This window comes from Triturus cristatus, chromosome 2_1, assembly GCF_964204655.1.
Source record: "Triturus cristatus chromosome 2_1, aTriCri1.1, whole genome shotgun sequence".
Classification (NCBI taxonomy): domain Eukaryota; kingdom Metazoa; phylum Chordata; class Amphibia; order Caudata; family Salamandridae; genus Triturus; species Triturus cristatus.
In genome coordinates this window covers 838,880,137-838,952,225 of record NC_140581.1, presented here as the reverse complement: position 1 = coordinate 838,952,225, position 72,089 = coordinate 838,880,137, and the positions used below count along the sequence as shown (strand labels likewise).

General features: G+C 45.6%; 1 long non-coding RNA gene across 1 annotated transcript; it reads right to left on the bottom strand.

The window, feature by feature from the left end:
- Window positions 1-36,128: 36,128 nt before the first annotated feature.
- LOC146865952 (uncharacterized) lies at window positions 36,129-37,151 on the bottom strand. Its single transcript, XR_014976735.1, has 3 exons — window positions 37,088-37,151; window positions 36,794-36,986; window positions 36,129-36,193 (listed from the first exon to the last, which is right to left on the bottom strand). It is a non-coding gene; the product is annotated as an uncharacterized LOC146865952 (long non-coding RNA).
- Between the last annotated feature and the right edge of the window lie 34,938 nt (window positions 37,152-72,089).

Genomic DNA, 72,089 nt, shown 5'->3' with positions numbered 1-72,089 from the left:
AAACCTGAACATGAAAAATAGGGAAATTATTAAATCAGAATGGACAAGTGGAGAAACTATTTGATGTATGTAGAAAAGAGGAATTGATAAAATCAGTGATTATCCATTGCTCAATGGGGCTTGAGTGATTTGAGTGACTTCAAAAATATAAATGTATTGTGGTAATTCCAGTCCCCTTGATGTAATGTGCACATGTACCTCTAAACTAGCTCCATGGTTTGAGTGGCTGTTGCAGAGACCTATGCATTTGAAATCAGAGACTTCATAAGCAGCATCCCTGAGCCTAGCAGGCTAGCTCAGGGGGTGCTGCACCTGCTCCATACATCGGTATTGAACCTCTAAGACCTGTTTCATCTACAGTGAGGGTGCCACTAGAGTCCAGCATAGAAACATCATATAGATTTTTACCATTGAGTCAGTTGGACAATAATGCTTGACTTACACCCATTTCCCTTTCTTTACCCCAGAGTAAGGATAGTCCAGTAACTGATAGACCACTTATAAGGAGTGCAAATGAGGTGGTAGTCAGGCCAGTTAGACAGTCAAATGTTCTCAGCTGGAACTTTGCCGGGTTAAACAACAAAAGAGAAGACGTAAGATGGGTATATAGTTTAAGGCGGTGGTACTCAAAGTACGGCCCGCGAGCCACTTGCAGCCCGCCAGGTCATTCCATGCGGCCCCAGTCCAAATGAGCAGCCACGGAAATGGCACCATTTCTGCTGTAATTCCTCGGGGGGCGCATTTGCCCGGAAAAGCATAAAAGGGGCATGCGATGACAAACTAGTGCCTCGCATGCTCACCCATAGCCCCCCCCCCCTCACCTCCCTCTCTGGCTTCACTTGCTCGCCCTGCCACTGAGTACCTTGGCTGTGCTACTTGTACGTACTGCTCACAGCCAGTGTGGCCTCTTTAATCTCTCAATTGGTGCCACTAAAACAGACCTCTCTCTATAGGTAAATTTATGTTTTTAAGGCCCCTGATTAGAGTTTCAGCCGAGCCCGGACTTTATTTCCTCATGGTCTCAGAGCAGACACGTGGTGTAAATAGAATAAATAAAATAAGGATCCAGCAAAGTCCTCACATGGATCTGTGGGCTGCGCCTAGCCTTTTGTTTCATGGCATGACTTCACTTTAGGTAAATGGGATGCTACAGGCTCTATGTTCACAACAGCGGTGCACCGGAGAGTTTACAGGTGAAATTGGGGGGAGATGCAGTTTATACACAAAGTTATATGCCTCGAAAGCAGCCCAGCAGGATAATTATGTACAAATACCAGCTTCCCAACTTTATTAAATAGTGTGATTCTGAGTGAAACATTTATGTGCCTGTGTTGTGGAAAATATTTCAATTGTTTTTACAGGCAATTCAGCTTGCTTTGTGCAGTTCTTTAGAAAGTGTATTACTTTTTAGTCATCCAACATTACCAGTCTGAGTCGCTGCACAGATGTAGCATCAGGTCTTTTATGCTGCAAATTTAACAGCAAATAGTTATTGGTTGTGGCACACATTAGGTAGTCAGAGCTGAGGGGACAGGGGCACAGTGTGTACATAGAGATTAATGGGTAGATGCAGAATAAGACGGTAGAGGTAAAGGGAAGGGACAGAGAAAGGAAAAACAGAGGTACTGGCAGACTCTGTATGAGTAAAGCATAAAAGCAGAATGAGAAGCGCAGTGAGGAGGTATAGGAAGGTGAGGGGTTAACATAAGAGAGCGAGGGAGTAGGAGCAATGTCAAATATGAGCGCAGAGTAAGGATATTACAGGTTTTGAGGCGTGTGAGGGGGCAGGAGCAGAGTAAGGACAGGAAGAGGGGGCTGCTTTACACGTAAGGACTATATTGTCAAGGACATGGGCAAGGAAATAGTGAGGGGTACAACACGGTAATGGAAGCAACAGCAAAGTGAAGGGAAGCAGTGAAGGTATAAAGCAGGACTGAAGGAAGGACAAAGGGATTGGCTTATCAGTAGAGTAAACCTTCAGTAGAGTGAAGGTGTACAGGCACAATGAGTGTGTAGTGTGAGAAGTTGGCCTGGCATATGCTGTCTCCTAGTTATAGGGACACCTTGCACCAGTCCAATTCGACTCTTATTGATGATAGCTTTAAGACAACCTTTAAAGAAAGCTATCCTAGTGGTAGCTGTGGAGAGCAGCCTTCAGGATAAGTCTTGAAGGAGTGTTAAGCTTATTGTTTTACCATAATAACCTCTTGAATAACCAAATGAAAGTGTAGCCCACACAGGTATATATATAAAATATATGTATTTATTCTAGACAGAATCCCACAGTCTCTTTATGAGGCTAGTGGCAAAGTTACAATTCAAACAAGCATTTATAAACACAATAAATAGCACAGGAATCACAGGGCCCCAGGGGGGGACCAAACCATATATCAAAAAAGTGGTATAAGAACCACGACAATGCTACAGACAATGCCTAGGGCATTTAGGATCACTGGCCCCTTAAGAATCCACCCCTTGTTATGAGGAAGGGGACCCACGGGAGGCGCGTGCAGTGGAAATAGCTGTTATAGGGATCTCTATTATAGTCTATGGAGAATGTCGCGGTTGAAATTACACAGATTAAAGTCACTTCTAGCAGGAGTACAAAGTTAAAACTTTAGACTTAAGCTTTTGAGGAGCCCACTACCATGAGAGTACCGAGGTACCACTGTTACCTGCCCCAGGGAAGCCGGGTGCATAGGTCGTTTCTGATGTCGGGTCGCAGGGAGGTCCTACTCATGTAGGGGTCCCCCCTCACACATACCTCAGCACCCTGCCTTGTAGGATTAGCAAGGCCTGCCATAGGGGTGACCCATGAGAGTACATGTGTTGTAATGGGGTGGGATATAGGCTACCTATATCCCTGTAAGGGGTGCTAGCACCACCTTACCCAGACTACAGTAGTGGTCTGGTGGTGTCAGTTTGTATGGCTGTCCCAGGGTGGCACAATAAGTGCTGCAGCCCTGGTAGGCCTACTGAGGGACCCATGCCCTGGGTACCTAGGGTACCATCTACAAGGGACTGTCAGGGCACCCTCAGCATCCAATTGGTTGGTACCTAGGATACTTCACATTAGTTTTAGGGAGAAAGCAGATAGGCTGGGGTCCTGGATAGCAGGATCCCAGCCAGACTAGTCAAAAACCACTCAAATACCAGGCAAAAAGTTGGGGGCAACCATTAGTCAGATTCCACCTTCCTACAGGTAGGTGCTGAGTGACGCAGTAGGGCACGACAAGAGGATAGGCGTAGAGTGGTGCATTAGCATGCAATGAGAGGTTAGGCGTAGGATAAAGTGTCAGGGCACAATGAGAGGGTAGGCAGTTTGATAGGGTATGAGGAGAGTGAGAGAAATAATGCTGAATAAAGTAGAGAAGTGTGGCACCAAAAAGGTGTGGCCAGATAGGGGTAGAGAGTGATGGAAGGAGAGCAGGAGCAGCATTAAAAAGTCAAGGTGTGGAGAGATTAAACGCAGTATAAGAAGTTGAGGCCAAAGTAGGTGCAAAATGACAGGCTCTGAGCATAGTGAAATAGAGGGGTCAGGAATGAGTATAAGCAGAGTGAAGAGGGGTAGAATAATGAGGTTGGAGGGTCAGACATAGGATGCTTATGAGCAGAGCAAAGAGGTACTGGGACCAGATTGAGATGATAGTAATAGAAAGCGGGGTAGAGACAGTGTGAGAGGCATTTGAGATAAGTAAAGAACCAAGGGTAGGGGAAGAGGTATAATGAGTGGTGTATATTGAGAGTAAAACAATAGGAGAAGACTAAAGTTGTGACAGAGTGCCAGGCTGTGGGACGGATCAGGAAAAAAGTGAATTATTAATGCCAAAGTGGTGGGTGGAGGTAGGATGAGGGGGTAAAGTAGAGGAATATGGTAAGCATGAAATAGTCATAAGGTAGGGTCTGAGTTAGAGTGCAGGGTCAAAGTGAATGCATAGGATCACAGTGGACCCTAGGAGCTGAGTCATTGAGTGTAGGGCTCAGGGAAGATTAGTAGTAAACGTGCTGCCCGATACATGCATTGTTATGAAATGACATGCACCTACCTGAGATGATAGCCATTTTAGAGATGACACTACAATACCTCTTCTGCATTGTTGGGCAAGCTCATTGACTAGGAGAAGGCAGCGTGAGAAGGCAGCAGGTCTCTTGCCCATCATGCTGGTCATTGTGCCATTGTAAATGTGCATTACAGCCTGAGTACATGAATGCATGTATTGAGTGGGACCATGCATGCACATTACAGCATGGGAACATTTATGCATGTACTGTCTATGTCCATTAAGAATATGGCAGCCTGGTGTCACTGATGCTGGTAGTGTCTGGGGTTACATGCATGTTGTAAATTTCATGAGCTTAGGTGTGCACAGCGGCTGGACAGAGCACAGGAAACCTATCTCTGCCAATGCACTTTGCATGTACGCTTCTGAGTTTTGCTGGATGATCTTGGGGCTTGGTACTGCAAACTCTCAACAGGGCTATTAAGGGTTGTTTTGAGCGAGTTAAGGAGGCATAGGGGTTTGAGTTGTGTCTTCCGGGAGACAAATGAAGGGTGTGTCCAAGTGTCTGCCCAACTGCGGGCCTAAGACCAGGGAACTGGGTGCTTCCCAAAACAAGGCAAAGATGAAAAACTATGGTCAGAAACACACAGATCCCAGTAAAAATTAAAATATTGACAGTATTTATTCGGGGTACATACATACATAAATCAAATTTCAAAATACAGCGTTGTCTAGTAATGTTTCGAAAAGCGGGTGATTTTATTTACCCCTGTAGCCCCACCCCCAGTGAGCCCACCCCTCCCACCGCCCCACCCCCATTGTGCAGGCCCATCTGTGTGGCCCTCGGCCACAAGCCAGACTGAAATTTTGGGCCCCGAGAAAAAGTTTGTGGGTACCCATGGTTTAAGGGAACAGGATATGTGGGTACACAAGAAACTTGTGAAACTGAAAACACATGCTTTGTGGATGGGTTTATGACCTATTTTGAACCCGCACGACCTTCACAGGTCGGTAGAGCAAAAGGAGATCTACTTACCCTTATTTACCTCAACGATCTAGGTACCCATTGTAAGCTTGGATCGGGCTCCAGTATCCTCTTGGTGGTCCAAATAACCCCCATAAACGCACCAAAATTACTCATTGTTAACATTTTGAACTCTTTTGAGAGAATTTCTATGAATGAGCATCTATTAAGTTTTTTTAAAAAAATTAGAATCATACAGGGATAAGCAAAATACTTTTTATTCAGTTATAATTTTGGGGGATTTTAATGTGCACCCATGCCCGAGTGATTGCCATGTATTTGACGATCTTGGCGGTGGGAGCTGTTCAAATCTGCATTTTGAGCATACACAGCAAGGAGGGCTATTGGAAGACATTATGGCTGATTTTGACCTACAATACCTGAGGGAAGGCAAGACGGGGGATAGTATTCCCTCTTTTTCTGGAAGGTGATCGAAAACCACAACTGATAAAAATTTTACTACCGCTTATTTGTCCCCCCAGGTTGTATCCTACACAGTTAAGTGGTCCCAATTCAGTGACCATAACCCTAAATGTTTAAGCTTGAAATGGGGGCTTGAAGAAAATACAAACCCGGAGGGGGTATCAATAGTGGTGATATTACTCCACAGGATCAGGCACGAAGGCTGAAAATGAACAAGGTAGTACCCAAGCAGTTTTTTTTAATGATTAATTAAATATTTCAAGGGATGATATTAGACTCTGTGCAGATGGCAGTACCCAAGGGAAATATCACTAAATGCTCATGGCAGGATATCCCAACAGGTGGCTGAGACCCTCATGCAATCTGTAAGCAAAACCAGGTAAGGTAGGGAGAGATGGTTTGACCACAAATGTACAGAGACTCATCATAAATTAATAAATGTCCTGAAGCGAGTACCTCAATATAAAGCCCAGATAGTTATGTGTAGAAAAGTGGATAAGCAAACCCTGGAAACCCGCAAAACAGAATACAAAAAAGAAGCCTGGAATGATTTACTGTGCACGGATGTTATTAACAAGCATTTACAATGCAATGGTCTCGGCATTGGTAAAGTTAGAGCTATTGGCATTGCTCATGATATTATATTTGTTTATGTTTTTAAAACATTTAAAGAAACGGCATTGTCATGAGCAATGTCAATAGCTCTAACTTTACTAATGCCGAGACCGTTGCATTGTAAATGCTTGTTGGGGGGAGCTATTGCTGTTCTCTCTTTGTTTTGAGTATGTGTGTGTGTGGTTGTTTTGTCATTTAGTCCACAGATCAGGTATACTGTGCGTGCCCTTTTCAGTTTGTATTGAGTTGTGTTTGTTATTTGTGTGATTTTATTGCGTGTGTGGTTGTTTTGTAATTTAGTCCACTGATCTGCTATAATGCGTGTCCTCGTGCAGTTTGTATTGAATCATCGTGTTTTCAGTATTGCTATTCTGTGTTTCAGTGTGTGCGTGTGTGCGTGTGTTTGATTTTTCATTTAGTCCACCACAGAGCTGCTATAATGTACGTGTCCTCTTTCCGTTTGTATTGAGGAGTCGTGTTTCGGTGTTGCTGCTCTCGGTGTGTTAGTTGTCCAGTAATGCTTCCTGTTGGCGGTGTTTTCAGACGCTTGTTTGCCCGATGCTGGGGGGGGGGGGCTTCGACACACTGCAGCGGGGGCACAGCTCATGCTGAAGGAGTGTTTCACACTTCTCAGAGAGCGAGCGGGGGGCGAGATGGATGACTCGCGGCTGCTTCTGCTCCTGCCCACGGCGCGCCCAGAGACCCTTCCTCCTCCTCGAGGCACAGCCCGGGCTCCTCCAGCTAAACAAAACAGCAGCTGCTGGCTCTCGAGCGCCGCGAGAAGCGCTGTTTTACCGAACACGCGCCCGAATAGCGCGATACAGAAGGTACTGCGGTCTGCTCAGCCCGCAATAAATCAAGTGAGTAGAGAAGCCGTCACGAGTGTCCGAGGCGGAGCGGCTGCTGTGTTTTTTTTTCTTTTATGTAGCTGGTTGCGTGCAGCCTCCGTCCCCCCTTAGCCGGTGTGTATTGTCACTCAGGGCCACGGGGCAGCGTGCAGTGGAAGACTGCCCCCTCCATTTCCCTCACCACAATGAGAGCCCCCTGCTGTGGCCACGGTGGCGCCCTGTCTGGTGGGAGGCCATCTGAGGTAGCATCATTGGTGTCCTTCTCCCAGAACAGTCTCCACACTGGCCGGCTGTCTGGTGCTGAAGGCGAGGAAACGCAGCGTCCTTTTTGGATCGGGGGGCGTGTTTTGCTGTTGTCTCCTCCCTGAGACTTTTCGCAAAAAACACGCCCCCCGATCCGAAAAGGATGGGGCAGGATTGGAGTGACGGGACCTCTTCTCCAATGGCTGGCCAGCATTTACGAGGCCAGCCAATGGAGAACAGGGCAGAAGAGGGGCGGGTTCAAGCCCCTCTTCTCCCAAGTCATTAAATCTCCGGACTTCCGGTCTGCCGACCGGATGGTCCCGAGACCTAAAAACTGCATTTTCTTCTGGGAGATTGTTAATAGAACATTCTTCTCGGGAGCTAGAAATAGCCCGATTGATTGTACTATACCAGCGGATCAGTGGATTAAACACTTTCAAAACTTATATGGTAATCCTACTGAAGTAGCCATTTGTGCTCCCCCGGTACTTGATGGTGGCAAATATGTTTGGCTTTTAATGAAGAGGAAGTAATTGAGGCAGTTTTATTAATGTCACATAACAAAGCACCCGGACGGTGTGATGGCCGATCTCCTTTAAATTAAATCTGCAACTACGGTCTTAAATTTTGACACATGTAATTTTTAATTTACAATATGGGTTTAGGACAGGTAAGGGAATGATAGACCAGTGTCTCAATTTACAGCTGATAGTGGGGAGATATATTGCAGCCAAGAAGGGGTCACTACATTTGGCTTTCATGGATCGAGCCTCGACTTTTGACCAAATTAATAGATCAAAACTGTGGACATTACTGATCAATACAGGAGTGGATCAGAACATTGTTAACTTTTTGTTTGACTTGCATAGGTTTCTTACTGCTGTGGTGAGATAGGATCAGAGGGGTAATCTCTCACCAAGATATTAAGGGGACTCAGACAAGGGTGCATACTAGCTCCTCTATTGTTTACGTTATATATTACTAATCTAGACTCATCTCTCTGTTTAGCTTGTAAAGATATCCCCCATGCAGGGGATTGGTTAATTCCTGCGTTCCTTTACGCGGACGAAGCAGTGCTAATGGTGAGGACGGCAATGGGGCTTTAACGTTTACTTAGCTCTTTTGTTGATTTCATGGCTTCACTGGACTTAAGCACTAATTTTGTCAAATCACACACAATGATATTGGAACCAAGAGCTAGAAAACAGAGAACTCAATTTAGTGAAGGAAATGAAATAACAAGGGTGGCTACATTTTCTTATTTAGGGGTATTGTTTGATGAAAGGGGCACATGGGCCCCACAAAGAAAGGCAGAAAAAAATGCCACTTGATTTCGCAAAAAGGTTAGGGGCTAAACCAACTCAAGCCATAGTAAACATATATAGAGCTAAATGTATTGCAATTGCTTGCTATGGGTCAGACCTTTGGGCGGATAAGGTGGCAGTAGAACCCAAATAGTGGAAGACAAGTTTTTTAGAAACTTGCTTTCAGTCCAGCAATCTGTACCCTCTTATATTGTACATCAGGAATTGGAGGTTGGTTATGTTTTAGACCTGGTAGCAATGGCCCCACTACTGCATTGGATTAGATTTGGATTAACCCAGAAGTGAGCTGAATAGTAAAATAGTTCAGGACTATCTGTCTTTAGGGAGAGCAAACAATATCCCCAGGACTTTGGCTGAGAAATTGGGGCGTCCTGCTCTATTTGATTCACAAAAGGGATGGTCAGAGAAGACTTGCCCTGGGTTAAAAAAAACATTTTGTCTCTGGTGCTTGCAGAGAACGAAGCAAGGGAGCTCCTGAAACCTACAGTACAGGCCTATATATTACTATAAATGACAGCGTTAATAGAACTTTACTTAATTGACATAACAATCCCTATCATCATTTTCTTTTAACAAGGTTCAGACTAAACCTTTTGCAATCCGTGCTGGCGGAACCTCAGGGGTGGTGTAAGATGAAAGATTAGGGTCCATGTTCGTGTGATAATGTTTCCTCTCAGGACATACTGCACTTTATGATGTTTTGTGATCATTGTTATTGTAATTGTGAACATTTTATACTACCATTATTAAAAGATAAAGGTTTCTTGCAAGTAAGACCTGCATTAATATACCCCCAGATGCTAAACAGTCCATGTGAATGTTTTAGTATTGCAAGTTTCTTAGTTGCAGCCGTTAGAAAAAGGAACAAGCATTGGCATAGCCAATAGGTCTCGCCTTTGGGACCTTATAAGTATTTAGTTATGCAGCACAATATCCTTGGCACAACAATATCAACTGTTGCATGGGTAAACAGCATGCCTCACCCAGGGCCTGAAGAAATATAAACACCTCCCGTCCTATTGCCGGCCCGCGCCATCTTCAAAACCAGTTTATTAATTGTAAGACCATCACAACCAGCATGCAGAAAAGCTCATCATCTCTGTTGGTTCTTAGCACATCTTCCTCCAAACTGCCCCGTTCATTTTAATTTTCCTAAACAAATTACGATTATTAGAGCTTGTGCTGTGCACGTGCCCCGTTCCCCTCACCTTGTGGCACTTTTAATTATAGGCACTGTGATTTTCTGAAGCAGTGTTAGCTGCACGCGGAAGGTGCTCAATCAAATGAGCTTCCTCTGAAGAGCAATTTGCTAAGGACATAAAGCCCACTAGATATAAGCACTGCTGCCCACAACAGCGACATGTGGTTTGCATGAGCTCTGATTTTATCATACCAGACAGATAAAAAAATACACCCAACAGAACAGGCCCAAACAGTTAAGATAATCATAGGGATACATTAATAAACAAGGTGATGACAGTAATACTAAATGGCGTATATGCACTTCTGAACTTTACAGACCCCCTTCATGTGCTGCATTTTTACAATCCGAGAAAAAAAGCAAGGAAAAAAGCACTACGGTACGGCGAACTAATACATATTCGAACAATCGGGAACAGTATATTGTATAACCACACACAGAACCCCGCACCACCCAAAAAAAGAAATCGCACCAGAAGCTGATTAATTGTATGTCTCTGGATTCACTGCAGCCTCGCCATGATAGTGTGAAAAATTCCACTGCGACCAAACATGGTGCAGGGTCGGTCGAACTGTAGCATACTGCCTCCCCTTCGGGGGGAGTGCAGCTGCCATAGCATGAAGCGCACGCCTTTAAAGAGCATGTGCGCCGCTGGGGCTCCCACATCCAGCCACGACCACAAAATTAGTCAAATCCAAATCTGTTCATGGAACAAATCGCAGTGGAACCATCTGAATAACTGAGAAGGTGCAATCAAGTACTTGACCATGTTTGATACTGTGTGCCTTCAAGAAACATGGAAAATTAAAGCACCACTTTTTTTCGATTAGGAAGTTCACATCACTACTACTATAAAAGCATCAGAAAAGGGAAGGCCAGTAGGTAATTTGGTGACTTTAGTTAAAACAACCCAGAACATTCAAATAGGAATCTAAACACAGGAAACCCATTGTTCCTAGTACCTAAGCTGACCATCGACCATCCGAACGCAGAACAAATAAAATTAATAATATTGATTGGGGTGGTGGGGGAGCACTAGAGGGCATCTATCAAGATGGCCACTTGCTAACTTTGCTCCTGAGGCTCCTGAGACTCCTGAATATAAATCCTCAAAATGTTTCCTGAAAACAAAGCCATCCATCCGTAAACATAGCATGACTGGCCACAGCAACCTACAGTGAGCCAAACGAGCAGTCTAAACAGTGTAAATCTTAACAGCAGGCAGAGACTAAATCCCCGCACCAGAGGAAAACCAGCAGCCACGGCTGTGGCATGTAAGTGCGGATCTGAGCATGGCCGAGACCTCGGCTACCGGCGCGGCGAACCCTGGTGATGAGCTGTGAACGAGAGTGTGCTGCACTGCGCTGCTTAGGGCTGCAATTGCGATGGCACGGTGCACTCTGTGAGCGGGCGGAGGAGGGTCCCCTGCAGGCCCATCCTTTTCCAACGCCCCTAAAGATTATTCGGACCGCCCACACACTCTCCTTCTCATTACTTTCCCATCCCGCCTCCCGTAGCTGTCCCCTTCCTTCAGCTCGTCCACACCCAGGTGCCGCCTTCACACGCAAGTCTGCTCCCTGCATTTCAGCCCTTACCACAGGCCTGGCCCTCCATCCTGCTCCCACAGAGGCCTGAAGAAACAACGAGGAGCCGCATTGACGTGATGCCTCTGGGGCCCGTCCGCTTCAAGCTCCTCCCCGGCCCGCCATGCCTCAATCTCTGGAGCAAAGAAGTTGAGATAGTGGACTGGGACGTACTATCTCATGGCCCTCGCTGCCAGTGCCGCCGGCCCTGGCTCGGTGAAGGGAAGCGGCATGTTTCCAGCAGATCTCCATGTTACAGCAGCTGTGAAACAAACCACGCTTGCAGGGAAACACCGACCTGCAAAAAGTAACACCTGCCCACGCCCCAGCTGAAGAGGTTGAGCCAACACACTGGAAAACTTGTTATCTTTATGGGGCCATGTGTTTCAAACACATGGCCCCATAAAGATAATAAAGCTTTTGCGACGACAGTAAGTCAAGTGAGCCAGTCCAAGTGGGACGGCTCAAATAGAGAAAACTGTACATCAGCAAGTGCTCTTTCCCAATGGCTGGCCGCCGTTTAGCATAAACGGTGACGCCAGCCAATCGGAAAGAGGGGTGCGGCTTAAAGCCCATACTCACACTGACCCTAAATCATTAAACCTCGCCAGCGAGACTGCGCATGTGCACAGTCTTACGCTAGGCTCGACCTAAAAAACTTCTTTTTTGAATATGTGTATATATGGTCCCTATGTGGTAATGCCTGGAAACAATTTTACTTGATGTATCTTGATATTTGTATGCTTGAGATTTGAGGAAAGATATATTTTTATTTTTATCTATAATGTATTTACTAGATTTTATGGTTTGTACTTTTATAGTTTTAATTAACCGAATAAAGAATTTTGACTGACTGACTGACAGGATTCAACCAGAGGAGAAGCATTTGGATACAATTCAAAGACCTTAGTCAGTTAGGCAACCTCTGGTGAACTCTATTCATTTGTACACTGCAGAATATAGGTTCTACTTCCTCCGGGGCAGGTCTAGTCTCCTAACGTTCTACGGTAGAGGAAATTTGTATTGCTTATTTGAGTAAGAGTCAGTGCTTAATTTGTGAAAGTAAGAGTGCTGGTTCCCAAAGCTCTGCTCAGAAGCAGGCAGCGTGATCATGCACCGAAGAAGATGGCCACTCTTTAACAGAACTCCAGGACACTCAGTAAGTGGAACGGCCTGGTCACCTGCAAGAATGGCTTGTCTGTCAGCTAACTTGCCCCACATAGCAGGGGCACTGTTAATTCTGCACTTACGTTTGGCACATGAGATGGCAGTGCTGCTCAGCTCCTTCCCACAACGCCATTGCAGCAGAAGTGTCTGCAATGTTGTTTATGCAACGTTATGTGAGTAAATCGGCCGAATACCAGAGCATCACTTCTTTATGGAAAATATATTGTTAATATGTGGAGATGCTAAAACAGCTTTAAAAGAATTTACCAAGCAAACACAGTCATCTTATGGTAACCCAATTTTAATATCTTGAGCCACAGATAAGTTTTTTGAGGACATGTTGATGGTGTGTAGCGCACAGTGACCGCCACTTTTGAGCGGCAAAAAAACTTGTAATTTTTGGATACAGCAGAACTCTTATCATGCCAGTTTGTTTCCACAAATTACCTCTGACTTTCATTTAAAACTGCAATTTGTTTCTGTTATATTTCTTCACTAAAGCACTGTTTATCTTTGGCTCCCTCCTCATCATATGGGTCGTAGTAAAAGTTTGAATCAACTTCTAACTTCAAATCTGCCTTAGGACCTAGACATTTTTTATATCCTGCAGTACTTTCGCCCTCAATTTCCTTTTCCTCAATGCAATTTTGCACCACCATGGAAGGCATCTGTAACACCCTCCCGGACTCTATAGATGTGACCTCTTCCTCATTCTCTTCTGCCAAATATGCAGGGAAAAGTGGTGCATCTCTCTCTAATCTTGTGCATAAATGGGCCAAAAAAGATCCGCTATCTCCAATAAAGTAATCTGAGCCAATTTCCATGAATCCTACTCTAGATGAAATTAGACCTCTCTAATCTTCTATGGAAGAAACAAACTGGATGATAAATGGTCTTTAATTGATGATAGAGTCTCTGAAGTGAAATGCTGAGTTAGTGACTTACAGGACATAACTAAACATGTCCAACGTCTCCAAACGAAGGTAGCAAATCTTAATAAACATGATGAAGAGCTCAAAAATTGCAATCGCAGGAACAATCTGTGTATTTACAGCATGTTAAAGGTCCTGGAGGGTGCAGATCCTATTTCTTTCTTCCAGAAATTCCTACCCAAGATCCTTGACTTGCCTGACATCGTCTTGGTCACTCCTGCAATCCTCCTTCTCTACAACCCAAAGGCGTTATTCTTCTCTTCTTGTAATATACTGATCTATACAAAGTGCTTTGAGCTGGTAAATGCAAAAGTCGAATTTCCTGGTCTGGTAATTATCTCTATCTTTCCTCAAGATGTCACTAAATCTACTGTGGAGTGTTGGAAAAGATTCCTAACAGTGCAATCCATTTTGTGCACTATGGATGCCAGATATGATCTCTTCTATCCCTGCTTGTTCAAAGTGACATCCAAAAATCAGGCTACAACTTATGAATATCCTGACTTTAGACTGAGTTTTTTTGATTCCTGTCGAGAAGTTCATATGGCTAAGTCAAGATCTTCCTCTTCGGGAATTTATCTACATACTTTATTGTAATGTGGCTAAACATTAATGTATAATTAGCACTTATACTTACCTGTTTAACATCTGACATGACGTGTTTTGTCATCTCATTGTATTCTTTATTTTCCCTTAGAAAAGTTCTGTGTTGTGCCAATGCCCCTTGTTGCCTTTCGTGGGTTGTCTTCCCTCCTTCGATCTGCTGTGAACCAGATCCATCACCCGTAAATATCTGTCTTTATAAGTTGTGTTTGTACTTTTGGTGATTCTGTCTTTTTTTCTTTTCTTATACTGATCTTTATTTCTGCCTTTCCTTACCTTTTCGTTCTCCTGCTTTACCTTCATTCTTCCCTCTGCTATCACTATTTATATGCATAGTATCTACTATCATTTAGCAAAATATTGCCTTATTTACTGTTGCTTTTTACATAAATTCACTATATCATAGAGTTCTGAAGGACGGCATACTATGTTATGCTACCATAATCTGTTGATTATTATTTTTCTGTTAGACAGTTTCTATTACCATTATTGTGAATATTTGTTAATGTCATTAGGAGTAGTCTCTTGGGATGTTAGGGGGCTGGGTTCACCAATTAAATGTCAGAGAATGTTATCTCATTTAGCTAAACTAAATACAGATGTGGTCTTGCTACAAGAAACTCATTTAGCGCAATCTGAGGTCAATAAATGTGTCCTGCATTAAGTGGCTACAGTTTTCTCTTCTCAGGAATCTAGTAAGAAAAATGGTGTTGTTATTTTATGTATAAAATCCTTGAATATTCAATTAATTTCTCAAGAATGCGATAAAGAGGGGAGATGGATTATTGTGAAGGTATTCATTAATAACATTCCTATAACTGTTTTTGATATTTATGCTCCAACTCAATGTGATAAACATGTTTGGCCTGTAATCTCATAAAAATTGCTATCTATTTCAGATGATTACCTTATTTTCGAAGGTGACTGTAATTTAGTCATGGACTCTTTCCTTGATCTGAATTGAAAGATCAAGATTCTCTCTTCTAATATTAATAAACAATTTAAATCAACTATTTATCATAGCTTTCTGGTGGATGCATGGAGACTCTGTAACCTGACTTTGAGAGCATGCACTTTCTTTTATTCAGTTAATTTTTCTCAGTCTTGGATTGACTAGCTTTTTGTCTCTAAAACTTTATCTTTGCTTTTAAAATCAGAAATTGGCTTCATCTTAATTTCTGATAATGCACAATGTTATTACAGATTTAGGGCCAGATGCATTTTGCAATTTCGTAATTGCTAATCTTTGCGATTCGTAATTAGGAAATAGCTAAACGGAATGCATGATAGTGTGTTGAACACTTTTAGCGATTCCTAGGGGATCGCAAATGACCTACCTCATGAATATTAATGAGGCAGGTAGCAATTTGCGACCCCCTAGGAATTGCAAAAATCACAAAGAAGGTGGCCTGCTGGGCTCAGCAGACCACCATGCCTGTGATTGCTTTTAAATAAAGCAATTTTCTTTTTGGAATTGCAGTCCATTTTCATTAAATGATAATGGGAAGCATTTCTAAAACAAACAGCACTTAAAAAATGATTTTCCAAAAAAACATTCACAAAGGGGAATGGGTCCCTTGACGACCCCTTCCCGTTTGCGAATGGATTACCACCTGCTTGAAGTAGGTGGCATAATGCGAATGTTTTGCGACTGCAATCACAGTCACAAAACATTTATACATACCATTAGGATTTGCTATTTTGAAAGGGACGCCCTAACCACGCCCCTTCAAATAGCGAATCGCAACCCCATTTTGCGATTTGGTAACAGGTTACCGAATCGCAAAATTGTGTTTGCTGCATCGGAAAAGCATTTATTTCGATCACAAATGGGCCGAATCATTCGGCACGTTTGCAAGGAGACAAATGCTTGATGCATCTGGCCCTTAGATCTTATTCCTGCTACTAAAAGTAATAATAAAATGGAGGTTTAATAATGATCTTGTTTTAGATACTTCTTTTTCTCAAAGTTTTGAATCATTTACTCAGGTATTCTTTCTTTTTAAACAATACTCCTGATATATCTCCACAACGTCTTTGGGAATCCTTTAAAGCTATGGCTAAAGACTTCATTATTTGATATGTTTCTAGGAAGCGCAAACTTAATAATCAAAAGTCAACTAAACTCTTAACACAGATTAAACATTTAGAATACCTACATTATACTTCTAAACCTAAAACCCACCGTGATCCGTTACTTAAAGCTAAATTTAATTTTAATAAGCTTTCTACAGAAGACAGCACTTCTTATTTACTTAATGCCAGTACCAAATACTATGGTAGACAAAATAATGCGGGCAAACTCTTAGTCAACTATCTCTAGGAATGTTTTAGAGTGGGTTTCTTTCTTGTCAAACAAAATACTCCTCTCCTTACTGATATCCTAGAGAAGTTTAAATCCTATTATTCTACTTTGTATACTCCGGAATCGCTACCTTTTTTCTGACTCATTTTCACAATATTTACCTCCTGAGACGGAGACCACTACTTGGGACATTCTCAACTAATTGGATTCTATTAAGAAAGGAAAAGCTGCTGGACCAGATGGGTTCACGATTGCATTTTATCTACACTTCTCGAAAATTCTTTTACCTAAACCTTTCCAGCTATTGGCAAAAGGGAGATTTCAAGAAAATGTAATCCGTCTAATCCCTAAAGAAGGTAAGGATCCCAAACTTTGCAAGAATTATAGACCTAAATTGATTAACTTAGATTATAAAATTTTCACAAAGCTCATTGCTCTCCACTTTTACCACGACTGATAGATAAAGAGCAAACAGGGTTTGTTAAAGGGAGAAATGTAACAGATAATACCCAAGATTTTCTTACTATAATTAGCAGAGCCAATGAGTATGCCCATTAGTTAGGAGCAGCTTCTCTAAATGCTGAGAAAGCTTTTGACCATATGAGCTCGTCTTTCATTTTATACACACTTAAATGGTTTGGTTTTGCTCCATATTTTCTTATTCTAATTTCTCTCTTTTATCCGTCTCTGTCAGCTTCCATTCTTTTAAATGGTCTTCTATCACAATCCTTTTTGCTGCATAGAGGAGTTAGGCAGAGATGTCCTCTTTCGCCTTTACTATTCAATTTAGCTTTAGAACCTTTCTTGCAGCAGCGGCTGCTTCTCAAGAGCTTTGGGGCCACGCCCTCCCACTTCTATCGGACACGAAGGAAAAACAATTGTGCCACTCAATTCCTGCTCTGTGTTCTTTAGTTTCAATGTTTGTTTTTTAGAAGCCAGTAACACTAAGCATGCGCGGAGCATTTACCTCTGTCGACCACCCATTTCCTAGCATATAGCAGCAGTAGCGCCTCTTGCTGAAATCCAGTGTACTGACGGTGCGCCCATTGCATGTAATTATAATCCTCACTTGGACGCAAGAGTGCACAGCCCGGCTTGGAATGAGATCATTCATTTGATCTGGGTTACTTCCACTTCTATAACCCATCTCTTTCCATTATGTTACATTTTGTTAGCAAAGCTCAGTAATCCCACCCACCCAGTGACAAGCTAGGGAAATGAACATGAGTACAGGAGGAGTTTCTCTGTAATTTATTCCCTCATGGAGACTGTACTTTCACTTTCATTAGAATGCGACACACTTGGTGTGCATGTTAAATTGATGGGAGTTTAGTGGCTACTGCATCTTCACCAGCCAGCAGATCGGCACGCTAATTTAACTCAGAGGTGAGTGGTGACTATTATTGAGATCGACTTCATAAATAGGGTATTTACAGAAGGTCACAAGTATACAAAGTTTGTTTTCAGGACTCTTACCATAACTTAACAATTTATAGTAAAGAAGCAGTATTCTGTAAATGAGGGCCATGGTGTCAGGGGAATTAGAACAAATTTAAATCCGTCTCATTTCCATAAGACGCTGACGTTGTACACACGAGGAGGAAGGAGCTATTAAGATCATGCTGACTTTAAAAGTGCAACTCGGAGCCTCATGCATTATGTGCTGGCCTATTTGTGGGGTTGGAGAGGCGTCACTGGTCACCATGTGTTAAGTGCAGCTGGATCCAAAGCCGTCACTAGCTTACTTCATAACAGACCAGCCACTCAATGGCAACACACCAACATGCGTGTTGCTATGATGGACATCATTCTGAACAATAACTACTTCATAGACGATAACATCTGGTACAAACAGAACAAAGGTGTAGCCATGGGCTCCAAGTTCTCACCCTCTTTTGCGAACCTGTACATGGGTGTCCTAGAATACAAATGGATCTGGAGCCCCAAAGGGGCACCATGGGTGGATTCCATAATTTACTTGGGACGCTACATAGATGATTGTCTCTTACTTTGGTCAGGGACACAAGACAAACTAGACGAATTTTGCAAACATCTAAACTCGAACAACATGAACATGAGATTCACGAGTAACTCTAGCACTTCCAGTATTACTTTCCTGGATGTTGAAATCTACATCAAGTCAGACACACTACATAGCAGATTGTACAGGAAGGAGACCTCATGCAACACCATCCTACACACTGAGAGCTCACACCCTTCCCAGCAAATTCAGGCCATCCCCTATGGGGAATTTTTCAGGGCCAGGAGGAATTGCAGTGAGGAACCTGAGTTTCAAAAATGTTTGTCCAATATGAAACACAGATTTAAGGCTAGAGGCTACAATGCATGCACCATCTGCATAGCTAGAAAGATACAATAACATGAAGAAACAGGACACACTACTCAATCAGAAGAGAGTCACAGAACGGGACCAACCCGTAAGACTAATTACTGATTACAGCGACATGGGTCCAGCAATGAGGAGAAGCCTCAACAAACACTGGGGCATTCTACTGGCAGACACCTCTCAAAGAGGTCATCATCACTAGCCCACAAGTCACCTACAGATGAGGCAGGACTCTAAGAACTAGACTCAGCCTGAGTGTACCAGGTCCCCTCACCAGCCGCACGTGGCTAACAGCACACACTATGGGGTTTTTCAAAAGCAGTTGCTGCTGGGTTTGCAGTCTAGCCCAGAATGGTGTTAAAAACTGCACAGCGGTGAACAGACAACAATACCAGATAAAATGTAACATCAATTGCAACACCAAATTCGTGGTATACGTTCTGGAGTGTGCCTGCTGATACATCGGAAGCACCATCAGACCTTTAAGAGAACGCATTGGTGAGCACCTCAGAGCGCTACAAAACCAGGACACTAGATATCCCATGGCAGTACACGCGGCCACCTGCCCCAACCAAGGCACCAAGAAACGGATCTCCTTCTTCGAATTCGATGTGGCAGCAATCAGTGCCCGGAGCGGCAACAGAGAACTGAAGCTCAGACGTCTGGAAGCGACTTGGATCATGCATCTATGTACTGTACAACACAGACTCAATACTGACCATGAGCTCCATTACTTTTTGGGTGAATGAACACCCCAGAATCAACCGTACTTTGGCCTGTCACATCAAACCTACTGTGCACGCATGCCCAGCAAACCCCCTGTCATGCATGCCCAGCAAACCATCTATTTATGTATTTATGTGAATAATGTTTCTGCGAGCGCCATGGCCCTCCCTTGGATGCACCGCTGAATACTATGTGGGTACGATGCTTTGCGCATTCACTGTCACTACACGGTCCCCTTACATAACAACATACATCTCATAGCATTTCTCCATTCAGTTCTCTTTTCTCCCATACTACTGTCTTCACAGTCTTGGACAAGTAGCACTTTCACCAGTGTCATACAGTCCCTCATCACATCACTTCCTGTCATACTAGTACTCCTTTTCTCTTCCTCTTCTCCCCAAATCTGTACTCATGACCTGCATCCGTTCTCATCATAGTACTCCTTGTCATACCAGTTCTCCCTTTCTCTTCCTCTTCTTCCCATTTCTGTACTCACAACCTGCATCCTTTCTCCTGACCCCTAGCTCTATAGCTACTCCTCACGTAAAGCAGGACACTTACTACACCAGACGTTTTTTGTACTTTTTCACTTTGTCACCTTATACATTAGATATCCTGGTGAGCAAACCATGCCTGGTTTCGGCTTACACATGCCTGCGCTTTCTTTACTGGTCCTCCAGACGCAGTTGCATCATCCTGATGTGATCTAGTGTACCACTTCCAACATACGCATGCGCACCTCCTTGCAGCGTATGTCCACCCTCAGTATCAGTAGCGATCATATTATGCGCCCTTACGTCCGCTAGCCCCTTTACGTTTGATCCCTGTGTTTGTACCAGTGCGCAGTCTAGTTGTTGTAAGACGCACTGGTATTTCTAGCTCACACCCGCTTCCGCCTTCTTCCTCATCCGGAAGACGCCAAGGGTACAGTGTTCCACGACCTCCTTCGCTCTGATTACTGGTAAGCTGCACCCTCACACGGCCCTGTAATGATGCTAAGTGCCAGGCTATCTGTAGCTTTCCCCCCAGTAACTCTCAGGAGGCGCTCAGGAGATTGCAGAAACCTTTATTACACTATTATCTCTAATTGCCGAGAGAGCGCCGGGCAACACGCTCCGATCGCCGTCTCTCACTCGCGCGCTATGTCGCGCATGCGCAGTAGCGTCCTAACGGCCGCTACGCACATCGCCGTCTTCACGTAGTGCGCGCGTCAACTAGACCGCGACACTACATATCTCCCCCTTTTCATACCACACAACACAATGTCCCAGACCAAGTGGTCAGTCCATTTCAAAGTCTCTAAACCTGGATGGTCTCACCACTGCTCTTCCCCCCCGGGTGTGTCTTATCGGAGTGGAATGTCCTTCTCGGCTTCCCTCTGCGACCGGGCCTCCATCGGTACCTTTCGGAGTGCCCTGGCCCTCTCTCTCTTTTACCTCGCCATCTTCTCGGGTGGTTTCCCCCAAGGATCCTCCACCTGGGTTGTCTCTCTCTCTCTCTTGCTCTCCGCTCATGTTCTCTCCGTGGCCTCCCTCGGATGAGTCTGTGTCTCTTATCGGCCTTTCCGTCGGAGTTTCCCCTTCCGTGTATTCTCGGGGCCACTGTAAGATCTTATTGCATTTGGCCATGCGCTCATGTGACCACACGTTTCCGTCGCTGAGCAACGCCGCCCGGTCATACACTTCTTCTACTCTGAGGGGTGGGGAGTACTTGCTTTCTCCCTTCCGCTTTAGGACTGCCAGCTTCACTCTGACCCACTCCCCTTTTTCTAACGCCGTCTCCTTTGTCCTCTTTTGGCGGTTGTAGTGTTCTGTATAGATGCGTTGTGCCTTCTGCAGGTTGTGTTGCACCACTGCTGGAGACCATTTGCTAGTGATGGTCTTCTCCTGCCACGCCACATTGTCTCTGGTGAAGGGTTGCCTTCCTCGTAAGATCTGGAAGGGACTGTACCCCGTACCGGTGGGGGTGATACGGTACGCCCATATCGTGCTTTGCACTTCTTTCTCCCAGTCTTTGCCTCTCGTGATGGCTGCCTGTATGGAGCCCATCAGCACCCTGTTAAACCTCTCTACTTGTCCATTGCTGGACGGGTGGTATATCGAGGTGTGTCTGAGTATTATGCCATTTCTGTTCGCAAACGTGACCCACTTGTCGGAGATGAACTGGGGACCATTGTCGCTGATAATGCTCCTGGGTATGCCTTCCCGGAGGAACACCGCCTTGAGGAAGCGTAGTATCTCGTCCGTGTCCATGACCTCGTTGATGTGCACTTCTGGCCATTTCGAGTACTTATCCACTAGTACACATAGGTATTTGGGGATCCCCTGGTCGTCCAGTATTGGCCCCAGTATGTCCACAGCCACCTCTTCCCATGGGTTGCTGGGGTTCGTGAACTTCCCTAAGGGTGGTCTCATAGGTTTAAGTGTCTTGTCTGCACCCAGGCACTGCACATAGTCTCTCACGTGCCTCTCTACATGCGTGTCCATCCCTGGCCACCAGTATGTTTGTTTTGTCCTGGCCTTTGTCTTCACGATTCCCAGGTGGCCTTCGTGTAGTATGGTTAGCAGGGTCGGTACGATGTTCTCCGGTGGTACCACCCTGTCACCTCTGTAGACGAACACCCCGTCGTTTCCCACCGACAGCTCTTCTCTGACCTCGTAGAACTGCCTGATTTTTGGTCTTTGTCTCCTCCTTTCTGGCCATCCTCGTACGATATACGCCTTGATGTCATCCATATCGCCATCCGCCTCATACGCGTTTTTCCATTCCTGCCTGCTGATGGCTTTTTCCGGGTCGTCAGTCAGGGCCACCATATCGTCGTCGTCCTCCCTGTCATTGGAGGCACTGTCCATCGCGGATGCCCTGCTGAGGTAGTCCGCTATCTTGTTTCTGGAGCCCGGGATATACTCCACGTCGTACCTGTACTCCAGGAGTTTCAGTGTCATTTTTGAAATCCGGGGTGTGGCGCTGGCATGGCCGTCCGATGTCAATACCTTCACTAGAGGCTTGTGATCCGTCTTCACTTGGAATCTGGTGCCCCACAGGAACTGACGGTACTTCGCCATAGCCCACACCACCGCCAGCATCTCTTTCTCAATCACACTGAACTTTTGTTCCGACGCCGTCAGCGTCCTGGACGCGAAGCTGATCATCTCCGTTCCTCCTTCCGGTCTTTCCTGCATGAGCACCGCTCCAAGCCCCTTCTCACTCGCGTCTGTCATCAATATTGACCGCCCCTGGGGATCGAATCCTTGCAACGGGATCGCTCCACCGATTTCCCGTTTCACTGTGTCGAACTCCTCCTGCGTCTCCTCGGTCCAGATGAACGCCGTCTTGTCTCTCGTGAGTTGCCTCATGTGGTGGGTTTTTGTGGCAAAGTGGTGGACGAACTTGCTATAGTACTCCGCCATCCCTAGAAATGACCGTACTTCTTCCTTGGAGGTGGGCGGTGGTGCTTCGCAGATGGCCTTCACGTTCCCTCTCTTCGTCGTTAATCCTTGCGCACCTATCTCTTGCCCCAGGTAGGTGACTGACGTCATCCCGAAGTGACATTTCTCCCACTCTGCCGTCAGGCCCTTCTCTTCCAGGATCTTCAATACTGCCGACAGCTTCCTGTCATGGTCCTCCAGCTCTGTCCCCATCACTAGGATGTCATCCTGGAAGTATTGCACTCCCTCAATGTCCTTGAATAGGCGGGCCATTAGCTTCTGAAACACCGCCGCTGCCGAGGCGAGACCAAAGGGCATGCGGCAGAATTGGTAGCAGCCGAACGGTGTGATGAACGACGTCAATTTTTTGCTTGTCGGATGTAGCGCTACCTGGTGGTATGCCGATTGCAAGTCAATGGTGGAGAACCATTTCACTCCTTTCGTGCGGGCCAACATTTCCTCTATGCGTGGCAAGGGGAACCTTTCGACCACTATGCACTTGTTCAACTCCCTGAGGTCCACACAGAGGCGCACCTTGCCCGACGGTTTCATGGCCACCACCAGAGGCGCCAACCACTCCGCACTGTCGATGGGCTCAATGATTCCCCCTTCTTCCAGTCGGAGGAGTTCCTGTTGCACCGCCTCCCTCACCGCAATCGGGATGTTCCGTACTTTGTGCGCTACCGGCCGGGCGTTTTCTTTAAGGACGATTTTGTGGGAGAACTTCTCTAGTTTCCCAATCTTCCCGCCGAAAACCTTCGGGTGCCCGCTCCGCCATTTTTCCGCCGTCGACTCCTCTCCGTCCAGAGTCACCATCACCTGGGTGTCCCCTCCTGGGTTCAGCTGTACGCCCAACTCTCCTTGGTCCATCCAGCCCAGGACTGACGGTCCCTTCTCCGCGACGTACAGCTTGCAGAGCGCACTCCGCTCCTTGAACTGGAACTTCAGCTCCTTGAACCCTACCATCGGGATTGGCTCCCCTGTGTAGGTGACGGGTCGAATGTCGGGGGGTTCTAGTTGCGCGCCCCACGTGGGTCTGAACCTCTCATTCCATACCGAACGTTGGACGATGGTGTATGGAGATCCTGAATCCGCCACGGTGGTGATGGGTATTCCTCCAATAATCATGTCGCACTGGGGTTTGCGCGTTCTTCTCCCCTCAATGCCCAGTACCTGGTCTTCTATACACAGGACTTCTTCGTCTTCTTCACGGCCTTCCACTTCTTCCCCCTCGTCCTGTGCCACGAACTTCACCGCCTGCTGTCTCCCTTTCCTTCGGCATACTTTCTCGTAATGACCTACTAGGCCGCAGAACGCACACTTGGCTCTGAATGCGGGGCACCGCTTGTCGTGCGCAGCATGGCTCGAGCTTCCGCACCTGTAGCATCTCATGGCTTTGCCTTTTTCTTGTTTCCATGACTGTCCGGGTCTTGTTTTCCCTTTGGTCGCTCCTCTGTACTCCCACGTCGCTGGTTTTCCCCGTGTCTGATGGTCCGCGTCGTCCACCTTGTTGACTGTGAGTCTGGGGGCCGGTTCTCTCTTGGCCGCTTCCGCACAGCGTTTGGTTAGTTCCGCTCTTTTCACTATGGCGATCACCTCGTTCAGCGTCGCATCTCCATTCGCCCATAGTTTGTCCTGTACTGACTTGCTTGTCGTGTGCATGACGATCTGGTCCTTGATGAATTCATCTTGTAGTCCGCCATATTTGCACGTCATCGCCAGTTTTCGCAGCGCTGCTACGTAGTCATCTACGGATTCCCCCGCTTCTTGCTTCCTCTGCTGGAAGTTATAGCGGTCGATGGAGGTGCACACGGCTGGCCGATAGTGGTTGTCCAGGTCTTCTATGGCATGGGTGAACACGTCTGTGTCCCCTACCTGCCTGATGGTCGGTGTGAGGTTTTGAAACACCCGTATTCCTTCTGGTCCCAGGTTGTGTAGAAGTATCCTCTTCCTCCTGGCACTAGAGAACGCCTCCTCATTCTCATCTTCTAGCGCTTCCAGGTAGTTTTTGAAGTACTCCCTCCAGTCTTTCCACTTCATTATGGGTTCTCCCGGGCGTGGTAGGAACGGGATCGGCGTCGTCAGAGTCGATGACTGTGCACTCATTTTGGCTTCCACCAGCTTCCTTGGGCTACCTGGTGCATCTGTCCCCGCTCCCCTGCTTCGGGTACCTGGGACTGCGTTCGAGCTGGTTGCTCCATCGTCCCCCGACTCCGCCAGGGTCTCCTCTGTGGTTCCGCTGTCCGCCTGCGATATCCTCTACCTCGTGGCCGGCTCCTTTACTGCCCACGTGCCACGTCCCGGCGTTTATCTGCCTTTGCCGCGCTCTCTCGGTGTGTAGGCGTCTGTCCTCAACCCCTCCGGTCTTCTTACCGCGTGGGGTGGTGTCCCTCCTGGTGGACCTCTTCTCTGATGCAGGTTGGGGGCACCTTCCTCCTGTTGCACGTAGGGTTCTCCCTGTCCCAGTCTCGTCGCCACTGTAATGATGCTAAGTGCCAGGCTATCTGTAGCTTTCCCCCCAGTAACTCTCAGGAGGCGCTCAGGAGATTGCAGAAACCTTTATTACACTATTATCTCTAATTGCCGAGAGAGCGCCGGGCAACACGCTCCGATCGCCGTCTCTCACTCGTGCGCTATGTCGCGCATGTGCAGTAGCGTCCTAACGGCCGCTACGCACATCGCCGTCTTCACGTAGTGCGCGCGTCAACTAGACCGCTACACTACAGGCCCCCATTTAGTCCTTTCTCTTGCTCCCCGATTTGCAGACCTCACTGACTGATCGTTTCTTTCCCGCTTCCTCCAACACCATAGACAGGTGCACCCGCCCTTTGGTCTTTCCACCATACAGGATGGTGATCTCGTCGGAACGCACTGGGTAAGAATCCCCCCATGCCCCAACCATCTTGTCGCCCCTCCTGTTTCCTCCCTGCACGCCTAATGTACTCCATTTATTCCAGCTTTTGAACTTTTCGCCACGGCCCAGCCGTTAAGCATTCTTCACAAACACTTGACGAACCCTCCCACACTGTACCTAGGGTAAGATCCCTCGTTTGTCTCCTGGTCCCCTGACGCAACATTTTGTGTGCACTGTCATCATATATATTTATTTTCTCTTTAATACTTTCAGCCTTTTATGTCAATTCGCAACGCAGCATTCTCCCCCGGCGAAACCGCATCACTTTTTCAGACCTTTGATAGTCTGTTCCTGGGTAAGAATTCACCTCACTTCCTCTTTATTTTCTCCGCATCAGTATTGGTATAGCTACCGCTTAGTCTTTCCTTCTCTCTACAGTGACCACACCAAAGCGCCTACTACACAGCGCCATCACATCATACCAGTAACGTGCCCATCACTCACCCGAGTGCCTCCTGCACTCCACGCCTAGGCTCACCGTTGAGCTCCACTCGTACCCCAGGCCGGGTTGGAATTATCACCAGCTCTGTGGTGAGCATCCATTTTTTTCCCTTGCTTCTTCTCACATCCTTCCTGTAATACTTTACGGTCCCCATAACTGGACCCTTTCATTTGGTTATCGCATACCTTGCTCATCCTGGTTCTCACTCTTGTTTCTACTAAGGACCTTTTACTCCTCATCTTCAAATACCTTACAGGTATTCCTTTCATACTTTCATTTTAGGGTTCTTAGCATATAGATTCATATTGTTGTTTTTTCTCTCAGCCATCACTAGCATTCTGTTGGATTCACAACACCTACATGTCTCGTAGTTGGCTAACTCTCACAGCGCTTTAAGAGATTATGTCATGCATCAGTGTTTTCATGGTTCAAGCACTGGTCATGTTCAGTATCAGTATATTAAACCGCTTTGCCATTCACCACCACAATGGTCCACACTTATTCACCATGTCACTCAATCATAGTACCATGTTTTTCCCGCGATTTTTGTCATAATTTATTTGATGACAGCGGCACATGCACCAAAGTCACTTTACATTTATGCGCTTTCTCAGAAACGCAGGTGTCGCACACTAAGGGTGTTCCCCCTTCCCAATTCCCTTAGATGTAAGTTTTTCGTTTGACTTCCAATTTCCTACTGTTTTCTAAAAGTTCCCTTACCCCATCTTTTGTATCCTCCCCAGCCCTGAGGAGTCACAGGTCAATTTCCCTGTGACAAAACACGTGTCGGCTGGTTGTTTTAATGTTATTCGGCGTCTACCTAATTAAATGACTTTGAACATTATACTGGGGTCGACCACAGCAACTTTGATCCCAAAAGAACTTTAGTACCATTGTCTTACCTTCACCACGTGTGCCCGGGTCTGTACTTATCTAATTACAGTTAACCATGCAAGTGGCAATGGCTATGAGATCTGAATGTAGAAGATGACTATATAGCTCTTTGCAGTGGTTTGCCATGTATATGGCCAAGTGGCCCATTTCAACTTCTCAATCCCTTATTCATTCCACCAACCTTGGAAAAATCTCATACTAAAGTAGGCCAATATTTCACAAATACTAGGTTACCAGAAAAATTAATTTCATGGTCAGCTGCCCTGATAGATGTGGTAATCAAGTGAAGAAAATGTGTAGTGCAAAAGAGAAAACAAGATACTAAAACCCCCACCACAATTTAAAACAGTGATCTATCTAAAATTGGCAATCAGAATTCAAAATACAATAATCCTGTAGACTAATTATACTCATCCCAAACAATTTTTTCAATATGGCTAATATCATAGCCATAGCATATACTATAGTATTGCACTTGAAAAAAGCAAGGGTGCAAACCCCTCCATCACGGCTTACAGATAACTTTTCACAGTGGAAATGCAGAGAAAACACACTTTCTTTGCCTTGGTCATGTGCATGAAGTTAGGATGATTAGTAATTTACAGAAGTGGAGCTTCAACTCGGGCACCTGCTTTCTTTATATCTCTTAAGTGCTTCCTGTTGAGGTTTCAGTTCTGTGGCATGAGCATCGTGCCAAAATCAATCCTGCCCTGCATCTTTATTCAAGAAGAGGCCACCATTTTGTGCAACTCCTCTTCCTAAGTGGAGTACTTTCTACTGGCTAATTAGTAAGTGCTACCTCATTGGGTAAATGTATAGTGTGTTTCCAACACTAAAGCTGCATAAAGGATGCCAAAGAAATGTCTCCCTTCACCTTTTGTCTCTGTAACTTTGCTAATGTGATTGTTCCACTTGGATGCTTCATACTTTAGAGAAGTAACTGCCTCTTTGTTTGGTGGAGATGTGATAATATTCCTAGGCATCAAGACCCTGTCTCCAAAATCAGCGGGGCCTTTTAGTAAGCTGTCCATCATCCTGGGAAAAGGGAAGGAAGACGTTGCATACCGCGAATGTATTTTGGGTGAGCCAAGTGGGCGGGGTTTCTATGCAAGTTGACATACTTCTCGGTTTTAAAAGTTTAGACCACGATCCCTGCTCTCAGCAGCAGATGAGAAGGAAGAACCCCAGCCTTTTATTTATTTAGATATTGAAATAGAGAAGAGGGACCGCGCAGCCTCCCTGGCCTATTTCAGCCCCGGGACCCCATCCCCAGGAGCCTGGGGCTTATTCCAATGGGGAAGGGGGGCAGTGTGGCAGACCTAAACACGCAATCTAAACAGAAGCTGGAACATGGGATCATAGGAAGTTGGTGCAGAGGTCCACTTCTCCTGCTTGGTGTCTGTCAGCATCATTTTGGGAGGCAGGTCAAGTCTGCAAAAAGATGGACAAATGCCAATAAGTACCTCTTTCCTGTCCTGTATTACTCTCCTTGCAGTGCCCCTCTTCCTCCAGCATTGGCAAGTGTCCCAGGTCTGCCCCTCCAAGCCTGCTCAGTCTTATGGGGGTCTATGGGGTTAGTTCCAGAGGAGTACGTTGGGAAAAGCAAACTTCACTAATAAGATGACTGCTTCCACGCTGCAAACAGTTGCTTAATCAAGTGCACAAACTCTTTTCGAGAAAAGCTGGGGGCATCTATATTTTATCTTCCACTAATTCACAGTGTTCACCAACTATTCACCATATGTTTGTTTTTTGTAACAGGAAACAACATTCCACTGCCTGGACTGGCTTGCACACCAAACTATCAAGTTCTCTTTTTCAGCTATTTGTTAAGGAAAGAATGTGGCTTTTTTAATGTTGTGCCAAAACAACAGAGTCCATGATGTGTTTCATACTTAGGAAACACAACTGCCGCTTTAACAAAATCTGTGATTGTTTAATAAAAATGTATTACTCCACACTAATCCTGCTTGGCCCTTTTCTTTCGATAACATTATTTTCAAACCACAGTCCAGAAAATGTGTTTTGAATAATTGGTTCCAAATTCCTGGCATGCATGATACAAAATGGCTGTTTCTCTGTCCAGTATCCAAAATGGAGTGGTTTATCGCTGTGAGGTACCTTAAGCCATGGCCAGGCGTGGAGGCTAGGCCATGAAATTGTACAGCAAGGCCTTGTAGAAAACAAATAATAGATTTAAATGGCACTTGTAGAGAAAAATTACCTTTATGTAAAATCTTCAATCACAAGCAGAGCTTGTCGCAAACCTTGAAAAAAATCTAAGGCGTCCTAGTCTGACCACAAGAAACAGATGTTGGTGTCTATGGTGCAGAAATTAATTCGTTTTTTAATTGTCCACAGATCACAGCACGCCATGGTTTAAATAGGCTGGCGACGGCACTTGATACTTGTTGTTGGCGATGTGAATGTAACAATATGTATGTTTTCTTTCTTCAACGGAAAATAAAGTTCTGATTTTCCATCACTTGGAGGCACAACGTCAGTTTAAACGCTTGCTGGTGGGCTCAGGAATTGTCTGAAGGCATGGTACGATTTTATGCATGCATCCTGGACCACCAAAGCGTCTGTCCTCATCTCAACCCTCTTGCGAAAACATGAAGTGGCAACTTACCAGTACCCACAATCCAACCGAGTCATACAACATGTGGTTAAAACTGTTGTTATGGCTCATAGTGGTATCGCCTATGACTGTGAAGTAAAATTGACAACAGTGAAAAACAAAAACTCATTTTGGACCTTATATCTCTTTTTTGTATATAATGTACATTTATTAAGGCTATATAAGCCAATTAAACATAATAAAAATGACAGCATAATTTAATAAACGCAAAGCATAAAACAACTAATAGACTGCACACAATTTATGGTTACGTTATCTTAATACAAATATTTAAAGTGTTAGGTTTTTAAAGGGGTTTTTATAATGATCAAAGGCACTGACTCATTAAAGGCTCAGGACCTGATCCACAAAGGGCATCCACACTTACTGTGAGCTACCCAAGAACATACAGTAGGCTTACACTCTACCCGTTGCTTATCATTGGTTAGCTTCATTGTCACTCTTATTTGCTTGATTTTTATTCATTGGCTTGCCTTCCTCTACTTTTGTTTGTCCCCTCCCTGGAGCATAGACTCTTTACCATCCTTTTGACTGGCCAACTTGTAACTTTGCTCAATTTTAGGGAACTATTTTTTTCCTTTTGGTAAAGCACTCCATGAGAGTGCAGGTTTTTTCAACTCTCTCCGTCGCATGTTTCCCCTATGCTCTGTGTTGCTGTTTTCCTCATGTGCTCCTTGCTCTTTCCCTCTTGTGCTTCTTTCCACCAAATTCTTCCACACTCAGTGTTGCTCTCTCGCTGGAGAGCTTTTCCACCCACCTCTCCTGTTGCCCTCCCCTAGAATGATGCCGCTTTTTCTCTCCTTCCAGCTTATTTTTATTTTACTCCTCCCTACCTGCCTCTACATTGCTCCCACCCCCATCTCAGGGGACCTTATATATATATATATATATATTCACTGAAAAAACCATAGGTTTCACACATGTTAGCTGGACATTTCACTCATAAAAAACCAATGAAATTCCCCCGTTATAGTTAGTGCAGGCAACTATAACTCACGCGACCGCAATCCTCTGCTGATGATGTCAGATATTACATCACTGTATTTAGACACTTAATTACCCATGTCTTCTTCCATTAATCTTTAGCTATACATATATTACAAATATTTATTTTTCATAAAGACACATATGTCATCAGTGATGTAATATCTGACATCATCAGCAGAGGATTGCGGTCGCGTGAGTTATAGTTGCCTGCACTAACTATAACGGGGAATTTCATTGGTTTTTTATGAGTGAAATGTCCAGCTAACTATAACGTGTGAAACCTATGGTTTTTTCAGTGAATTTGCAAGGTTTTTTAAATGCTAATTCCTAACTATAACGTGTGTGAAACCTATGGTTTTTTTCAGTGAATTTGTACGTTTTTTTAAATGCAAATTTTTTTTTGAGATTTTTGGTAAACCTATGTATAAAATAATATATGTACTATATCCTGCATTATGGAATGGTTAATTTTTTTTTTTATGCATTTTTTTCCGTGCGCGTACGGTAAGCTGACGCTACGCGCTCCGTACGTCATAAGTACGGTGCGCTTACGTGATACGATGCGCGTACGGTAAGCTGACGCTACGCGCTCCGCACGTCATAAGTACAGCGCGCTTACGTGATACGTACGTGACACGCGGAAGCAACGTCGCGGTTACGCAGGGGAGTGTAATGCGCATGCGCGAGTGCGTCTTACGTACGCGCTCTGTAAGCGCTCCGTAAGCGTCACGTTCGCGCATGCGTACTTTTTTCCGAGCGCGTACCGTAAGCTTACGGAGCGCGCACGGTAGGTCATGTGATCCACAAAGAACACTTTTCATTGGTTGAAACTACTTTCAGTTCCAGAAACTTCCCACACCACACCCATTCCCCTCATTACTGCTTGAGATCCCCTAGGAGAAGGAGCTGAATTGACATTGAGATACAATGGCAGAACAGCAGACCTCTTCTGAGAGTGAGGCTAGCAGCACCACCATCATCCAGAGAAGGAGGAAACAGAAGAATTCTTTTGTATGGGAGTATTTTACTTTTCCAGAGGGGGAGAAAAAGGTCAATGCTCCATTGGTCACTTGCACACTTTGTGACCGTGTTTTATCGAGAGGAAATCCAAGGAAGAAGTATTCCTTTGGAAATCACTCTATGATGAGACACCTTAGGGATAGACATCCCAGGACCTTTGCTCGACATACTGGAGAAAACTCTTCAGTAAGTCACCAGAGCCCAACCTCAGAAGCTCAGCCGAGTACATCATCGGCAGCTCAGCTGAGCCCTTCCTCTGAGGTGGGAGCATCACCTTCTTCTGCTCCTCTGGACGTTAACCCTCGATTTGGGAGGGTTGCAATGAGGTGGACAAGGTGTTGTGGTCTTATTGTTTTTGGGGAGACCAGTGTTTCCCTTATTAACAATAAGATAGACCAGCACGTTTGTAGATGCTCATAATATTCCCATTCTTTCTTTCCTCCATCCCTGTATGAACCCAACGGCTCTTTTAAGAGCCAACCTTACCTCACAATTTTTTTTATTTTTTTTTAAGCTTTCCTTTTTGAAAAAATGTTTTTGCCGTGCACGCACGGTACGCGTAATTACGCGAAGTTCGCGGAATTTCTCCGTTTACGCCGTGCGCGTACGCTACGCGCATTCGGCGATTTTTCGAAAAAAAATTAAAATTAATTTTTGCCCATGGGGGTCCTTCTGGGACCCCCTGACAAAGGCTAGGGGGTCAGGAACTGTCCAGCCTGCCCCCTTTTCACGTTATCCACCTTTTGTTTTTCACCCCCTCAGACTGCGAGAGACAAAATGGCGGCCGACACTTCCTGGTTTCGACCGATTCTAATGTTTACTGAGATCTAACAACCAATCAGAATCGCGCTCGGCAGCGTGCGCGTACGGTAATCTTACGGTACGCGCTCGGAGCGCGCCCATAGATATATATATTGATTTAAATGCTATTTTCTCAGGAAATACTGAACAGATTTACACGAGACCTTCAAAAGGCACATCCCTGACCTGAGGGCTACCTCTCTGCCAAATTTCAAGTAATTCTGTTCAGCCGTTCGGGCTGTAGCTCGGACTAAAGGTCCTATGGAAAAATGCATGGGGAAAACGCGTTTTGGGACCCCCCCTTTTTCTCAGCCCCCGCTTGACGAATCCCCCCGAGACTTTCAGGGTAGGAGCAGAGCGTAGTGCCCCACCTATTTTGAGAATTTCGCGAGGATTCGTCAATCGGCGCCAAAGTTATTCCAAATAGAATGTTGCGGATTTCCTATGGAAACACGGTCCTAACTATAACTATCGACCGCCAGTAGAATATATATATATATATATATATTTATTTATAGTTACAACCTAGTTTCCATAGGAAGAGCATTTTTTGATCTGCTAATAACTTTGGTGTTGTTTAATGAATCTTTATGATGTTTTCCAAAAAGTTGCACTTTTTAGGTCAGCTCCTATCTTGAACGTTTGGGGGTGATTCGTCAAGCGGGGGCTGAGAAAAAAGGGGGGTTCCAAAACGCATTTTCCCCATGTTAATTGTCATAGTAAATTGTGCGACGAGCTACAGCCCGAACTGCTGAACGGAATTACCCGAAATTTGACAGAAAGGTAGAGCTTGGTTCAGAAAGTGACCTTTTTTAAAAAAATGGTGTAAATCCGTTAAGTAGTTTTTGAGAAATTCAAAAAATAAGAGTGAAAAAATAAATTTCCCATAGGAAACTTTGTGCAAGGCTACAGCTGAAACTACTGAACAGAATTACCTCAAATTTGGCACAAAGGTAGAGTGTGGGTCAGAAAGCAACCTTTTTTTTTAAATGGTGTAAATCCGTTCAGTAGTTGCTGAGAAATTCAAAAAATACAAGTTTCGATATCTGGGCGGAGCCTAAGTCCCATGCATGAGCTTCACTGTGATTGGCTGCCAACACTCCAAACCAGGAAGTGTTGGCAGCCATCTTGTGGCTCGGTAGAAGCGAGTCGGTAGAAAACAGAGAAACAAAGTTAGAAGACAAGAGAAGGCGGCAGAGTAGAAACACCCTGACCCCCTAGGCCTGGTCAGGGGGTCCCAGAAGGACCCCCAGGGCCCCCCAAAATTATTATTTTTTTTTACTCAGCGTAATTCGCGCAGGGTCGCGGGTTCCCGTGTTTTATTTTAATGAGACCCCGGGGTGGGTAGGTCCCATGGGCATTTCTTAAAAAATAATAGCGGGGGCTCGCTGGGGCTGCAGGTGCCTGCTGGGGTCCCCGTAGTCTCCGGGCTTCACTCATGTTGGGAGGGGGGTTGTGCGGCCCCCCTCCTGGAGCTCTCCATCTGCTTATAACTTTGGCATCGTTTGATGATTCTTTACGACATTTTCCAAAAAGTTTCTCTTTTTTGATCAGCTCCTATCTTGAAAGTTTAGGGGTGATTGGTCAAGGGGGGCTGAGAGAAAAGGGGGGGTGAAAATGTGTTTTCTCAATGGATTTTCCATAGGAAAAGTTAGACAAGGCTACAGGTCAAGCTGCTGAATGGAATTACGCCAAATTTGGCAGGGAGAAAGGTCTTTGTCCAGAAAGCGCGGTTTTGTTGAAATGGTGTAAATCCGTTCAGTAGTTTTTGAGATATTAAAGGGAAAAATATATATATATCTGGTTGGTGCCTTACTCCCGAACACGAGCTTGCCTCTGATTGACTGCTAAGGCTTCAAAGCAGGAAGTGTCCTCTGATGGCTGCTAACAATTGAAACCAGGAAGTGTTAGCAGCCATCTTTTGCCTCGCATCGAGTGAAAATATAAAAGAAAGCATCCGGGGGCAATTTACCATAGCGGAGCTATGTTTAATGGTGATTTGGACGCAGTGAAGGTTTAAGATTTATTAACAATAAAGGAGAAACAGGTGAGCACCAGGCAACACGACTTCCATTCCAGGACACTAGTAAGAAGATAACCCTTTCACGCTCCCTGTGCCCAACATCACCATTTCGAAGGTATGCCTTTAGAAGCCAGTCCGTTGGCTCTCAGCTGTCTTCCTTTGCGAGCTAGTACGCTGCTGTGTCTGTACCTCTGCGAGCTACTACGCTGCTGTTCCATTGGGAGCAGACGGCTCATAGTTCCGCCTCTGTGAGTCGAGCGGGTGGGCCGCAGTTGTCCCTCTGTGAGCCTGGGTACAAACTGTTCATAAGTCTTACTATATGAGCATTGAAAAGCCATTTTGTGATTCAGTCCGTCAGCTGGCATCTGTCCGAGGCATTTCTGAAAACATACCGGATCTCTGTTTGTGAGAGATACCCCTTTCACGCTGCCTTTCCCCACATCAGCAGGTAACGCACCCTCTTCCCACAACACTAACATACCGTCAACAACCTTCTTGGGCCCGCAAGTCTCCCTCTGCGAACCACTGGTGGGCTCGTAACTCTTCCGGTGCGACTTCTCAGGCCCGCACTTTTACGAGGCAGGCCGCCGGTTTGCAGGTCTCTGAGAAGAGATGCAATGGAGGCAACGATGATGCAGGTCAGACACCCAACAGTACTCCGACATCCCCCAGCAGCAGCTGCTTGTCAGCCATCCCCACTCACCCTCCACAAACAAATGTGACTGGAACATTTTTAAATGTGGAGCCTAACAAATCGGCTGGTGTTGCACTTTTAATAAAAAAGATGCTTATGGGGTTGGACAAATAAGAATCTTAGTCATGTATGGATTTACATATAAAACATTTTATTAAAACAAAACAACAACAAATAAAACTCTGTGTGTAAAATATTTTATTAAAAGAAAACATCAACAAATAAAACTATGTACAGCCATGGCGTGTCATCCCTCGACAATTTGTGAATCACAGCCTGCAAGACAAAAAGAAAAATAAGATGCTGCGTTATGCGTCCAGGAAAGGATAGCGAAAGAGAGGAAGAGTGAGATACAAGGAAGATAGAAAGAGAGAAACAGTGTGAGAGAGAGGAAGAGGGAGAAAGAGTGAAAGAGGGAGGAAGAGAGAGAGCAAAAGAGAAAGAGAGAGAGGAAGACAGAAAGAAAGAGGAAGACAGAGAGGAAGACAGAGAAAGAGAGAAAGAGTGAGAGAGAGAAAGAGGGAGATACAAGGAAGAGAGAAAGAGAGAAACAATGTGAGAGCGAAGAGAGAAAGAGAGAGAGAGGAAGACAGAGAGAGAAAGAGAGGGGAGAGAGAAAGAGTGAGAGAGAGGAAGAAAGAGTGAAACTGTGAGAGAGAGGAAGAGAGAGAGAGGAAGAGAGAGGGTGAAAGAGTGAGAGAGAGGAAGAGAGAAATATTAAGAAAGAAAGAGTGAGATACAAGGAAGAGAGAAAGAAACAGTGTGAGAGAGAGGAAAAGAGACAAACAGTGTGAGAGAGAGGGAGAGAGAGAGAGGAAGTGAGAGAAAGAAAGAATGAAAGAGAGAGGAAGAGACAGAGAAAGAGAGAAAGTGTGAGAGAGAGAGAAAGGAAGAGATGGAGAGGGAGTGTTGACACTGGAGAAAATCTTTGCAGCTCACCTTTGTGTCACCGGTGTGTCTCCAACCACGTGCCGGGACATACTGCACCCTCAAGTTTAGTTATCTAAAAGATAGTATAGAATTAGTAATTGCAGACTATATACAACTGCACAAGCGTAATTCTGTGTTTCTGCTCTGCGCACCCAGGCTGCTGCATCCCATCCACATCCACTGCCCAGAGGTGTCTAACAGCCGCTGCACACCCTGGGCCATATTATCAAGAACGGCGATAACATTATCGCTGCTTCAGCGGCAGGAAACTGCCGCAAAAGCGGCGATAAGGGGCTTGATAATATGCCCTTGTGAATTCCCATAGAAGCCCAGGTTTGATGTCCTTCACACCAGAACCAGGGCTTCTATGGGAATTCTCAAGGGCATATTATCAAGCCACTTAACGCCGCTTTAGTGACAGTTTCCTGCCGCTAAAGCGGTGATAATGTTATCGCCGTTCTTGATATTATGGTCCCCAGTCTTCTGTAGCTCATACACTTGAACTGCCCAGAGGTGTATAACAGTCGTTGCGCACCCAGGCTGCTGCACCCTATGCACTCCCACTATCCGGAGCTGACTGCCTGCCGCTGCGCATCCAGGCTGCTGCACCCCATCCACTCCCACTGGCCGGACGTGAGTGCCAGCTGCTGCGCAAACAAGCCTCTCTGCTCACCTTCCGCCACCGGCGTGTGTCGAAAAGAGTCGACCACATGCCGAAGGAACCTCCTCAGCCTCAGTACACGTGGTCAACGGAGCGCACAATTCAAAATGGGTGTTGATTGCCAGGATGGCCACGCATCATCGCAGGTTCTACATGTGTTCAGCTCTGGTGGTGTGGGGGGGGACGTCAATTTGTCATTCAGAGTCTGTTAGATAAAAAGCAAGATAAGATTGTGCGTAATGCGTCCATCAAAGGAGAGAGGGAGAGAGTGAGAGAGTGACACTGGAGAAAATCTTCGCAGCTCACCTTTGTGTCACCAGTGTGTCCAACCACGTGCCGGGACATAGTGCACCCTCAAGCTCCCACATCTGAAAGATAGTACAGAATTAGTAATTGTAGGAAAGACTAGTATGCAGGAATGAAAAGACAGAGACAGTAATTCTCTTGATGTGGTTTAATCCTCACAACATGTTTTGTAAGCAGCAAGTATAAAGCAAGAATGAGTGAACCACTGTTAACTTCTATCTCCCATCCTTCTCACATTCAAAACATAACATTCCCAAAGGGACGCGAGGCAGCCACGAGTTGTGAGAGGAATGTCACGCTCGCGTCTGCATGCTTTGATGCTCCCAACACACCTTACCTCTTTAAAAAAACAGAGAAAGGAAAGATTGTCAAAATTTGAAGGTAAATTTAAGGGTACAAAGTATGAAAAAATAAATACTCAACTACTTTGCTACAGATGTGGGAGCGACGGACATTTGGCCGACTGTAAAAACTGTCCTGCTATTGGAAAACTTGTTCAAAATGCAATAAGAAAGGGTAATGGCAGGGTATATATGACTGCGTATGCCTAAATCGCTGTGCAGCCTTTCTGCATCCAGGCTGCTGCATCCCATCCACTCCCGCCGCCCAGAGGTATCTGCCCGCCGCTGTGCACCCAGGCCTCACAGCTCACCTTTTCGCGGTCACGGCACCCTCCACATCATGCAGCTCCATTCTGGAAGGTAATAGGTCTCACATTGGGTACTGAGTCTTGATATGGTCATGGCAGAGGACATACTAGTTTACCTATCATCATCGCAGGTTGTACACCCGATCAGTGCTTGCTGTGCTACTAACTCAGTGAGAAGTGAGTCCACGTACTCTAAACTCAAAAATGGTGTAGTGCACGTGCACCCGGTCTTTTATATTAGCAGGGTCACGTGTCCTGTGAAGCCTGTGCTGGATGGGTGTGGTGTGGGTGTATACCAGCCGTGCGGGAGTGGCTGTGGCATCAGTGTTGCCTGATTGGGCTAGATCATGCACAATTGGGCTATATGTTTCCGGTGTGTGGTAAAAGTTTGGTTTGTGCTAGTTGCGAGATTATATATATATATGCAATGCTCCAGAAAAGTAGTATGTTAAAGCGCTTTATTAGACAAATATTTATTTGGTATACTGCTGCAACATCAATTCCAATGCATTCACTGCCTGCTTGACGCTGTCCCTGCCCCTCCTTCCCTAAAGTAGCAATATTGGGCTACTTTGGGCTACAGAAAGCTTAAAAAATCCGATAACACTGGATGTGGGTGTCCGTGTTGGAGTGCTACCGTCACCCAGGTTGCAAAAGCCAAAGTGTCACTCTGTGAGCCAAGTCCCACAATATGGCCAACATGGAAGGTACGGGGAATTACTGACCCTATATTCATCCATAGTTCCACACAAGAAAGATGGTGGACATGAGACATCTGTGTGGATATGAATGTTTATTGCACATTCAGTGGAGTGTTGCAACTGTAGCAATACAGGGCCATGGAAAGTTAAAGTTTCAGTTTTTGGTACATGGAGGGCAGCCAATTAGAGACAAGCTCGTTGTCGGAGTTAGGCTGCGCCAACATATGTACTTATACTATCACAGCGATGATCCTCACGCACTTATAAATTCACTATACACTCTGCTTGCAGTACTCTAATGATGCAGTCTCTACGTACGTACTTGTACAATGACCGAGACAACGTTACATAACTAAAGTTTTCTCCCACTGTCAAAGGTAAGATGGTTGCATACGCTGTCCAGAGCACTATGTAATGTGGTAGGGCCTAGGGGCAGCATGTTGCATACATAATGAACACACGCACACAGATAGTGGAACTGGGTACGGGCACGTGCGCTCGACTCCTTTTTATTACCAGGGTCACATGTCCAGTGACATCTGTGATGGATGCATGTGGGGTGATTGTAAGCCAACCCTCCGGGAATGGTTGGTGCTGGCAACAAGTACAACAGTAATCATTGGATCAGACACAGAGATTCAATCATAAAGGGTCAATGATTTGTACTGCAGTAAGGTACAGGTACCAGATATGAAATCATACAGAAAAGAGTCTATCGTAAAGGGTTCATGACTTGTGATACACTAAGGTAGGACATCAGATGTGAAATTATACACAAAATATTGTATCAGAAAGGGTGCATGAATTGTGCTGCACTGAGATAGGGGCATCAGAAGCATTTAGCATCTGCACAGCCAGCGATGATGCGTGGTCCGAGAGGGCTGCTCTGGGAGCAATGTATCTTGCGTACTGGACTGCGTCATCTGCAATCGCTACTCCATCTGAATTTTGATGCCTACTCCCCGCAGTGTAGATCGAAGGCAGTAGTCTGTACAGACATAAGTCTGCGGTGCTGCTGTGTTTGCAGGGGGCCTGTGTCGAGGAGTCATGGCGGCAGCCTCGTGGCAGGGTGAGGCCCGACGCTCTGGCACACTCGTTGGTCTTCACAGTTCACAAGGGAACCACGCCCAGAGCCCCGGCTTATTTATTCATACTACTACGCTGGAGTGGCGTACGTTGGACCAGACCACTGCGCTTCCGCTTACAGGGGACGACGACACAGGTACGTGACCGAGATCTTCCCCACTGTCTGAGGTAACATGGTTGTGTCTACTGTCCACAACACTACAAGCACCAGCAGTATATGTACAGATGGAGAGGTTTATGATATGTATAGTGAGGTCTGTCCAGCACATCACCGCTACACTTGGTATTGTGTGCATTATTATTATTGATGGATGAGTTGCGTCCTTCACACGTATTTGCTTGCCATATCTGATAACATTCAGGTATTGCGTGGCTGAGGGACCATGCTGTTTTTGGAAGGTCCGCTGTCCTGTTCTGCGCTGCCTCGGTGGTAGTAGGGAGGGGGATGGTCTGGGGGGGGACATCCTGAGGCTAGTGGCAGTGAGTGTTGTGGCCTTCATGGGTGTTTGAGCTGCGTGATCAGTAACTCTATGACATATGTTGCGCTTCAGATGTGATTCTGGGCTGCGATCCCTTTAACATTGTAGGTAGTCGTCTTGGTTTACACCAGTAAAATGCAGATGTTAGATACCTACTGCAAACATGGCTTATTCCCTGTTTTTGGATCGCACCCCAGATTTGGCTGCTCGTTGAAAATATCAGGAACTGGTGCTTTTGTGTTAATTTTTGCACGGGGACGTCTACTCTGTATATTATTACAGTTAGTTGTTGTTCTCATTTGTGCCCCAAACATTTTTTGCTGGAAGCTATTGCTGGAAAACTGTGGATATTTGGCTGTTTTCACTAGGTTGACAATGAAGTGATAATTTAAAATCACAGAAATCTATAGGTTTAAAGAAGAAAATAATTAGAAATTAGCCTTTAAAAAACCTTTGAAATTCACTGAAAAAACCATAGGTTTCAGGGACGTTATAGATACAAATTAGCATTTAAAAAACCTTTGAAATTCACTGAAAAAACCATAGGTTTCAGGGACGTTATAGTTACAAATTAGCATTTAAAAAACCTTTGAAATTCACTGAAAAAACCATAGGTTTCAGGGACGTTATAGTTACAAATTAGCATTTAAAAAACCTTTGAAATTCACTGAAAAAACCATAGGTTTCAGGCACGTTATAGTTAGAAATTAGCATTTAAAAAACCATTGAAATTCACTGAAAAAACCATAGGTTTCAGGCACGTTATAGTTAGAAATTAGCATTAAAAAACCTTAGAAATTCACTGAAAAAACCATAGGTTTCAGAGACGTTATAGTTAGTTGGACATTTCACTTGTACAAAACCATGGAAATTCCCCCGTTACAGTTAGTTCAGCTAACTATAACTCGCACCCCCGCAATGCACTGCTGATGACGTCACATATTACATCATTCATGACATGGTCAGTGACATCACTGATGACATCACTGATGACATCTCAAATTACATCACTGATGACTTTGGAAATTAATTCCCCTTGAATACTGAGGGTCCCTGGGGGCCAACTAACCCACCAGGTACGTAGGTAGGTAAGCTCCAAAGAGGTGGTCAGAGGCCACGCTCCTTTTCCACCACTCTGCAAACGCGGCTTCTGGTGCACTGCTGCTCGGAGGATGAAGTCCACTTGTGTCCTGAGGTCCTCAGGACACAAGAGGACCTCATCGCCCCACAACCAGTGCACTAGAAGCCGCGTTTGCAAAGTGGTGTAAAAGGAGCGTGGCCTCTGACCACCTCTTTGGAGCTTACCTACCTACGTACCTGGTGGGTTAGTTGGCCCCCAGGGACCCTCAGTATTCAAGGGGAATTAATTTCCAAAGTAACAACGCGGTGGAGAAAGGGGTCATGGCCTTTTTTTTTAACAAGGGGGGCTGTGTTTAAACTTTTTTGGGGCCCTGAGGACCCCATTCCCCAGGGCCTGACCCCTTTTTCTAAAAAAAAGAAATCAGGAAGGGGGCCACGTGGCCCCCCTCCCGAGGCTAATTTCGGCCCAGGGGACACCAGCCCCCGGGGCATGGCTGGTCCTTTTTTAGGTCGAGCCTATGGCAGCGCCCATGCGCTGTGTTGGAAATCGACCTCTTGGAATCACTTCAGCTTGTGTAGAAGCTCGTGCCTGTGGTCCTCACACGCGATTGGCCTTTGCGTCTGGCTGTAGTACGCAATTGGCCAAAGGCGTGTGGAGATCCTATCTTCTTGTGAAATGTTTACTCCCAGGGCGTTTTGCTCTCAGAAGCCAGCAGCAGCACGCAGGGCCATCTGTTTTTTATCAGCTTGTGCGCGCTTGTTTTTATTCTACCTGCACAGGGCAGAGGATGCCTCGTCGGGCTGAATTTCTCTCTGCTACAGTAAAGTGCCCCTCTTGGGAGCGCGTTACACAATGCATGACTAAAATCTGCAGTTTCTTGTCGGGCTGAATTTTGCTCTGCTACAGTAAAGTGCCCCTCTTGGGAGCGTGTTACACAATGCATGACTAAAATCTGCAGTTTCTTTTTTTGTAATCCCTTTGTGGGTGCATCGGATTTAGAGATCTCAAACTTTCCAAAGCCGACCTTGCGCATAAAGAAATGAGGCAATAAAACCGGAGCTCCAAGAGGATTCCGGCCCTGAATACAACTTCTGTTAGCATCCGCGTCCCTCATTGGACAGCTGGGGTTGTTAAGACTGTTATTCATCCCGCTGGAATCTGAATCCGGATAAATACTAAGGTGGAGGCTGTGCTGGGACTCGCACGCTGAAGAGGGACCTGCCAGAGGCGCACTCACTCTCCATGCACGCAAGAATGTCGAGCAAGTAAGTACCGCCAGCTCTCTGCAGCACAGTCCCATTGACCAAGCTGTGTTATGTGATAATTATTTACAGTCTCATAATAATCCTCGCACTTGCTGGTTTGACATATATATTGTGCACAACGTTTATTAGTACAGAAGGTAATGTAGTGGTATAAAATAATGTGCAAGGTGCGGCATCTATGTCTGTCAGGTTAGCTTGAAATGTTTGCTTTCCAAATTGGGGTTGGAGGGAGAAATTTGTAAACTTGTTGACAAGGAAATATATCGTTGCTTCCTGGTTCTTGCTGTCCAACCGCCCTATGAGATATTAAGTGTTCTCAGGTACTTTATTGCACCCTTTTCTTGGCGATTAATAGAGAGCTGCAAAAATAGTTAGTCCTAGCTCAGATTTGTTATAACACAAAAAGCAGAGTAAACCAAAAATAATTTGTTTTATTTGCGTGAGACGGACAATTCTTGAGGGAAAGGAGGAAATATTACAGCCATGTGAAGAGACAGGAGGAGTGTGGTCATGGAGTCAGTGATGAGCCACCTGCAACCACGAGCAAGGTGCTGCAGGGAATGATTGTACCAGAGACAGCGATGACCTGTGCCACCATGATGAGGGAGGCGCAGGAGGAACTGATTGTACCAGGGACATTGATGATCCGTGCTACCACGATGGTGGTGCAGCCGAGCTGAATTCAACCAGGGGCAGTGGTGATTAGGGCTACCACAAGGGAGGTGCATGAGGGATTGAAGCAGCAAGGCTTGCTGCGTCAAATGGAGAGTGGCGAGGAATGCACCGTATCCATCAAGAAAGACGCTCAGAGCCCCCCCCCCTCTTCTGGGTAGCCTGGGCTGTGCAGCTTCAGATTCCAAGACAGACGCACTTCTTGAACTGTCATGGGCTTGGCTGAGCTGAGACTGATGTCTCGCACACATTCAAAGTGTTTCACAGATCTTCAAAGGACCATCAATTACCAAGGCTTTGTTTTTGTGTTTTCACTTTTTCCTACGCCCCCTGCCGTTGACTCTTTTAAAGGGCTGTGGCTGCCCACAATGGGAGAATATATTGCAGGGAACATACACAAGTGGGCCATTAGATAGCTAAGCAAATCATATGGCCAGTTTCTAAGCAGCTAAACCCCTCCCCGAAGCCCCCCAATATGCCATGGGCTCTACCAAGCCTTCGCATCCAACATTTCTGTGCAGCCCCCCTGCAGCGATGGCAAACCCACACAGCGCATGTCTCTGCAGCCGTAGCATCTGTTGAAAGCACATCCCCTGACCCCCCTCCCCTCCAAGCACCGGGGACTGCCCAACCTTTCAGGATCGCCAGAAAGGACACGACCCCTCTACTGGGACCTTATGCTTTGAATCTCATTGAAACGACTGACTGACTGACTACCTCTCTCACTGACTTACTCTCTCTCACTCTCTCTCTCACTCTCTCACTAACTGACTGACTGACTAACTGACTGACTCGCTCTCTCACTGACTGACTGACTCTCTCACTGACTGACTGACTGACTCTCTCTCTCACTGACTGACTCTCTCACTCTCTCTCACTGACTGACTAACTGAATGACTCTCTCTGACTGACTCACTCACTTTCTCAATATCTCTCTCACTGACTGACTCTCTCACTGACTGACTAACTCTCACTGACACTCTGACTGACTGACGCTCTCACTCTCCCGCTCTCTGGCTGACTGACTCTCACTGACTGACTGACTCTCTCACACTGACTAACTGACTCACTCACTCTCTCACTGACTGACTCACTCTCACTCTCTCTCGCTGACTGATGGACTAACTCTCACTGACTGACTGACTGACTGATTCTCTCACTGACTGACTGACTCCCTCACTGACTCTCTCACTGACTGACTGACTCACTGACTGACTGCCTCCCTCTCACTGACTGACTGATTGACTCACTCTCTCTTTCACTGACTGACTGACTCTCTCTCTCTCTCTCACTGACTGACTGACTCACTCTCTCACTGACTGACTGACTCTCAATCTCTCTCACTGACTGACTTACTGACTGACTCTCTCACTGTTTCACTGACTGACTAACTCTCACTGACTCTAACTGACTGACTGACTCTCTCACTGACTACCTCTCTCACTGACTGACTGATTCTCATTCTCTCTCTCTCTCTCTCACTGACTGACTGACTCTCTCACTGACTGACTGACTCTCTCGCTGACTGACTGACTGACTAACTGACTCTTTCAGTGACTGACTCACTAACTGACTCACTAACTGACTCTCTCTCACTGACTGACTGACTCTCACTGACTGACTGACTGACTCTTTCACTGACTGACCTACTCTCACTCTCTCTCTCACTGACTGACTCTCTTACTGACTGACTCTAGCACTCTCTCTCACTGACTGACTCTGTGACTCTCTCTCTCACTGACTGGCTCTCTCTTGCACTAACTGACTAAGTCTCTCTCTCACTGACTGACTGACTCTCTCTCACACTCACTAACTGACTCTCTCACTGACTGACTGACTTCCTCTCTCACTGACTGACTGCCTGACCCTCACTCTCTCTCTCTCTCTTTCTCTCACTGACTGACTGACTGACTCTCACTGACTGACTGACTGTCTCTCTCTCTCTCTCTCTCTCTCTCACTGACTGACTCTCTGACTCTCTCTCTCTCTCTCTCACTGACTGGCTGTCTGACTCTGTCTCTCACTGGCTGACTCTGTGACTCTCTCTCTCTCACTGACTGACTCTCTCACTGACTGACTCTCTCACTCTCTCTCACTGACTGACTATCTCTCTCACTGACTGGCTGACTCTCTCACTGACTGACTGACTGACATTCTCACTCTCTCTTTCACTGACTGACTGACTCTCTCACTCTCTCTCACTGACTGATTGACTCACTCTCTCTCACTAACTGACTGACTCTCTCACTCTCTCACTGACTGACTGACTCTCTCACTGACTGACTGACTAACTCTCTCTCTCACTGACTAACTAACTGACTCTCTCACTGACTGACTGACTGTTATACAGGTACTGTTTCCTAACCTTCACCCTCCTGTTATGTATGCCCCCATAACAAAAAATCCATAACAAGCAACCATTGGGACAGGCAGATAGAAGTTGCCAGCATTGAAAGGACAAAAAAAATCAAGACATTATTTATTGTTAACACTTTTTTAATATGGTCGTTCAGTTGTACATAATGCTTTCTTGGTCATATATAAGGTAACAAAAATGCTTATGACACTTCTTTATTACAACTTTTCAGCATGCTGCAGACTTCTGTACAGCACAGCTTAAAAACATAGGCAAAGTCAATATCGCTGGATAAACACTTAGAAGGTCCCAAAGGAAAGACCTATTAGCTATGCCAATGATTGTTTTAAAATGTTATTTAATACTTTGGAGGGGGGGCGCATGGCCCCCCTCCTCAGGCCAATTATGGCCCCAGGGACCCCATCCCCTGGGGCCGGCCCTTAGTGTTGGGGATCGTGGGGGGAGCCCCAAGGCCCCCACCGTCCCACCGGCTCCCCGCCTCCTGCGGGAGCCGGCATTACTTTTGAGCATGGGGAGCTGCTAACATGCAGCTCCCCTTGCTCAAAAGCAATCTGGCTTGGCTTCCTTGAAGCGAGAGCAGGTTTTCCTTCTCTTGCTTCAAGGAAGCAACGCAGAGTTTGCTATGGCCCTGCCATAGCAAACAGCAATGTCCCGGGGGTGGGCACCCCGGGACATTGCAGGAGCCGGCCCTGGGGGGTGACGGTCCTCAGGGCCATCAAGGGCTCCAGGAGGGGGGACGCGTGGCCCCCCTGCCCATGTTTGCAAAGCCCCAGGGAGGTGGTGGTCTCTGGGGCCAGGAGGCCGTAACGGACCCCCAAATTTGAATATTTGGTGCCCCGGGGAGGTGGTGGACCCCAGGGGTGTGAGGTGGCTCGAGCCCCCTCCCCCCACACATTTTTTTTTTAAACCAGAGCCCCGGGGCTTGGGGGGTCCACAAGGCCCCCCACACTTTTTCCACAATGCCCTGGGGAGGTGGCAGTCCCCGGGGCTGCGGGGGGGCCCTCGTGCCCCCCCACACATCATTAATAAATCCCCGGGGAGGTGGTGGTCCCCAGGCCTGCAGGGGCCCCAGTGGGCCCCGCCATATAATTAAGCTTGCCCCGGGACCTTGCCCGCCCGGGGGCTTAAATACAATGAAGCGCAGGAGCCCGTGCTTCGTTTAAAAAAAATTTCTCGGCCAGATTTGTGACCCCAGTGCGTATTCGGACGATTATTCTTTTAAAAAAATGCTTTTTTGGCCCTGGGGGGGTCCCTGTGGGACCCCCTGAGCAGGCCTAGGGGGTCAGGGTGTTTGTACCCTGCCCCCTTTTCATATTTTTCATCTTTGTTTCACCTATTTTCTTGTGACTCGGTTACCGAGTCACAAGATGGCTGCCAACACTTTCTGGTTTGGAGTGTTGGCAGCCCATCAGAGTGAAGCTCATGCTCGGGAGGGTTCGGGAACCCTCCTCGGTGCTCAGATATCGATATTTTTCTTTTTTTAATTTCTCAGGAAATACTAAATGGATTTACACCATTTAACAAAAAGGGTGCAGTCTAAACCAAGACTTTATGCCAAATTTGGTGTAATTCCGTTCAGCAGGTCGGGCTGTAGCCTGTAATAAAGTTCCTATGGAAAATAACATGGAGAAAACGTGCTTTGGGACCCCCCTTTTTTCTCGGCCCCCGCTTGGCGAAACACCCCAAACCTTTCAACACACAAACTGAGCAGTCCAACCCCGTTTTTTGGAAAATTTCACGAAGATTCATCAAACGGCGCCAAAGATATTGGCAAATCAAAAAACACTTTTCCTATGGATAATAGGTCCTAACTATAACTATGGGTGGGCGACAAATTCCGTTCCACTTGCGGAACTTGCGAAATTTCGGCATTTTTTGCATTCCGCGCGGATCGCGAAAATTTCAAAACTTGCGCGATCCGCAGCGGAACGGAAATAGGCAGGATTCATTCTGGCACGATGCTCCTGTCACTAAACCTCAACAGGAAGCACTTACAGATATAAATAAAGCAGGTGCCCGAGTTGAAGCTCAAATTCTGGAACGCATTAATCTGCCATTCGTGAGCGTGGTGGTGGCTAAGCAGATGTCAGTTCTTCCGCGATCCGCAGCGGAACGGAAACATGCAGGGAAGGATTCATTCTGGCACGATGCTCCTGTCACAAAACTTAAACCTCAACAGGAAGCACTTACAAATATAAATAAAGCAGGTGCCCGAGTTGAAGCTCAAATTCAGTAATGCATTAATCAGGCCAAAATCTCAGCGAGCACGCAAAATTATGCGTGTTCGTGGAGATTTTTTGCCGTTTCGCGAAATTTTGCAAAAGGCAATTTCGCAAATTCCGCCCACCATTAACTATAACTACCTACTGGCAACCGCCAGTAGGTAATATATATATATATATATATATATATATATATATATATATATATATATATATATATATATATATATATATATATATATATATTCTCGCTCCTGTTGACCACTCAACTTGAGTTGCACTCGAGGATCTGCAAATGCCACATAGTCTCCGCAGTACACAGTAGGCAGCCTACGCGTCAGGCTAGCTACTGTGTACTGCGGAGACTATGTGGCATTTGCAGATCCTCGAGTGCAACTCAAGTTGAGTGGTCAACAGGAGCGAGAATAAATACGCGGCAGACCAGCCGTAGGGAGTTGCACCACCGCGAATTCAACCGGACTGGCATGCTGGGAATTCGCCCAGCTGTAATCAGGAGGACCTGCACCGGAATGAAGACTCCCCAGTACATGGTGCCCTTCCAGGGCAAGCATCAGTGACCTTCGAGACCCGGCACCTATACAGGGGACATTGCTGCCTCACCACAAGCTCCACAATTCAGTGCGAGACTGCCGACCGATCACGTGATGGCAGTATAGAAACAAAAGAGGTGAGGCATCTCGCCGAGCAACAAAGGAAAACGGCCTTTGATAAAGCATCTATGCGAAACGCATCAGGCTGCCTACTGTGTACTGCGGAGACTATGTGGCATTTGCAGATCCTCGAGTGCAACTCAAGTTGAGTGGTCAACAGGAGCGAGAATTCATACGCGGCAGACCAGCCGTAGGGAGTTGCACCACCACGAATTCAACCGGACTGGCATGCTGGGAATTCGCCCAGCTGTAATCAGGAGGACCTGCACCGGAATGAAGACTCCCCAGTACATGGTGCCCATCCAGGGCAAGCATCAGTGACCTTTGAGACCCGGCACCCATACAGGGGACATTGCTGCCTCACCACAAGCTCCACAATTCAGTGCGAGACTGCCGACCGATCACGTGATGGCAGTATAGAAACAAAAGAGGTGAGGCATCTCGCCGAGCAACGAAGGAAAACGGCCTTTGATAAAGCATCTATGCGAAACGCGTCAGGCTGCCTACTGTGTACTGCGGAGACTATGTGGCATTTGCAGATCCTCAAGTGCAACTCAAGTTGAGTGGTCAACAGGAGCGAGAATACATACGCGGCAGACCAGCCGTAGGGAGTTGCACCACCGCGAATTCAACCGGACTGGCATGCTGGGAATTCGCCCAGCTGTAATCAGGAGGACCTGCACCGGAATGAAGACTCCCCAGTACATGGTGCCCATCCAGGGCAAGCATCAGTGACCTTCGAGACCCGGCACCCATAGAGGGGACATTGCTGCCTCACCACAAGCTCCACAATTCAGTGCGAGACTGCCGACCGATCACGTGAGGGCAGTATAGAAACAAAAGAGGTGAGGCATCTCGCCGAGCAACGAAGGAAAACAGCCTTTGATAAAGCATCTATGCGAAACGCGTCAGGCTGCCTACTGTGTACTGCGGAGACTATGTGGCATTTGCAGATCCTCGAGTGCAACTCAAGTTGAGTGGTCAACAGGAGCGAGAATACATACGCGGCAGACCAGCCGTAGGGAGTTGCACCACCGCGAATTCAACCGGACTGTCATGCTGGGAATTCGCCCAGCTGTAATCAGGAGGACCTGCACCGGAATGAAGACTCCCCAGTACATGGTGCCCATCCAGGGCAAGCATCAGTGACCTTCGAGACCCGGCACCCATACAGGGGACATTGCTGCCTCACCACAAGCTCCACAATTCAGTGCGAGACTGCCGACCGATCACGTGATGGCAGTATAGAAACAAAAGAGGTGAGGCATCTCGCCGAGCAACGAAGGAAAACGGCCTTTGATAAAGCATCTATGCGAAACGCGTCAGGCTGCCTACTGTGTACTGCGGAGACTATGTGGCATTTGCAGATCCTCGAGTGCAACTCAAGTTGAGTGGTCAACAGGAGCGAGAATACATACGCGGCAGACCAGCCGTAGGGAGTTGCACCACCGCGAATTCAACCGGACTGGCATGCTGGGAATTCGCCCAGCTGTAATCAGGAGGACCTGCACCGGAATGAAGACTCCCCAGTACATGGTGCCCATCCAGGGCAAGCATCAGTGACCTTCGAGACCCGACACCTATACAGGGGACATTGCTGCCTCACCACAAGCTCCACAATTCAGTGCGAGACTGCCGACCGATCACGTGATGGCAGTATAGAAACAAAAGAGGTGAGGCATCTCGCCGAGCAACGAAGGAAAACGGCCTTTGATAAAGCATCTATGCGAAACGCGTCAGGCTGCCTACTGTGTACTGCGGAGACTATGTGGCATTTGCAGATCCTCGAGTGCAACTCAAGTTGAGTGGTCAACAGGAGCGAGAATACATACGCGGCAGATCAGCCGTAGGGAGTTGCACCACCGCGAATTCAACCGGACTGTCATGCTGGGAATTCGCCCAGCTGTAATCAGGAGGACCTGCACCGGTATGAAGACTCCCCAGTACATGGTGCTCATCCAGGGCAAGCATCAGTGACCTTCGAGACCCGGCACCCATACAGGGGACATTGCTGCCTCACCACAAGCTCCACAATTCAGTGCGAGACTGCCGACCGATCACGTGATGGCAGTATAGAAACAAAAGAGGTGAGGCATCTCGCCGAGCAACGAAGGAAAACGGCCTTTGATAAAGCATCTATGCGAAACGCGTCAGGCTGCCTACTGTGTACTGCGGAGACTATGTGGCATTTGCAGATCCTCGAGTGCAACTCAAGTTGAGTGGTCAACAGGAGCGAGAATACATACGCGGCAGACCAGCCGTAGGGAGTTGCACCACCGCGAATTCAACCGGACTGGCATGCTGGGAATTCGCCCAGCTGTAATCAGGAGGACCTGCACCGGAATGAAGACTCCCCAGTACATGGTGCCCATCCAGGGCAAGCATCAGTGACCTTCGAGACCCGGCACCCATACAGGGGACATTGCTGCCTCACCACAAGCTCCACAATTCAGTGCGAGACTGCCGACCGATCACGTGATGGCAGTATAGAAACAAAAGAGGTGAGGCATCTCGCTGAGCAACGAAGGAAAACGGCCTTTGATAAAGCATCTATGCGAAACGCGTCAGGCTGCCTACTGTGTACTGCGGAGACTATGTGGCATTTGCAGATCCTCGAGTGCAACTCAAGTTGAGTGGTCAACAGGAGCGAGAATACATACGCGGCAGACCAGCCGTAGGGAGTTGCACCACCGCGAATTCAACCGGACTGGCATGCTGGGAATTCGCCCAGCTGTAATCAGGAGGACCTGCACCGGAATGAAGACTCCCCAGTACATGGTGCCCATCCAGGGCAAGCATCAGTGACCTTCGAGACCCGGCACCCATACAGGGGACATTGCTGCCTCACCACAAGCTCCACAATTCAGTGCGAGACTGCCGACCGATCACGTGATGGCAGTATAGAAACAACAGAGGTGAGGCATCTCGCCGAGCAACGAAGGAAAACGGCCTTTGATAAAGCATCTATGCGAAACGCGTCAGGCTGCCTACTGTGTACTGCGGAGACTATGTGGCATTTGCAGATCCTCGAGTGCAACTCAAGTTGAGTGGTCAACAGGAGCGAGAATACATACGCGGCAGACCAGCCGTAGGGAGTTGCACCACCGCGAATTCAACCGGACTGGCATGCTGGGAATTCGCCCAGCTGTAATCAGGAGGACCTGCACCGGAATGAAGACTCCCCAGTACATGGTGCCCATCCAGGGCAAGCATCAGTGACCTTCGAGACCCGGCACCCATACAGGGGACATTGCTGCCTCACCACAAGCTCCACAATTCAGTGCGAGACTGCCGACCGATCACGTGATGGCAGTATAAAAACAAAAGAGGAACGCCGAGCAACGAAGGAAAACGGCCTTTGATAAAGCATCTATGCGAAACGCGTCAGGCTGCCTACTGTGTACTGCGGAGACTATGTGGCATTTGCAGATCCTCGAGTGCAACTCAAGTTAAGTGGTCAACAGGAGCGAGAATATATATATATATATATATATATATATTAAAGCCACAGGTTGCCCACCGGATTGGGGAGCACTCCAGGACAAGCGATACCATGTAGACCCAGTAGTACACGTAGTGCGACCTGACGCGTTTCGCTTCTTGCTTTCTTGAAGGTCGATCACTCCTTTTACCCAGCAAATTGCGCAATCACTTAAGAATGATATGCTGCCTCCTGATAGGCTCTTTTTGAATATGCCGCCTCCTGATAGGCTCTTTATTTTCTCACAGCATTGTGGTATTTGCAGTGTCTATATTGCGCTATTAAACCTTGAATAGGTGCCAGACATCAGAAGATCTCTCATGCATGCCCGCAGATGGGCCTCGTGAACCTGTGAGTCTTAATTTCGGTGCAAGTCCTCCCGCAGTAAGCCAGGCATATTCCCAGCTCAACGGTCCGCTTTGATTCTTGCAGCGGTGCTACCCCCGCGACCGGGCCGGCCGCGAATAGATTAAAGCCACAGGTTGCCCACCGGATTGGGGAGCACTCCAGGACAAGCGATACCATGTAGACCCAGTAGTACACGTAGTGCGACCTGACGCGTTTCGCTTCTTGCTTTCTCGAAGGTCGATCACTCCTTTTACCCAGCAAATTGCGCAATCACTTAAGAATGATATGCTGCCTCCTGATAGGCTCTTTTTGAATATGCCGCCTCCTGATAGGCTCTTTATTTTCTCACAGCATTGTGGTATTTGCAGTGTCTATATTGCGCTATTAAACCTTGAATAGGTGCCAGACATCAGAAGATCTCTCATGCATGCCCGCAGATGGGCCTCGTGAACCTGTGAGTCTTAATTTCGGTGCAAGTCCTCCCGCAGTAAGCCAGGCATATTCCCAGCTCAACGGTCCGCTTTGATTCTTGCAGCGGTGCTACCCCCGCGACCGGGCCGGCCGCGAATAGATTAAAGCCACAGGTTGCCCACCGGATTGGGGAGCACTCCAGGACAAGCGATACCATGTAGACCCAGTAGTACACGTAGTGCGACCTGACGCGTTTCGCTTCTTGCTTTCTCGAAGGTCGATCACTCCTTTTACCCAGCAAATTGCGCAATCACTTAAGAATGATATGCTGCCTCCTGATAGGCTCTTTTTGAATATGCCGCCTCCTGATAGGCTCTTTATTTTCTCACAGCATTGTGGTATTTGCAGTGTCTATATTGCGCTATTAAACCTTGAATAGGTGCCAGACATCAGAAGATCTCTCATGCATGCCCGCAGATGGGCCTCGTGAACCTGTGAGTCTTAATTTCGGTGCAAGTCCTCCCGCAGTAAGCCAGGCATATTCCCAGCTCAACGGTCCGCTTTGATTCTTGCAGCGGTGCTACCCCCGCGACCGGGCCGGCCGCGAATAGATTAAAGCCACAGGTTGCCCACCGGATTGGGGAGCACTCCAGGACAAGCGATAGCATGTAGACCCAGTAGTACACGTAGTGCGACCTGACGCGTTTCGCTTCTTGCTTTCTCGAAGGTCGATCACTCCTTTTACCCAGCAAATTGCGCAATCACTTAAGAATGATATGCTGCCTCCTGATAGGCTCTTTTTGAATATGCCGCCTCCTGATAGGCTCTTTATTTTCTCACAGCATTGTGGTATTTGCAGTGTCTATATTGCGCTATTAAACCTTGAATAGGTGCCAGACATCAGAAGATCTCTCATGCATGCCCGCAGATGGGCCTCGTGAACCTGTGAGTCTTAATTTCGGTGCAAGTCCTCCCGCAGTAAGCCAGGCATATTCCCAGCTCAACGGTCCGCTTTGATTCTTGCAGCGGTGCTACCCCCGCGACCGGGCCGGCCGCGAATAGATTAAAGCCACAGGTTGCCCACCGGATTGGGGAGCACTCCAGGACAAGCGATACCATGTAGACCCAGTAGTACACGTAGTGCGACCTGACGCGTTTCGCTTCTTGCTTTCTCGAAGGTCGATCACTCCTTTTACCCAGCAAATTGCGCAATCACTTAAGAATGATATGCTGCCTCCTGATAGGCTCTTTTTGAATATGCCGCCTCCTGATAGGCTCTTTATTTTCTCACAGCATTGTGGTATTTGCAGTGTCTATATTGCGCTATTAAACCTTGAATAGGTGCCAGACATCAGAAGATCTCCCATGCATGCCCGCAGATGGGCCTCGTGAACCTGTGAGTCTTAATTTCGGTGCAAGTCCTCCCGCAGTAAGCCAGGCATATTCCCAGCTCAACGGTCCGCTTTGATTCTTGCAGCGGTGCTACCCCCGCGACCGGGCCGGCCGCGAATAGATTAAAGCCACAGGTTGCCCACCGGATTGGGGAGCACTCCAGGACAAGCGATACCATGTAGACCCAGTAGTACACGTAGTGCGACCTGACGCGTTTCGCTTCTTGCTTTCTCGAAGGTCGATCACTCCTTTTACCCAGCAAATTGCGCAATCACTTAAGAATGATATGCTGCCTCCTGATAGGCTCTTTTTGAATATGCCGCCTCCTGATAGGCTCTTTATTTTCTCACAGCATTGTGGTATTTGCAGTGTCTATATTGCGCTATTAAACCTTGAATAGGTGCCAGACATCAGAAGATCTCTCATGCATGCCCGCAGATGGGCCTCGTGAACCTGTGAGTCTTAATTTCGGTGCAAGTCCTCCCGCAGTAAGCCAGGCATATTCCCAGCTCAACGGTCCGCTTTGATTCTTGCAGCGGTGCTACCCCCGCGACCGGGCCGGCCGCGAATAGATTAAAGCCACAGGTTGCCCACCGGATTGGGGAGCACTCCAGGACAAGCGATACCATGTAGACCCAGTAGTACACGTAGTGCGACCTGACGCGTTTCGCTTCTTGCTTTCTCGAAGGTCGATCACTCCTTTTACCCAGCAAATTGCGCAATCACTTAAGAATGATATGCTGCCTCCTGATAGGCTCTTTTTGAATATGCCTCCTCCTGATAGGCTCTTTATTTTCTCACAGCATTGTGGTATTTGCAGTGTCTATATTGCGCTATTAAACCTTGAATAGGTGCCAGACATCAGAAGATCTCTCATGCATGCCCGCAGATGGGCCTCGTGAACCTGTGAGTCTTAATTTCGGTGCAAGTCCTCCCGCAGTAAGCCAGGCATATTCCCAGCTCAACGGTCCGCTTTGATTCTTGCAGCGGTGCTACCCCCGCGACCGGGCCGGCCGCGAATAGATTAAAGCCACAGGTTGCCCACCGGATTGGGGAGCACTCCAGGACAAGCGATACCATGTAGACCCAGTAGTACACGTAGTGCGACCTGACGCGTTTCGCTTCTTGCTTTCTCGAAGGTCGATCACTCCTTTTACCCAGCAAATTGCGCAATCACTTAAGAATGATATGCTGCCTCCTGATAGGCTCTTTTTGAATATGCCGTCTCCTGATAGGCTCTTTATTTTCTCACAGCATTGTGGTATTTGCAGTGTCTATATTGCGCTATTAAACCTTGAATAGGTGCCAGACATCAGAAGATCTCTCATGCATGCCCGCAGATGGGCCTCGTGAACCTGTGAGTCTTAATTTCGGTGCAAGTCCTCCCGCAGTAAGCCAGGCATATTCCCAGCTCAACGGTCCGCTTTGATTCTTGCAGCGGTGCTACCCCCGCGACCGGGCCGGCCGTGAATAGATTAAAGCCACAGGTTGCCCACCGGATTGGGGAGCACTCCAGGACAAGCGATACCATGTAGACCCAGTAGTACACGTAGTGCGACCTGACGCGTTTCGCTTCTTGCTTTCTCGAAGGTCGATCACTCCTTTTACCCAGCAAATTGCGCAATCACTTAAGAATGATATGCTGCCTCCTGATAGGCTCTTTTTGAATATGCCGCCTCCTGATAGGCTCTTTATTTTCTCACAGCATTGTGGTATTTGCAGTGTCTATATTGCGCTATTAAACCTTGAATAGGTGCCAGACATCAGAAGATCTCTCATGCATGCCCGCAGATGGGCCTCGTGAACCTGTGAGTCTTAATTTCGGTGCAAGCCCTCCCGCAGTAAGCTAGGCATATTCCCAGCTCAACGGTCCGCTTTGATTCTTGCAGCGGTGCTACCCCCGCGGCCGGCCCGGTCGCGGGGGTAGCACCGCTGCAAGAATCAAAGCGGACCGTTGAGCTGGGAATATGCCTGGCTTACTGCGGGAGGACTTGCACCGAAATTAAGACTCACAGGTTCACGAGGCCCATCTGCGGGCATGCATGAGAGATCTTCTGATGTCTGGCACCTATTCAAGGTTTAATAGCGCAATATAGACACTGCAAATACCACAATGCTGTGAGAAAATAAAGAGCCTATCAGGAGGCGGCATATTCAAAAAGAGCCTATCAGGAGGCAGCATATCATTCTTAAGTGATTGCGCAATTTGCTGGGTAAAAGGAGTGATCGACCTTCGAGAAAGCAAGAAGCGAAACGCGTCAGGTCGCACTACGTGTACTACTGGGTCTACATGGTATCGCTTGTCCTGGAGTGCTCCCCAATCCGGTGGGCAACCTGTGGCTTTAATCTATTCGCGGCCGGCCCGGTCGCGGGGGTAGCACCGCTGCAAGAATCAAAGCGGACCGTTGAGCTGGGAATATGCCTGGCTTACTGCGGGAGGACTTGCACCGAAATTGAGACTCACAGGTTCACGAGGCCCATCTGCGGGCATGCATGAGAGATCTTCTGATGTCTGGCACCTATTCAAGGTTTAATAGCGCAATATAGACACTGCAAATACCACAATGCTGTGAGAAAATAAAGAGCCTATCAGGAGGCGGCATATTCAAAAAGAGCCTATCAGGAGGCAGCATATCATTCTTAAGTGATTGCGCAATTTGCTGGGTAAAAGGAGTGATCGACCTTCGAGAAAGCAAGAAGCGAAACGCGTCAGGTCGCACTACGTGTACTACTGGGTCTACATGCTATCGCTTGTCCTGGAGTGCTCCCCAATCCGGTGGGCAACCTGTGGCTTTAATCTATTCGCGGCCGGCCCGGTCACGGGGGTAGCACCGCTGCAAGAATCAAAGCGGACCGTTGAGCTGGGAATATGCCTGGCTTACTGCGGGAGGACTTGCACCGAAATTAAGACTCACAGGTTCACGAGGCCCATCTGCGGGCATGCATGAGAGATCTTCTGATGTCTGGCACCTATTCAAGGTTTAATAGCGCAATATAGACACTGCAAATACCACAATGCTGTGAGAAAATAAAGAGCCTATCAGGAGGCGGCATATTCAAAAAGAGCCTATCAGGAGGCAGCATATCATTCTTAAGTGATTGCGCAATTTGCTGGGTAAAAGGAGTGATCGACCTTCGAGAAAGCAAGAAGCGAAACGCGTCAGGTCGCACTACGTGTACTACTGGGTCTACATGGTATCGCTTGTCCTGGAGTGCTCCCCAATCCGGTGGGCAACCTGTGGCTTTAATCTATTCGCGGCCGGCCCGGTCGCGGGGGTAGCACCGCTGCAAGAATCAAAGCGGACCGTTGAGCTGGGAATATGCCTGGCTTACTGCGGGAGGACTTGCACCGAAATTAAGACTCACAGGTTCACGAGGCCCATCTGCGGGCATGCATGAGAGATCTTCTGATGTCTGGCACCTATTCAAGGTTTAATAGCGCAATATAGACACTGCAAATACCACAATGCTGTGAGAAAATAAAGAGCCTATCAGGAGGCGGCATATTCAAAAAGAGCCTATCAGGAGGCAGCATATCATTCTTAAGTGATTGCGCAATTTGCTGGGTAAAAGGAGTGATCGACCTTCGAGAAAGCAAGAAGCGAAACGCGTCAGGTCGCACTACGTGTACTACTGGGTCTACATGGTATCGCTTGTCCTGGAGTGCTCCCCAATCCGGTGGGCAACCTGTGGCTTTAATCTATTTGCGGCCGGCCCGGTCGCGGGGGTAGCACCGCTGCAAGAATCAAAGCGGACCGTTGAGCTGGGAATATGCCTGGCTTACTGCGGGAGGACTTGCACCGAAATTAAGACTCACAGGTTCACGAGGCCCATCTGCGGGCATGCATGAGAGATCTTCTGATGTCTGGCACCTATTCAAGGTTTAATAGCGCAATATAGACACTGCAAATACCACAATGCTGTGAGAAAATAAAGAGCCTATCAGGAGGCGGCATATTCAAAAAGAGCCTATCAGGAGGCAGCATATCATTCTTAAGTGATTGCGCAATTTGCTGGGTAAAAGGAGTGATCGACCTTCGAGAAAGCAAGAAGCGAAACGCGTCAGGTCGCACTACGTGTACTACTGGGTCTACATGGTATCGCTTGTCCTGGAGTGCTCCCCAATCCGGTGGGCAACCTGTGGCTTTAATATATATATATATATATATATATATACTTCTTAATACTCCAATTACATTTTTTTCATTTAGCAATTCATCTGGGATTGGTAAATGAAAAAAGAAATGGCACGGCTGCAACAAGCAGTTGGGTCATTGTACGTTTGTCTTTCTTTTCCTTTTGGCCAATTCTGCTTAGCCACGGAAAAAAAGGCTTTTCGCTGATGCTTTACAGCACATTGACAAAGCCAAAATAGGCCCCAATGCGAATCTATTGTCTTTGCCAGTGCTTGTTTCAAATGGTATTAAACTTCAACACAAACGTAGACATTTTCATAATATTTCTGGAGATCAAACTCCTAAATTGATTCTCAGTGATTGAACAATCACATTTTATGTATACTGAGCAAATAGGTAGTAGTGTACCCAAATTGGGAATGGAACGCACATCAATAAAACGTCCAAACAAAAAAGTAGAGGCAAAGGTAAAAATTCAAAAATTCAAAACGTCAACGGGTGCTTTAAGCCAGGAGCACTTACTACCAAGAAGTGCGATAGGCAGCATGAAAACACGGATGCCAAGAATTATCAAGAAGATTTGGCTTAGACAGCACTCCCAATTGTAACACGCTAGGTCAATTCCACTAAAAATGTAACACAGACTAGTAGCATAGTTAGAGTGTCAAACAAAGTTAATAATATGAAAATTTTGCAGGATATTCACAAAGATACGGCGAGGATAAATGACGATCCAACTAGGTTCCAATGTAGTCGATGAGTTTTAATAATCTTCAATGCATGTGGTGTACGGAGGAATGGCCAACACGTGTTTCGTCTGTACACAAATAAGTACAAAGACTTTTTCAAGGCTGTAAAATGAAAACATGCATAAAAGTTTCTATAAAAAAGTTTGAATCAGGTACATATTTTAAAAAGAAGGGCTATACAGTCCAATTTACATAGTCAATGTCAAAACAATAACAATGTGTTAGACATAAGCCTAAAGAAAAAGGCGAAGGTTAATGGCCTTATAGAAAATATAAAAGAGGAAGAGCCAGGTGTTGTGAAAAAAGGATAAAGGAGAAGGAAATCACCGAAAATTGTAGGCTACGAAGAAAGTGGGCCAGAAAAAACCAGAACCAGGACAAAGTTGTAGAGTGAAAACATGCGTAGACGACGCAAAACTATGAAGGATGCGTTGGAGCAGTTTGGAAAAAGAGACAATAAAGACAGGAATGCATGTACAAAGAAAAAGACAATAAGAAGATCCCAAGGACCAATATAAGTTACTCAAATCATATCAATAAGTAAAAAAAGAGTTATAAAGTAGTATAGAGCAATAAGTGTGGATCTTAAAGCCTGAAAACATTTTATAGGGATGTATGACGTTACAACGCATACTTTTACAACGCATGCACTTACAACGCAATTTTTACATCGCAACATCCACTACAACGCATTCCATTACATCGCATGACACTACAACGCATTTAAAAAAACTACCTTCACAACGCATTCCATTACATCGCATACTACTTTTACAACGCATACCATAACAACGCATACTGTTACATTGCATTTAAGGTAAGTATTGGATAGTATAGGGGTAAAAATTACTATTCTAACTCCAGGGGGTGCAACAGTAGGGTAAGTGTTGGATAGTGTAGGGGTTAAAAATTACTATTCTTACTCCAATGGTATGCATTGTAATGGTATGCGTTGTAATGCCTGCGTTGTAGTGACATGCGATGTAGTGGTATGCGTTGTAATGGTATGCGTTGTAATGGTATTCGTTGTAGTGTCATGCGTTGTAAAGGATGTTCCTTTGTAATGCCTGCGTTGTACGTGTAGTGCGATGTAATAGTTGCATTGTAAAGGTTGTTTCCCATTTTATAGTGATAAATAAAAATAGTGAATAGAAACACCTAATAATATGTCTACCCAGAGTATAGATGATCCAAATAAACCCATGAGTGATTATCCAAATGGAGATAAGCAAGATAGAAACTATCTCACTCAAAGAGTGTGTAAATACAAGGGGATCACACTAACCACATGAGCTAATGATCCATAGGACTGATGGTATGGTCCAATGTTAAAATGCTGAGTAGCAAAGTACGTCCATGAAATAGCACAAGGAAATATACTGAAACAAAGCAAAAGTAATAATATATATGTAAATGACAAAGAGATAGTGCTTATATGAGTAATCAACAAGCACCAGAGTAAATAATGACTCACCCCCATTGAATGAAGATAGAAACTAGAAAAAAGTTCAGTAGTCGTAATACGTTCGCAGAAGGATTAATGGTATAATCCAGTATCGCATAGAGAATAGCTGCGTATATCCATATGTATAACTAGGAGAGTAGGCGAGATTCTAGAATAAAAATATAGAAATATGGGGAGCATAATCAAACGCGTGTATAACGTTAGACAAAGTAAACATGTATAAAGTCACCAAAGTTAAAAGGCAAAAAAATAATAATAACTCACCCCCCAAAATTAGTTTCGGAATCAAATCGTGTGCTAAAGTCATGGGGTAGTCATAGTACGGGTGGCAGAGTCTAAAATGAATATAGAGAACAAGTGCCGAATGTAATGAGGAAACGATGGTGGCCGAGGTCCTCTTACAAAAAGTAATACATAAAAAGAGGGAGGAATACCTAAAATGCTAGAACTTACCGAGTCTCCCTCGTTGTGGCCAGAAAGTGGATGACAGCGCCTGATAACGCTGTGATGCAGTAAGTTCAAAGAAACGCCAAGGTATATAAAGACGGAAGTGAGCAGAAAGCCACCGCCATTGGAAAATCACGTGATATGAGAAGAATAGTGGAAATGCGACTCGGTGCAAGTACGGGCGCTATGTTGTAATAGGTTTATAGACGTGGCGGTACAGTGGTCTATACTAAAAGAAAAAATAAAATAATTAAACAGCACCATATATGTATTAGTATGCAAAATTGACCAATGTGGATTATCTTTGAAACTAATGTGATGAGCATACAAACATGCTAAATTGTATGCAGCACATATATCTGATTGGTAGAAAACTGTTAGGACTAAGATGTAGAGCTATGTTTAAATAATCCAACCAAGGAAGCTAAAGAAAAAGTATACGCTTAAGAAAATGTATAATGTAATTATGAAGGCTAAAGAGTTGAGCCCTATGTAAATAGTAAGCACGAGGGAGCTAACGAGAGCACTTATGCATGGAAATGAATATCATCATGTATAAGGACTAGCAGATGATCTCAAAATTTTCATATTATGAACTTTGTTTGACACTCTAACTATGCTACTGGTCTGTGTTACATTTTTAGTGGAATTGACCTAGCGTGTTACAATTGGGAGTGCTGTCTAAGCCAAATCTTCTTGATAAATCACATTTTATGGTAAGCCTAACCAAATTTCAAACATATACCATCTAGTAACTCAAAAATCATAATTCAATCAAGCAGCACAGAGTAGGTTCCATATCAGGCGACAAGTAATGTTCTTCCAAGATTGACTTTCATCAATGAGTTAATATAGAAACCACCATACTGTCATCATCAATAACAAAGTGGGTAAATGTTTCCTCACCTAAATGAAAAGATATCTCAGAGGAGTATGCGGCAACAGGTGGACAAACGGTATTACTGTATCACTGTATGTTGATAACCTGATGCTTAACCGTAATGTTGCAGGGACAGGTATTCAACCGGTGCTGCTGAGCCTCAATTGTTGCGGTTATCGGGGGTTAGGCTAAACCTAAACAAATTAGGCCTTTAACCATTCAGAAAATCACCTGAGCTCGAAGTACAGTAGCTACCCAGAGTGCTGTTAACTTTGCACCAGACCAAATTCATATATTTAAGGATCCAAGTATATTACACCAACGAGGACATTATTGGTGGTAATGTGTTTAACAATCTAGCGAAAGTCACAGTATTAACAACTTTCCACCGAGGTGCAGTTATCGTGTGAGAACGATGTGGGCCAAGCCTTTCGATTTACTCAGGTGCTTGAGAGGAAAAGGGGTGAATGACAAATCTTGAATCTCTTAGACAGTCTGATCAATTCAACCACACATTAATAGTTAGAGTCTGTATCTTGAAGTGGCAAAAGATTTATTGCAAACTCAAAGCCAAACTAATATAAATCACTCGCAAAAAAATACTATAAACATAGAGTATTATCAAAGGAAGACCAAACCTTTGTACAATATTGGCCCTCAATAAAAAAGAACATATAAAGATTTCCGTAACTGTGATACAGAAAATTAGAAATTATATTTGACGATTTAACTAATAGTCTCGATCCTTCTTCCTATACACAGAAGAGATTCACAAAATATACCAACCCCTATAGTAAACCAAGAATAGGGAAAACCCTATTAAATTAGAGAAACAGGAAAGGTGTCAGCATCAGAACCTCTGTAGACGTTCCGTAGGCAAAGATCATGTGTAGTATGAAGCCACATGATCAGAAGTGTCCAGCGAGATCTGTACCTCTCCAAAGACTAAGGGGCATCGAACTAACTTTGAGGTGAGTCCACTAATAAAAACACACAGAATGTTTGAAAAGCATGATCTCACATCATTCAACTAGTTATTCCAATTTCCCATAAAGGGTCTTGGTGCCTGGTCTAATACTCCCATCTACCAATCTCTGCTTCTAAAGAGTTCTTGGATTCCTCCCTTCGACAGATATCACTAACTGGTAGAACTCCCTTTGTTCTTCATTACATTTAATTGACCTTGACAGTTCTTCCTCGCCTCACTATCTCAAGAATACAATGTGCTTTTCACTAGCATAGAATGCTTTGGTCTGCACCTGTCGAAAACTACTTCCACGATCAGTATTACATGTCTTAACTATAAGCTTAAGGCCCACAGTCACACTAATTTAGCAATTTAGCAATTTACCCTAAAGTTATTTTTATACTCTGCAGCACACATATACTCGTGTAAATAAATCAATAATAAGGACAGCTATTCATTTTACATTGTACTCCTATATGTGAATACACTTTATTAAACTAAAACAACTGATCATATAAATACGGGTCGAACTTCAACCTTGAATATAAAGACATTATTTACCCTAACACACAAGAGGCTGTGATTAGTAACAATCGCAAAGCAATATCTAACAAAGAAACTAGAAACAAAAAGCCTTAGGCTTGTTCCTCAACGTTCAGTACAGCAAAAAACAGAGGAAGGTATTCTATATTTCATGCATCATTGATGGTATTGTCAACAATAATTTGTTACTTATTGCTTCATGTGGTTGTCTTAGGTGTTATATGTTTTTTACATGTGGGTGGAGTCCATGGTGCTGGTGTTTCATAATGATTCTAGCAGAATTGATTGTAATAAACAGACATTTTTTCATGATCATTCTTTCCTTGATCCACTAATTATAATGAAATATAATGATTGTTATTGAGTTTCATTAACTGACCTCTTTTAATGACTCACATATTGTTTAAGAAAAAGTGATTATGTTTATTTCTTTTGTAGCTGCTTGGGCAATGTTCCTTTTTATGAATGTAAACCTCAATCTGAGCAAATGTAGAGGATCAATTTTACTTTGGAGTGATTAAATTCTCTATTTCCACTGCAACTTAAGCAGGAGTAGGGAACGTGTTGCATTTTGGAGGGGCCAAACTTACTCTTCATACTCCTACATGAGCAACAGTAAAGAAAGTTAGGGAATTTTGAGTGGTCACATATACAATCCTCACTCAAACCTAAGCAACAGCAATGAATGCGTTGAAATTTGGAGGGGACAGACTTATTATTTCCAGTCAAAATTGAGCAACATTGGGGAAAGTGCTGGAATTTGGAGGTATTGCATTTACTATTCCCACTCGAACCTAACCAACAGTAGGTAAATTGAGGGCTTTGCAGAGGGTCACATTTACTATTCCCACTTAAAATTGTCCTGGCAACGACACTCAACATCCTCCAATTCTGGGCAAATCACTTAATCTCTCAGTGCCTAACAAAACTGAATGTGTCCATCTGTAACGAAACTGGTGCTCATGTAAAGCGCTCTGATACCCGATGTCACGGGTCTAGTTCGCACTATATAAAACTCAACAAAAAAAACTTCATGGTGTAAGCACAATACTAACACACATTAGTTCATTCAATCCAATTGTCCCTAAGAAGAAAAGATTAATATGTACACACAGGTATATAACAAAACAGACAATAAATGCACCTTCTATACTTTAGTGCATCACATTTCATTGATTATTATTACATCACAGGAGTATATGAGGCCAAATGTCCTTACACATATATGTGGCCTAGTCAAACTAGAAAGGATGGAGCAAAATGATGCTACTCCAGTGTTATGAAACTTGCAGTGTGGTAGATGCAACTTCCTTGACTGCTGTGTGCTTTTCAAACCTCCATCTGCCACAGTTCTAGGCAACAGATAATAACTGCTGGAACAGTAATCCTTATGAACAGGAAGTCATTAACAACATTAAAAACACAGTTGAGATTTCTAAGCATTAAGGATTAAAACGCAGTAAATATCTTCCATTACACAGGTTGAAATACTATCACATCTGGGTAATTTAAGTCATTTTTAGGAATCGCTCTACTAAGGGATAAAATTGAGAAATCCAACTAATTAATTCTCCCATCTATCTTCTGTCTATAATGCAGCACGAATAGCTTAGAACTACCTTCTGTCAGTTGTGAACACAGAATCCACTTCAGCCATCGGAAAGCCGAAGTCTCCCAGTCACAGAAAACCTTATTTCATCAATATGTCATTACCTTAAGACAACACTGTCCCTTGATTTCCAATTTTAGGATGGAGACTCATAATTTTGCGATTGGCAATATCTGTGCATTACCCTTTTTATGTGCCATATATGTCGAACGCAGCTCAGTGACGTGCAATGAATAAATAGGGCGTTTTAATTCACAAACAGACACAATACAGAAATATATCTAAAAAGAAAGGTCTTCTCCTCAGGATATTTGCATCCTAAAAAAAGTGCCTAATGACTCTTCATGATTGGATGTCAACCAACCAACTGGATGGCAACCCACCCTGAAATAGTGAAGTGATGGTCCAGGCTGGTGATGTTTAATAACACGAGTTGTTAGCTGTAAAGCATTCTAGACATGTTTGGTTTTGCTCACTGTGTGTTCAACCCAGTTTTGGGTCCCCCTCTAAACGTCTGTACCAAGTATGGGCATTACTGTGCTCCTTTTGTACTCATTACATTTTTCCATTTATTTCCTCGAAGCTACCGTGAGTTAAAAGAGGGTGTTAAGTGTTAATACAAAGTCTGCGTGAACACAATTAGTGCTGAGCTGTCGAAAGCTGTTAGTCCTAAGAGAGACAGATATACCATTTGTTGCCATTTTGACATTGTTGCTAGGGCCTGGCTCATTACATGTGCAACAGGATCCTCCTGGTGTTCGCACCATATTTAGGGGTTACTTAGAACTCAGCAGAGTGGTAAAGATGTCAGTACTCAGTTTACTGTACACTTTAACCACTCAGAAACGGTACAACATTGGGAAAAATACCCAAGTGTAATTATAGGCACGATTTCTGGCATCCACAGACTACTGGAAAACACGCCTGTGCAAATGTGACGTATAGCAAAGCAACCTCAACAGTCACTGTCATTAATCATCTTTACTGCCGAATAGATCATTACAGCAGTAATGGCTTGTGAAAACAGCACCACTGCTCCAGGGTTCTTAAATAATTCACTTGAGGCTTCACCTCAAATGCTCCTGTGCTGGGTGTGTTAATTCAGCACCCCCCAGAGTTAACAACACTAGGAGCGCGGGATTACTAGAGATTCTGAGTTGAACCCTAAGACCACCCAGCGAAATTTTGGAATTACCATGGTAGTCTGTAATTTGGGGTTTGATTAGCCCCCCCCCCCAATGTGCCATATGTGTTTGTGAATACTGCAATACGCCACCCATAGAACGGTGTGCACAACCTTTCCTACAGTATTACCTTTTTTGGATAGGCCATCTATTCTCCCCCTGCCCACATCAACAGAATGTGCCATGTTGGCACTCCCAAAAGAACTTCTCCTCTTTCAGAAATCACACATTTACTTTTATCATTGCTATCATGCTACCAGGTGAAGCACAGGAACCTGCCTAAAGTGATGTTCTGGTCAACTGGGCAAGTTTGCAACCAGTGCCCCCTTGCGACAGTCCTGTGTACATGCACGGAACACTATCCACCCAGTCAGTAGGAACACTCCTATCATTTGCATCTCTGGGCTCTCGCTCTTTGTTTAGTGCCCACTTTTTAGCCATGTTCATGCTGTACAAAGGCCCCTGATTTACTTACCTGACATACCTAATGGTGAAGCAATTATAAAAAGAAAATATTACTGGTGCAAAGAAAAGGTACTATTGGCTTCCAATTACTGTAACCTGAAGACATAGTTTAAAACAGTCAAAGGTGATTAAAATAAAATGTAAATAATCTAAAGAAAACAGCAATGGCAAAAATAGTATTGGCCCACCATCTCTGGCACTGAAGTGCACTTCTTTTTAGGTGGATGTGTACAAGCACTCATGAGCGTCAATAGCTGAAACACACTATCTCATTTCCTTATGCTGTATGCTGTTTTTGACGGTAGCAAAATGTAAACGACGATTGAACAAACAAACGGATGAAAAGGGCTGAGCCAAAGCACCTCTTTTGGTGTAATTCTGTTCAGCCTTTTTTTCTGTGTTGGAGCAAATTTTCCTAGGGGAATTAACCCAAACGGCACCAAAGTTATTAGCAAAACAAAAAACACTTCTCCTATGGAAACTGTGACCTAATTATAACTACACAGTGCCACGGAATCGTGGCATCTGAGACAGCGGCCAGGTGAATAGGGGTTCACCAAGTTGCGCAAGTAGAGTGGCCCTCTGTTGTTAAAACTTTTGGACACAGCCTTAAAAAAGATACGTGTGTCCAGCGGGAGCCAGTGAAGTTATGACAACACCGGAGACACATGTGGTTTTCTCTTTAGCTTCAGAAGAAGCCGGACAGACGCGTTTTGCACACTTTTCAGCTTCTGGCTTCTACCCTGGGTGACTACAATATAAAGGCTGTTGCAATAATCCAGGCCCGAAAACACAAGGGCCTGCAGTACTGACTTCCTAGCTGCCAAGGGAAGCAAGTCATAAATCTTAGCAAGCATTTTATGCATGGCAAAACGTTTTCCAGCTAGACAAGCAATTTGGTCATCAAAAGAAAGATTGTGGCCTAGAGTCCTTGGCCACCATGCTCTAGACCAGCTGGTAGCAACATGAACACTATGTTTTGACAGACATTGCAAGACTCAAGAACATAGTCCCTACTTACTTAAAATGAATTACAAAACAATGAGAATACCCTCATTCATAGGGGCATGTGATGTAATATGTGACGTCATAAACAGTGCATGATAGGGCACAAGTTATAATTAGTTCACTGAACTATAAGTGGTGAATTTCAGTGGTTTTGAGGTTAACTTGTGTCTCATTCTAACTAAAACATTGCCTTAACCATTGTTTTTATCAGTGAATATTTATATGGATTTATTTACATATATAAGTGGTGTTCCAGCCACTATATGAAGTCATGTCGGAAAAAGTATAATTGTGGATTTGCATATTCTGCAGCTCAAATAATTTTGCTTGGGGTCTCCTCTATTGCTTCAAGACGATTCACAAAACCAGTGCTGTGATCCTTACCACTGGGAGTATCTCTTAATAGGTCTGAACTAGAGACAGCTTTAGAAATGAATGAATTTCTTATATTACATGAGGCATGCAAGACACTTAAAGCTGTCTCTAAGTCAGGCCTATAAAGAGATGTTCCTAGTGGTCAGCATGTCAGCAGTTCTCTTGTGGAGAAATAGAACAGACCCCATGCAGAATTATTTGAGCTATCGAATATACAAATCCACAGTTATACTTATACCTGTATTACTTCACATGGCGGCTGAAACATCACTCGTTTGTATAACCTTGGCTGCCATTGCACACCTTAACAGGCCCAGTGCACTTCTTACATACAGCCGCATAAGGGGTCACTCCTCAATTTTGTGAGGGTACTACACCCACTTTGTAGGTAAGAGTGCATTAGAAATTCAGAAAAGCTCGACCTCACTGAATGTGATGGGGAAGCAAGATGGTGGCTGCTTGAGTCAGCCGTGCTGCGGTTCCCTGACCAGATGTGGAAAATGGAAAAACAATACAAGGATCAACTAAAATATAAGATCTAAAGAAACAAAAGTGAAAGAAACAATCCGTGTGTCCCAAAAGACTTGAACGGAAGGTGCGGTAGCACAGATAGACATGTTGAGGTGCTCGCCATTTTGTCCAAGATGGTGTGAGATAGTCCTGCGCTGTGCTGGGCTGCTCTGCGTCTGGCGGCAGTTGTTGGGTGAACTGGTTGACCACAAAGGTTGCAGGCGGTGCTTCGCGAATCCTGCTGCCTGGAGAATAGGCCCGAAAGTTGGAGGAGACAGAGGTGTAAGGGGAAAGGCGGTGGCTACATCAAACGCTGCTCCAGCCTAGGCATGTGGAACCCTGGAGCACCCAGTAGAATAGATCATGGTGAAAAGCTCTGCAGCTGCACGGAGTAACAGCCGAAGACTTGTCCCTTCAGTTTCAGGTACCTGGATGTAGAATGCAGGAGAGAGGAAGGGGAAGGGCGGGGTTTTACTTCTACAACACCCACCCGGCTCATCTGTCCTAGAGTTGCTTTGTGCCTTCACCGGGGGATGCCAGATCCCTCCCCCCTACCTCAGCATGGTGAGATTGACAAAGTGCTAAACCAGGAAGGCGGAAAATACTGTTAGCACCTATGAAAGGAGAAACTCACGGCCAGATCGCCTTAACAGTTTGAGAAATGGTAATGAATTCTACTTCCTTGCAGATTACGGAGGCTATTGCTGGGGGTATGGTAAGTGATTTTGTTTCAGCCCAACCCAAGATTATAGACATTGAGGTGCCAAGTGAAGGGGCTGGGCTGGCTAGTCCTGTTGGGGGTCAGGATGGAGGGCTCGAGGAGGGGTGAACCACCCCCAAAGTACTATTGCAGCATGCCAGGCGGCTAGGAAAGGGCGGCATTCATTGACACATCCTTTGGGTCACATGCCCAATGAGAAAGATTTTGAATCCAATGATTTTGATACCAATGACTGCTTCTTTTCATTGTCAGATGAGGCATGGTTAGCAGACAGCTCTGGTTCTGGGTCTGGTTCACTTACGGGATCCAGTGAGGATGAAAGTATATCCGGGACATGTAGAACTGATCTGGTGGCTACAGCTCACAAAGTTCATGGAAATGAAGCTCGGTCTAAGCAACAGAAGAAAGATCTAAAATGGGATTATTCATCAACAGAGCAGCTGGTTGGTACATTATCAACGAATCCTCAGGACGGTCCTAGTCCTCTGCCCCCGACATTAGACACTATTCTACAATGCATAATGCCACATCGAGAGGAAACCCGACAATATAGTCATCGATCTCAAGCAGCTATACTTAAACTGCAAGGGACAGCCAGAAAAGTGGTGAAGACATGTAGTGCTATTGGCGAACACCTGACTAGTCTGGAGACCAGAGCAGAGGTTCTTGAGACCAACCTGGCTGCTACCCAAGAGCAGTCGCGGGCCCATGAATCACAGTTGGTGGACATACAGTGGAAGCTGGAGGATCAAAAAAAGCTCCAATGGCGTAATAATCTATGGATTCTGGGTGTCCCGGAGGGCAAGGAAGGGTCGGATGTCCGCCTATATGTTGTAGACACGCTGGCTAAAGCTTTTCCAGATTTGGATGAATGGAACTGCCTTATTGAAGTGCGGAGGGCCCATCGGATGCCATTCATTCTAAGACAACCAGTTCGATCAGATGTGAAGCCCCGCGCAATCTTAGTGTATTTTGGCAACTTCCCCTTGAGACAGTCTTTCTTTGAGAAGGCCAGACCGGAAGCTAAATGCAGTGTGGGAGATGTCTCATTTTTCGTCAGGCCTGACTTTTGCCATTATACTGTTGAGCGGCGATGGCGATTGCGTCAACTGATCAAACCGTTTCAGGACAAAGGGACACAAGCCTATCTGTTAAATCCGGCATGCCTGAAAGTGGTTCAGGGGATCAGATTTGGTTTTTCACTTCAGAGATTAAGGCAAAAGAGTTCCTAATTGAACCAGGTGTTTAATTGCCAATAGAGAGATTCAAGGAGTTAGGTCCTGATCTCAGCGCTACACTGGGGGGGGGGGGTATACGTTATATATGTGGGGGTGTCTGTGGAGAGTTCTTTTTGTTTCTTTATTCTTGGTTTTTCATTCTTGGTTTTCTTTGGTATGACCACCCAGGGATTATTTATCCTTACTTTTTCTTTTTTTCTTGTCTATCTGCATCGGTTAAAGGTGGTCTAATATTGACTAGAATGCTGGTTAGGAAGCCTGCTCTCATCCACTACAGACCAATGCTTGGTCTGGATGCTTTACAAGGTTGAGTGGGGTGGGGGGGTCGCACCAAGGGGGAGGGTAATGGAGGCAGAGCGAAGGGCAATGTAGGGTGGAGGGATGGGGGCACCAACAGGGGAGGAAAATCCAGAGAGTGAGTGTAGTAGGATATCGGAAAAAAATATAAGAATCGAAGGGATGTTTGGACAGCAAAAGATTGTATCCACTTTTATTTATTTAAAAGGGTAAAATACAAATATGCTCAATTAATGTGGGGGGCTTAAATAATTAGGTCAAATGATTAAGGGTGGAGGAGGTGTTAAGATCGCCAGGAGCAGACGTTATATGTCAGCAGGAGATGCATATTCCATGGGGTAATAGGGCAACTTTGAAGATTAAGGGTTATACCCCAGTGGCATGTTCCACCCAAACCTCAACTATCATGGGGGTTGCCATTCATGTTAGGAACAATTTGGGACCAGCAAAACGAGTCTTGGAAGACAAGTGGGGTAGATTGGCTATCGCTGCACTTCCCGTGGGACTGGCGGTATGCACCATTTATGATTCAAACCAGGATGACCCTAAGGTATTGCATGACTTAGAGATGGAACTGGCATCCCTCAGTAATCTGTGGAGATCTGAATATACATTTGGAGGGGGGTGGAGCTCGAATTTATAAATATCAAGGTCTGAAACCACAAGTATATAGGGTGCTTGCCACGCTAAAAGCTAGCTACTACCTGACCGATGTCTGGGTGGCTAAGAAATCAGCTGATCCAGGGTACAAATATTTCTCATGTCCACACAGGAAGTAAGTTAGACTGGATTACTTCCTAGTTCTCAACAGTATGCTTGGGAAAGTAGGAATTAAGAAATTACCTAGGCTCTTGTCGGACCATAACCCTCTAATTTTGGATATTATGGTTAAGGGTGTGGTTAAGGTTCCACCTAGATGGACATTTGATAGAAAATTGCTTTCCAATGACTTATTTGTTCAACATATTTGGTGACAGGTTGGAGATTATTTCGATTCCATCTGGGAATGGTTTGGGATAGTTTTAAAGCTGGTTAGCAGGGGGAAGTGATTAGTTTTGTGAGGCGGATGTGGAAGAAACAGAAGGATGAAATCAAATATCTGATGGGAAGATTAGCTGCCCTAGAACATGATCATACTGCTGCAATACGCCATAACCAAGTAGAGTCTGAAAGGCAGTTGCAGCAGGATATTGTGAGGGTTAAAGCAGAAATCAATAGCTATCATAATAAAAGGCTTGCAGAAGGATATCAGGCACATAAGAATGAAAGTTATAAATATTGGGAGTCTGTGGGAAAACTATTAGCCCTCCGCCCAAGGCAGAAACTGGCTAGGAATAACATTGCAGGGTTAACTGGGATGGATGGGAGGTATGTAACAGAGGTAGAGGATATTCTTAGTATATTTGAAAATTTCTACAAGGAATTATACCAACAGGATACCCATAACATCACCTTTACTGGGGGAGAGGAAAATCTAAGGTGGTATTCTGGAGGGATTGGCTATGCAATAAGGCAGGAGTTGGAGGCAAATATTACACTTGAGGAAGTTCTAATGCTTCACAATCGATAGCCT